This window comes from Rosa rugosa, chromosome 5 (genome assembly GCF_958449725.1).
Source record: "Rosa rugosa chromosome 5, drRosRugo1.1, whole genome shotgun sequence".
Classification (NCBI taxonomy): domain Eukaryota; kingdom Viridiplantae; phylum Streptophyta; class Magnoliopsida; order Rosales; family Rosaceae; genus Rosa; species Rosa rugosa.
The window spans coordinates 51,939,628-52,000,278 of NC_084824.1; the positions used below are offsets into that span (position 1 = coordinate 51,939,628).

The 60,651-nt window shown below is 39.4% G+C and overlaps 3 protein-coding genes across 10 annotated transcripts; 2 read left to right on the plus strand and 1 right to left on the minus strand.

Moving 5' to 3' along the window:
- The first annotated feature begins 11,073 nt into the window (after positions 1-11,073).
- Positions 11,074-50,361, plus strand: LOC133712756 (ASI1-immunoprecipitated protein 1-like). Of its 7 annotated transcripts, none has more exons than XM_062138867.1 (3): positions 11,074-11,082; positions 49,405-50,018; positions 50,123-50,361. In XM_062138867.1, the coding sequence occupies exons 2-3, from the start codon at positions 49,426-49,428 to the stop codon at positions 50,127-50,129; spliced, it is 600 nt and encodes a 199-aa protein (XP_061994851.1). In that variant the 5' UTR covers positions 11,074-11,082; positions 49,405-49,425; the 3' UTR covers positions 50,130-50,361. The 7 variants fall into 7 exon arrangements, with proteins under 7 accessions (XP_061994851.1, XP_061994847.1, XP_061994849.1 ...); XM_062138863.1 differs by having other exon boundaries at positions 11,074-11,120; positions 50,123-50,355; XM_062138865.1 differs by lacking the exon at positions 11,074-11,082 and adding an exon at positions 47,337-47,425 and having other exon boundaries at positions 50,123-50,360.
- LOC133711865 (UPF0481 protein At3g47200-like) lies at positions 14,603-15,907 on the minus strand. The gene has a single exon (XM_062137947.1). It carries the CDS (start codon positions 15,905-15,907, stop codon positions 14,603-14,605), a length of 1,305 nt encoding a protein of 434 aa, XP_061993931.1.
- Positions 29,136-31,479, plus strand: LOC133707914 (uncharacterized). 2 transcript variants are annotated; one of them, XR_009845413.1, is made up of 6 exons: positions 29,136-29,233; positions 29,315-29,436; positions 30,029-30,193; positions 30,721-30,999; positions 31,164-31,321; positions 31,397-31,479. XR_009845413.1 is itself a non-coding variant. In XM_062133369.1 (3 exons), the coding sequence occupies exons 1-3, from the start codon at positions 29,197-29,199 to the stop codon at positions 30,242-30,244; spliced, it is 378 nt and encodes a 125-aa protein (XP_061989353.1). In that variant the 5' UTR covers positions 29,136-29,196; the 3' UTR covers positions 30,245-30,674. The 2 variants fall into 2 exon arrangements, 1 of the variants encoding a protein (XP_061989353.1); XM_062133369.1 differs by lacking the exons at positions 30,721-30,999; positions 31,164-31,321; positions 31,397-31,479 and having other exon boundaries at positions 30,026-30,674.
- Positions 50,362-60,651: the final 10,290 nt, after the last annotated feature.

Consider the following 60,651-nt stretch of genomic DNA (forward strand, 5'->3'; position numbering starts at 1 on the left):
AAAGAAATGTTCATGTCAGAGATGTAATCGATCATACATGTGACTCGCCAATCCGTCACCATAATACCATCACGGAGAGAGGAACGCAGTGCATCAATTGAGTCTGACAAGCTCTCCAGGGTGGCCACAGGCCGAGGAGCACGAGCAGCTAGGGAAGAAGAGGACTCGCTGGGATGCAGTCTGGGAGAACGACGAGGCAGAGGAGGGGGACTGCGGCTACGCTCACGTATAGGACGATGGTCCCCAGGACGAGTGATGCCAGCGCGAGTGGCCGCTTGTCGACCTTCTTCTTCCAGAGAGAGAATGTGGCGTTGATTGACGCCCATGCGAGTGGTGACCTTGGTTCGAGCCATGAGGAAGGAGAAGGAATTTTAAACTGAACGCTTAGACAAACCCTAGTAAAATCTGGAGGAGACAAAAGGAGGTTTATATAGAGCACAAGATAGGGTTGAGAAAATGTGAGAACTGAAGTAGATGATGATGAGTGTTTGAGAGAGATGGTTGTTTGAAGGATTGAAGTTGATAAACTGGTGTTGGGGATTTGAGTTTATCAGATGGAAGAAGAGATTGAATCTACCAGATGGAAGAGAAGATCGGGAGGAGAAGGATTGAAATTGATGATGAAAGGATTTGATCGGTTTCGAAAGAAAGGCTGAAAGGTTGAGAGAGAAAGGGGTGGAACTCGAGAGAAATTTTCTTTTCCTTTGGAGTGAACAGTCGCTTCCTCAGAATGCACCTATTTATAGAACGAGGTGAGCAGATCTCCACCGTTGGATGGACGATCTCTGAGATTCAATCTACGCGTTGGATTAAAGTCACCCGAAAACACGGAAAAGTTGTTGGCGCGTGGAGAGCGCGTAAGGGGACTGAGCGAATCTCGAGGCGCTGTGGCAGACAGCTTTAGCCGAAAGCGATCTGATTTTCGTAAATCACGGAAGTGACGTGTCATGGCACGTGGAGTGTGCCGACAGTTTGTTTTTATTCTATCGCTTATGATAGAATAAATAAAAGAATTGTGAGGACAACAGCGAGAGCAGCTGGTGCTCTAGTGGTTAAGAGCAAAGCTCTTGTACATGAGGTCGGAGGTTCGAACCTTGCCTCTCATTTATTTTTATTATGTTCGCATATGACATAATAAATATAACATGTGTACATATATTAATGAAGGCAGCTCTTGCTTCAGTGGTTGGGAGCAAAACCTTCGTGTTCGAGGTCGGGAGTTCGAACCTTACCTCCTACAAATATTTTTGGATCTCGTATATGCTTGATATACGGACGTATATACGGTATGTACGGTATGCATACGTATATACAGTTGTACGGTATGCATACGTATATACGGTCTGTACGGTATGCATACGTATATACGGTATACCTACGGTATGTACAATTTCATACCGTAGCCGAGCTGGAAGTTGGTGGGCCGATTGGTAGGCCCAAATAGTAAGCCCAATTGTTCGGCCCGAATGGTAGGCCCAAATGTTAAGCCCAATTGTTCGGCCCGAATGGTAGGCCCAAATGTTAAACCCAAATTGGTTCGGGCCGGTTCGAAATGTGGATGGTTCGGTTTCTTCGGCCCAATTGGCCAGCCCTAATGCTTAGCCCAAGGAATGAGCAAGCCCAAGTCATCATCACTGGGTGACATATTTTATTGGCGTACTTTTGAGAATGATTTGTTTTGAGTGATGCATCTCTATTGTTGTGTAGAATAGTGCATGCTTAAGTTTTACTATAGAGATTTACCGTGATGCTAATTGAGTAGCGAAACACTTTGTGGGAGTGTTTACTGTGCTTGTATGCCAGTACAGAGTGATGATCTATGTGAAGATCTATGTGATGATCTATGTGAAGATCTATGTGAGGATCTATGAGATGATCCATGTGACGATTTTGTGTATTTGATGTGGAGTGTTGTTGAACAGTTGTTGTGTGAGTTTACGTTTGTGATGAAAGGATTTAGTGGCCATAGAAATGTATTTTTATACAAAGGGCTGAGGCCTTGTAGATTACTACAGATTTGGAAAAGATGGAGATTCTATAGTTAGGTCAACCTTAATCGAGAGGAATTGACTTACGCACAAATTTCGGGACGAAATTTCTTTAAGGAGGGTAGATTGTAATACCCCGAAAAATCCAAATTAATTTCGGTGGATTTTTAGAAATGATTTCACGATAGTGGGAGCGAGTACGAGACTCGGAGAAGTTGTGGAATTAGTTCGAACGATTAATTTTCGAAAACGAACGTTATTTAGGGGGTCTCAAAAAGTGACTTTTATACATTGGGAATTTGGGAAAAACTTCCTTCATGAAAGTTGTAGTGCTCGTCGATACGAGTTCGTGCATATATGGAACGCAATATTCGGAGTTCGTATGAATAAGTTATGAATATTTTAAAGTTGGAATTTTTCTATAAATAGGTGAAAAATCCGAATTATTTCATTAAGGACGAAATTTTCTTATTTTTGCGTTTTGGTCCCCCGGAATTCTCCGTTCTCTCTCTTCAGAATCGCCGGAACCCGACCGACCCGACCCGGGCTTTTAGCCCTCCTCCGACGTCCTCCGGCCCCGGACCCGGCCCTCCCTACACTCGGATCGAGCCGCTCAGCCGCCCGGTGCCCTCCGCTTGCACCGCCGTCCCCCCCAGACGTGGATCGAAGCCACTCCCCGAAGCAAAAACCCGACCCGGCCGGATTTCTTCTTTTCCGGCATCACCTCGACCGATCGTTGGCATTTTTGGGATCGCCTCTTCCTCCTGATCACCCCCATGTATGCCTTGCATCACGATTTTACCTGTGGAGCGAAAGATCAAGGATTGAAATTCGGACGGCTGTGGTTCAATCTGGAAATCTGATCAGACGGCCGAGATTAATCCAACTTCCAAGCTTGATCTAGGACGATCTAGACCGAATCTCGCTTAGCTCCAGGTATGAAAGTTGATCTACTCTTCATTTTGAACAAGTTTGTAGTTGACGACTTTTTCATCGGAGGTGGTTGACCCGGAGTTGACTGCCGCCGTTGACCACCGTTTGACCCGCCGCTTGTGGTGGCGCGTCCGGCCATATTTTTGTGTTCTGTTTTCAGTTTACTCATCTACGCATCGATACGGTCGTCTGGATATATTATAATGTCATTTTGGAGAAAGTTGATGCATGCTAGGGTTTCGGTTTTTAAGCATTACTTTCGGTTTACGATCTGCGAAGATCTGACCGTCGGTTTTACTTCAAATTTAGATATGTTGATCGTATGACTGTCCCGATGACTTTGTGTGGTCACGGGCGAAGATCCGACCGTTGGATCTTCGTATAATTGAGAAATGGTGATTCGGAAGGCGATTCGTGAGAATCCGACCGTCAGATTTTCGTATAATTTTATGGAGATATTTGTTAGAGTGATTCAAGAAGATCTGACCGTTGGATCTTTGTGATAATTTTGGAGGATGATCCTAAGGGCGATCCGTGAGGATCCGACCGTTGGATCATCGTATAATTTCGATCCGACCGTTGGATCATCGTATAATTAGAGTCCGACCGTTGGATTTCCGTATATGTGTGGTTTATGATTGATTTGCTAAGTTAAGATCGTATCTGATTAGGTGATCGACAGATTGATTTGGTGGATATTTTGGTGGATAATTTGTGAGAGTGATTGTTTAAGCTGTTAAGAAGACGCAGCTGGATTAGAGGTGAGTAAAATCGCACATGGTTCATTTACGAACCGAAATTCAGTGATTGAATTCTATAGTGATATGGTGGAAATTGTTTTAAGAAAATAACTATTTGTTTTGAATTATATGGGCTCGATCGACTACGGTCCATAGGTAAGTAAAATGTATTTAAAATATAAAATGAATTTCTCGATTTTAAAGGCATGTGAACTATAGTTGGTATTAGTGGTCATTCCTGTGAGGGTGACTACGTATATATATATTTACGTGAAATATATATGGGATGTGGGGTATTTGGTGAAGTGTGGAATTGATGTGATTGATTTACAATTCCAAGCATTACTCTTTCAATAATATAAATCATTGTATATTGTTGAGTTGATTTTGATGAAGAGTAATTGAGTAAAGTGGGGATGATTGAGTCGTGTGGACTAATTGCTTTTTTAAAAAGTTGAGTAAAATCATCACATTGATGATTGAGGCAAGGTCTTCGTAAGCGTGAACCTTGGCCAAGGTGACACATTACGACGATTCAGTTAGAGCTCTAGTCTGTCTGCCATAGTATGACATGAAAGCAGCGAGTAGTAGAATTACTCGTGATCATGAATACACTTTTGAAAATTGAAGTATGACATGAATATAGCGAGTTGAATTACTCGTGATCATGAATACAGTATGACATGAAAGCAGCGAGTAGGTGGAATTACTCGTGATCATGAATACACTTTTGAAAATTGAAGTATGACATGAATATAACGAGTTGAATTACTCGTGATCATGAATACAGTATGACATGAAAGCAGCGAGTAGGTGGAATTACTCGTGATCATGAATACACTTTTGAAAATTGAAGTATGACATGAATATAGCGAGTTGAATTACTCGTGATCATGAATACATAATTATTTTATAAAATGGGTTGGGTGAAGAGGATGAGTGATGCTTGATTTTGGTTAAGAAATTGAGGTTGAATGTAAGATTGTGCTAAGGATGTTGAGTTGTGATGCATAACTTAAACTGTGCAATTTCTTTGTTTACTCATACGAGCTTTCAGAAAGCTTACCGGGTTTGTATTGTTGCAATCCCGGTACACTATTCAAATGGTGTAGCGGATAATCCTGCAGGTTAGGATAATCAGGATGGAGATCGAGCTGGTTAAGAGTTGCAGCAATTACTTTCCTTTCCTTCTATTGTGAGTTATGTCATGCTCATTTTGAGCTTTACAATTTTACTTTGTAAGAGTGAGTTGTAATAAATAACTCGAGGTTCGAGATTTGGAATTTGAATGCTGTGAGGTATGGTTGTTTCTGAGAAAAAATTTCAGAACGTTATTTGTAATTGTTATTATTCATGTTTCGGATTTGAATTTATTATTCAAAATTCGGGGTGTGACAGGGTGTCCCCCGGATTAGGTTTCAAATCCTATTCTTTCCTTGCTTCATAATCTATTGTACGATGCCGGTCCTATTTCCCCATAGTTTAGTTTTGTTCGGGGGTGGACTCTCGTATAGGCCTGTGCCTTTGTTTCAAAAAATCTTAGGTGCCTTATTAAAAAAACCACGCTCGCTTATGAATCCAGACATAAACCCATTAATCTAAATCATGAGTGACCAGGAATCCTTATGGAACGATGGGTTTTCTCTCATTATAGTGGCCGCCGCTTCCTCTCCATTACTGCTCGATCACTAGCTCTGGCCATTATCGTTTTTCTATGGTTGAGTCTGACTGTGAACTCTTTGGTGCATTAACAAGATGAACCCAAAAGCACATTGCTAAAAATAATTGATTAACCTGATAAGAGGTAGATGACAAGCTAGGAGCAAATGCCAAATGCTGTGTTTTTAAGGGGATAAGGTTTTTAGCATTTAGATCTCTTTGCGACCGGCAGTTTGACATGATTAGATTATACGTTTTGGTAAGAGATGAGTGGAGACAAATATGCTAAGCATTTTTTTAATACGAAAAGACTATAAATTAGATTTGGAAGTCTCTTGGGTAACCACAGTTTACAACGTCAATAGTAAGGCTCTTGAGGCCTCGCTACGTACGGACCCTATTGGTCCAAGTTGAACCATTTACAAGGTTATGTCCTAAATTGGCAACGCCTTCTGCTACAAAGTTGCTTCTCTAAAAATATGTTTAAAAGTAATGGAATCAAAAGAGGTGGCACTGTAAGAACCCAATTGGACATATCATCTAATAATAAAGTTTACACAATAATTATATGTGATGTCTTTCAAATAAATCAAAGGACCATATATGCAGTAAATCAGTGGCTATAATGTTGTGATTAACGTTATAGATTATGAGCCTAATAAAAGATATTATATATGTCTTAAAGGATATGAAATCAAGTGACTTAACCACTAAGGAGGTGTATATGGTAAGTGATAAATTCTCTTTGATGGGTGGGTTCTATCACACGGAACCTATATAAGTCAAGGTCCCTGTTCTCCAAATTCCACCTAGTTCACAAGTAATCTCGCCCCATTGAGAGATAGAACAAATCACTGTTGGAGAGAGCAGAAGACTTTGTCTTACCGAATCCTTGCTTGAAGACGATGGACTCTATAGGTATTCATTCTATCTACGAATATTTATAGTCATCCAAATGTTTTGTGCATGCTTGTATCTCTATCTCTATGCAGATTATGACATGTTCATATTTATTTTTATGATCTTACAGGCACTGACTTAAATTCTTCTGTAGCCTTGTTCCCGGCACATATAAGTCCATCCCTTAAGGCCAAAGCTTCTGATAGAGCAACTGTGGTAATTCCAGCATTTTTGGTGGCTGCTACGAGAGATTTGCCATGAAAATCTCGAATAACAAAACCACCTGCAGCAGAACATCTATTTACAGAACCATCAAAATTCATTTTAACAGAGCAAGCATGAGGAGAATTCCACTTTATAGTGGAAGACTGGTTTTGAAGAGCATCTCTTCTTCCTACTTGTTCACTTGAAGAGTCGACAAATATGCTAAGCTAGCTAGCTTGATCATTCTGAAGTTGTTGGAGACTTGCTTAATTTATTGTTCTTGTGTGAAGGAACAAGATAGAGAACCCAACAAAATAACAAAACTATGCAACGATCGATTTCAGAACTTGCACACTAATTTCAATCATTGCAGTTGATTTCTTGTAAATCATAAAGATAACGTATACAATGGTTTTATTACACAAAAAAGAGAATAAAAACTCCTTATTTTAACATGAAAATAAAAATATAATATATTGAATTTTCTTTTCTGAAAGAAAAAGATATGAAAAGAACTAAACAAGGAACAATTAATGATAATAACAATAGTGGTTATGACCAATAGTGCATGGAAATGCTTGCCCTTAACAAGCATATCAGTTAACCGATAATCGGAGTTTTTACGACAGTTCCATCGTCTTTGTCAACCCAAACCCAAACCCTAAAGCAATCGTAGTCGGTAATGACGTACATTTCTCCGTCAACTACAATCCTAGCAGTCACATTAGGGTTTTCTCTCTCAATTTTCCCTTTGGCAACCTCCCCATGCTCTCCAACAAGCTCCGGCCATGAACCTTTACCTGAAAAAAAAAAGAAAAATCATATTAAGTGCTTGAATTGTGTAGGATCTAAGAGAATAAAAGAAAAACATTATATATATATATATATATATATATATATATATATATATATATATATATATATATATATCTGTACGTATGATATAATACTTTACCTTCACATTCTGAACCCATGCTTGCTTGTTATATCCTTCTCTTGCTTTCTTCCTCTAGATTCTATATATGTGTGTTTATAGTTTTCCGATACATATGTGTTTATAGGGGTATTTATAGAGTAGCATTTTGTTCGGGTATAGTTGGCCATGAATGACTTGAAGCTGTTACGTCTAAAGACTGAAGACACTCGAGTCTTTGTGCTTAGATAACACGTTATATGATAAGGCTTCTCTTTAGAAATTTAAGCTATATATATCTAATTAATTGAGTCATGAGGCTTGACCTCCCAAGTAACACGTTCCTACTACAATAAATTTCTAGGAAAATATTTTCATGATCGAATTAATAGATGGATGGTGTTGAATCGTTATAGGACTAAATTCATGAAATATATTGATTATACCATATATATCTCAAGTTACACAAATTTTGACCAGATCGACCAAGCTGCTACCATTCTTTTGTTGACAATACTTACTACGCCATTGCGCGCATATTATTCTTGCCGCCAAAGATTACCATTTGAACAAGAAAGCTATAAGTATCTTCCTTCTGTTTTCTTATGCCCCGACATGGGGACTAAGTACAAATATATGGAACGGAATATCTTAATGGAAGAGGGTTTACTTATGCTTTCAAATTCAAGATATTTTAAAAAGAATCAATTTGTCGGGTTCACATTTGTTCTAATGGGAAATTCGAGTGATCACTGGGCGATATTTCTTTGTCGATAGACTTTTCGCTCTTGGGTTAAGTTGGCATTTGTACCCGCTGGGTAATACCCACCCAATAATAGTTCGCGGGTAATACCCATCAAATAATTCGCGGGTATGAGTATTTACCCAATCCATTTCTAAACGAGCAAACCCATACCCACCCATTTACCCATTTTTCAATATGGGCAGCAGTTTTTTATTTTGGGAAATTTTTAAGAACAGTACATGAACTTAAGGCCACTCCGAATTAAGGTGGCCAACATTTCTAAAACCCAACATAAGTACATGGACTCTTAAACCCGACCCAGTTTTCATACATGCCGTCACTAACACCGTTAACACCTATGCCATTGTTTATTTTATAAGGGGTAATTTAGTATTTTCTCCTCTATCTATCTATCTATCTCTCTCTCTCTCTCTCTCTCTCTCTCTCTCTCTCTCTCTCTCTCTCTCTCTCTCTCTCTCTCTCTCTCTCTCTCCTCTGTATCCCTATATTCCTCAGCAACCTCCAAATTCAAATCGAAATCGCAACCCCTCCTCTCCGACTCAAATTAAATTCTCTGAAAAAATCTCTAAACTTCGTTACTCTGTGACTCACCGACAACCTTCTAGAAGGCTCTGTTCCGGAGGTCATAGCCAACAGTCCTCATCTGGTTCAGTTGCATCTCCTCAATAACAGCTTTCCCGGTTCACTCTCGGAAAAGATCGGCCGAAATTTAGCTCTGCAAGATTTAGATGTCTAAATCAACCAACAAATTCACTTGTGAACTGTATCGGCATCTCTGCTACGGTAAAAATCTCAGCAGTCTGGTTATATTTGGGAACCAATTATCTGGAAATTTACCAGATACATTGAGCCAGAGTCAATCTCTTGATTACGTACGAATCGAGTACAATCAACTCTCCGGTGAAGTACCAGATAAGTTTTGGGGTCTGCCTCGGCTCACTGGTCTTCTTTTGCTAATGGTCTCGAAGCCCTTACAATCTCTGGCAACGTCTTCTCCGGCAAGCTTCCACCGTAGATTTGCAAGTTGTTCAAGTTGGACGTGAGCGACAATCAGTTTTCCGGTGAAGTTCCATCTTGTATAACAAAGCTGAAGAATCTTCAGAAGCTTAGGATGCAGCAGAATTTGTTCCGATTGGGATTAGCCCCAATTCTTGATTTTGCCCGAAGCCACCACCACCACCAAACCCAAAGTCACCCTAATTCTTGATTTTCGTGGTGTGATGTACTTAAAGAAGATGGTGAGGAGAGAGAGAATTGGGTGTGGAGAGAGAACCCTTGGGTGTCCATAGCAATGTCTGGTGTTAGATACTAGTTTTTTTTTTTTTTTTTTTTATCAAACTTGAAGAGACATATTTGCCCTTATTAATATGCCACGTGGCATACTCCGTAACGGAGGAGTTGACGGTATGTATGAAAACTGGGTCGGGTTTAAGAGTCCATGTACTTATGTTAGGTTTTAGAAACGTTGGCCACCTTAATTCGGAGTGGCCTTAAGTTCATGTACTGTTCTTAAAAATTTCCCTTTTATTTTAATATGGGCAGCAGTTTTTTATTTTATTTTATGAAATACCCGCACCCATCCAAACTTCATAAATGGGTACCCATACCCATAAAAAAATACCCGAAAGGAACAAATACCTACGGGTACCCATACCCATGGGTTAAAATGTCATCCCTACTCTTGGGTTTTAAACATATAAAGGATGGCATATTAGGGTTTTCAACATTAATAAACAAGTTTCGTTCGTGGTATGGTTTGTCTCATTGTGATGGAAGGTGGTGTGATGGGTATTATTAATGTTGAAGATTGAAAAACTCTGTATAAAAAAAAAAAAAAAATACAACATATAAGTGATTGTGGCCTATGATTAATTATAGTGAGATCTTTGTCCTTGGATTGGGTTGCTCAAGTTTTTGGCAGGTGCAGTTTGGTTTTTGTGTTTCCGGCAGGTAATCTCTGGGAGGCGGCAGATCTTGTGTTGGTAGAGGCTTGGATCGACGGCGCGATTCGAATTCGGTGGTGGCGTTGATCGGGGACGGTGAAATCGAGACTGGTTCGTGGGGATGCAGCTTGTGGCAGCCTGGTCTCATCTGGTTTTCGTGTTGCGGCGGGGTACGTCGGGTTTTGGTCGTGGCAGACTGTGGCGGACTCAGGGCGGCGAGGACATGATGGAGCAGGCACCGGGGAGGAGCTGCGTTGGAAGTTTGGTGGTCTGGAGGTGATGGTCGGAGCCGCGCCAAGCCAAGCCTGTTTGGGGCTTGGGTGGGCCTTCTTCTTGGGCTACTTGGACTGCAGTATTTTGGGCTAGGGTTTTTTGCTCTAGGCCCATCTTTATGTTTTTAGTTAGTCTAATTACAATAATTCCTTGTTTAGGAAGCTAAGTGTTTTGTGCGCACTCTATGTTTCTCTAACGCCTCTGGAGTAGTACCAAATGAGGATATCCGCTATATCTACGTTCATGAATGTCTAATGGGTAGGTCTATTTCTATGTACCACTGTGGGTACTACCACTACCTTCTTGTCTGTCTGTAGATGGCAGCGGAAGGGTATGTAACGGCCTATTCTGGCTTTAGATGAATATATTGCTACCCGCCCTTTGGGTTTGGGTTTGATTCAAAAAAAAAAAAAAAATTATAGTGAGATCTTTTAGTAAAATCTTTCGGCTAATAATTGATTAAGTTAAAGACAGTATCAGTGTTGCCCGATTAATAGTGGATTACGTGACCACGCTCGCAACCGTCTAACAATTCTTGTCTCGGTTTGATCGACACCATTGATGGTGAGTCCACGGAGAAGCAGAAGGAGGTTGACTCTGATCTCACATTGCTTTCAATTTCAATCAAAATCTATATAATACCTTCGCTTCTAAAAAGTTTGTGGATTGAGGAAATTCGGGTTGGGCCGGGTTAGAGTATCCAAAGGGGTATCGAAAACCCTCGGTTTTAAATGAAAAGCTTAGAATTAGACACGCCGACTCGGTGAGTCAACTTTCACTTCTCTTCTGGGTTCCTCAGAGGTATGTTCAAAAGTAAAATGAGGGTTTTCTTCGTTTTCTCATATTGCATCTGGGTTTTGGTCTCTGTAGAGTTCCCTTGGTTAAATTTGGTGAAAGTTGAGTACTTTTTTGAGGGGTTTGAAGAAATTGAGCTCCCAATAATCTTGGGTTTTCTTTTCTCTTAGCCCATAAAGCTTCCCCATTTCATAGATGACTTTATAAATACTAAGAATTTGTGATTCTTAGCTCATTTCTGAAGGTTGCATAAGAATAAAGGTTGTGACTTGTAAGGCTAAAGCCTATCATATAGTATCCTGGTTAGTTATTTTTACATGTGGGGGGATTAGGCTACATTGTCTCTGTTTTGGTGATTGTCTCCTCGGATTTACCTGTGGGCTGTTTGAGTTGAATACATCTTTTGTTATATCTCACTATATCTAATGATTTGCTCTAACAAGACTTTATTTGATGAACATTCTGGAGTTAAGTAGAGTAGTAAAGCCATTATGTGCTGCATGTGATGTGTTTTTTGCATCAAAATTTAGGCCAGAAACACGTCTTCGTCTTGAGTGGTGGCCCTGCTTCATTTGTAGCTCGGCTAGGTTTCTTTGTGCGTTTTTTTTTTTCCACAATCGTGAGCCTTCTATTACAATTTTCGAATGAACTCGAGGTTTCTCTTAATTAGAACTAGGGGATAATAGTCCATGACTATCATAGTTCTGGTTAAGATGCCCCTTTGTCTTGTCTTTGACAATTCATTCTGAGCCGTGAAAAAAGGGAGGATGAGGTTTGTGAGAGGATGATGGCCATTTGCACTTCATTAACACAAACGATGCTGGCAGAACATGGTTCTCTTGGACGGGAATAAATAGTCATGTCTTAGTTGTAGGACTGGAAGTTTAATAGATTCAGAGACTAAATAAGGATAATTAGATGGTTTTTCTTGTCCAAGCATGGTCTTTTTGACTAAATGGAAATTAGGGAGGTAAATCTTGTGCTTCTGGGTCTTAGAAATTAATATCTTTGATAATACACTGCTGTGAAACATGTCTACTGTTGCATAAGATAATAAGATATGATACGTTTCTCTTGGATGGTCTTAGGTGGATTTTTTAGGTAAGCTGGTAAGCTAACTTATCGCTTATCCAATATACTTGTAAGAAAGAGAAACAATAAGGCCTGCTTTAATCATTAAAAAGACACCAGTTAGAAGTTTTAACCTGTAAATTGAACCCCATCAAATCAATTAAGGGAAGTTTGCAATTTGAATGCATAGCTTTGAAACTAGTCAATTAATGGCTTGGTGCTCACGACGACATTGGATTGTAAAAAGTCCCTCCAATTTATTAGATATCAATTCTGTTTTCGTCATTCAAATTGATAGACACAAGACTTCTTTCTTGCTTTCTTGAATCACTAGTTGATGACATTCTTGTAGGTGTTAGTTGATGACATTCTTGTAGGTGTTGTGTATTAGTTTTACTTTTGTCATCGACATTGACGTGCCATATGGTTATTATTTTCCCCGGTCCCATTCAAAATGCGAGTCTTTGCATTTAGCATGTACCTACTTTATCTGCTTTATCTGATGAGTTGATATTTACTACTGCTATTGGAACACTTGTTGATATTATTGGCATGCAATCTGAGATGGGGCACATTCTAAAAATTGATATTTTAGCTTTAAAATTTTTGTCAATCCAGATCTGGTCTGGTCTGAACTAAAACCACTGGGGATTTGTGTGATACAGGTCGATAAGCAATAACTTCATCTAAATAAGGTTGTAAAAAATAACAGTAACATCTAGAATGAGGACTATTAGGTTTTGGTTAATGCTATGTCACTGCTGCATTAAGTTTCGGAGCTTGATAATGGTAAAGAAAATATGTTAAGCTTTGTAGATTACTTATTTCTTCAAAGATTTAAGTGTTCTATGATGAATCTGCACTTTTTGGGGTTTTGTTATAATTCATATTATCTTTAATTCTCTTCTTGAATAGGATTATACTGGAATTTGTAATGTTTTGGCTAACTGTTGAAATGTGTTTCATGTTAGATTTTCACTTGCTGTTGGAATATGGCTTCAGAAGCAGAGTACTCTGCATTTGGCCATTTAAGGAAAGGGTCAGACGAACTGTTTACCTTGATAACCTCTCTCCACAGGTTACTGAATCGGTTGTCAGAAAAGCTATCTCCCAGTTAAAAATGTTCAAATCATTCCAAATTACTTGGAATAAAAGAACACCCTGTTTCTGCATTGGTGGAGATGGAGAACCCGAGGCAGGTGAATGCCATTGTCTCAGAAATATCTCATAAGCCTTTTTATGGTTGGTGGGATGCCAAGGCCTGTGAGGGCGTGTGAAGCGAAACCGGAGATGTTTGAGGATGACCCTGCAAAGCCTGGTAGAAAGATAGAGTTCTGTTGAGTGGAGACGAAGGATCCTGACTTTGAAGTGCCAAATAAATTGAAGCAGCTTGATAAGGATAATGCTCTTGAAGTTGATATTCTGCTCAATCAACAGTTGGGAGTATGAAGAGAAGCTTGCAGAGGGGCAGCAAGGAGCCGTCAAGGCGAATCATGAAAAGTATGAAATGATAAATGGCGTGATGGCAGATGGAACTGCTAAGCGATTGGCCCATCATTATCACATTCGAGTTGCAGATGAATGGTAGACTTTTTCTTTAGGTTCTTCCTCCTGTCTGGTCAAACTGACCTTATATAGGTGTATGAAGTTGATAGAAATTCCCACTTCCTTTGATCCTATATTGCAGTTTCTGAATCTTGATGTCATGACTTCTTGAGTATAGACAACCACCAAGATGAAGCAGCATATCTTATTTAGCTTCATATAGAGTACATTTTAAAAAAAAATCCTGAAGGATTGCACGGTCTGCAATGTAAATATAGTAAATATAATTCGACATTTTCACCTAATATTGGCATCAGTGGTGGTTTGTTTTTAGCTCTCAGCTTGAATATCTTGCATTTCTCTTCCTAGTTTTGCTTGCTGTCTTTAGGCCTCAACAAGAGTTCTAAAGAAGTAGAACGGGTTAAAATAATTCCTTCTGGTGCTCAGCCAATTCAACCAACACCCCTTGGCTAATCTCTTGGGTATGGCGCACGCTCTTGTTCAAAACCGATAAACAAGGACAGTAGCAAGCTAGTAAACAGACTGATCAAGTGAGAATTTGGTTTTCTCAATTGAACAACAAATTCGATCTAAGCTGAGATCAGGTCAGAATTAAGAACATCAGACTTGATTTTGTCACAAGTGCTGAAAGTATTAAACTTCAGAAACTCATCATATTAAATTACATCGTTCGGTCGTTCCACACATGAATATTGAATTACATTATGACAAAAAATTACACAAGGGAAGAAATAACAGTACGTGGTTCAGCTTCATATCTGCCTAATAAGAGCTGAGCTGGGAACTAAACAAACCAAAAGCAGAAACCATTTTAGGAAGAACCAAACTCAATTTTCGTACTTGAGTGTGTATCACTCTATTTTTAGCTGTTTCTTCATGTACTCGCATACAGCATCACAGGCAGTGAACGGAGGAGCAAGAGGACTGATTGTGTACCAAGTCTGGATGCCGGTTAACCCCAGACCTGCTAGAACACCAAGCGTAGCCAGGATAGTCCAGGGGCTATTGAGATAAACGAGACCGAATTGAACCAGCCAGGTTGATAACGTGGGTTTCCAGATGGTCCTGTAGTGCTCTTCTATTTTGGCTCTGACATTGCTGTATGCGTCACTGTTAGGCATCAAGTCAGTACCTATCTGATTGAAATATTGAGCCACCGCTTCATCACTCCCAAGTCTGTTGTATAGTACGCCTGCCGACCTTAGCTGTTTAACATCATCTGCATCATTAATCAGTGAATGCATGAAGCATATGTAAGAGGTGACCCCAGACTCATTTTGGAAATGAGGACACATTTCAAAGGCTTTCAAATTCAAGAGTATACGCTCCATGGAGTCGTCTAATACTATTGGTGGAAGATTTAGGAATGCTACAGGGCCTCGAGTAAAAGATATGTCCCTCAAGGTGCTTGTCTTACTAGGCTTTAACTGGATCCCTCCTGCTTTGAGCTCCCCTATGTTGCGGAACAATGGTCGGCGATATCTAGGTAGTTTCTTTCTGGCGTCAAATTTTGGGGGACCTAGCATTTCTGTCCGGAGAAGCTCCAGAAGATGAGTGGGCTCTTCCATGTTTATGACTAGGTATTCTAGTTGACGTCTTCTTTTGCGTTTGCCACCGGCTACCATGACGTTGACCCAAACAAAATCATCGACTGCGGTCTTCAACTGGTACTCTTCGACACTTTGGCACATCAACAGCCTGAGGACCATGTAAGGGAGTTGGTTTTCTACCAAGAAAAGATCCTGTTCTGCTGAAGCCACCTGTTCCCTCGGGATCCGGAAACTTGCTAACTCATTATTAATAAACGAGTATATGAACTGTAAGGTTGCACACCCATCTAAGAATAACAAGTCTGCGAGGGCCTTGTCAGTGTACGACTCTGTTGCTGCCCAATCATAGTAGTCCCTTAGTTCGTTGATGTTGTCCTCAATGATCTTGTGCATTAATTCACCTTGACAGCCACTGTCTCCGATAAATTTTTCTGTCAGTTCAGACTTGAACTTCTCTCCTGCCTCATACCTTGCTTCACCATGATGGAGAGGACCAATTGCTATTACCCTTGGCTCATACTTTTCCTCAAAATTTACATGATCTCGGAGCATGTGGGGAACCCTTTGGATCTTTGGTTTCGAGATTTCAAACGACTGAGCTAGCATCTCTTCTGCTTCTGCTATGTTTCTGGACAACTCGTCCTTAGGTAAGTCCTCAATGATCTGGCTTTTTCAGTTTACTGGCTCTATTATGTTGACAAGCCTCCGAAACTTGTGGATTAAAAAAAGCATATATATAGGGTTGGAATATGTACATTGCTTAGGATCTGCATATGAAGCTTGGTATCATATGTAGATAGTTTTATGAAGAAACTGATCTGTTCGACGTGTTAAGTGCATCTCAAGTCAGTGATTATGATGAAAGAGCTAAAGACTGATCTCCTTTAACTTTATTCCCCCTATCCGGCAGCCAGCATCTTTGGTACGAACTCTATCTGCATGCACTCTACCTCATGATTCGATTCACAGCCCCAGAAATCAACTTACTAACAATAATTGGGGTCGTTTATCAAACTTTTTTTTTTATCAAATAAGAACTTCATTAATAAAGAACTGCTTACAACGAGTTTTTGGCGACATCTCTGACTCAGAAATGGCCACTAGACTTCCCACTGGAACCTATATACTGACTCTAAACTTGCACTACAACTGTATGACAAAGACAACAAGCGCAGGAGCAGTAAATCCTTGACATCTCACCTCTCGTCCAGCCAGTAAGAACTCTAAAACTAGACCACTCACTTGTGTCGACACTAACTCACCAACCAGAGTCCTCCTGACCAGCTTTTGATCGACCAAGCCAACACTCGTTGTGACCTAAACTCGACCAAAAGGATTGCCAGACATTCAAACCTGGGACTAAAACACCAACACCATCACCTCCCTATTGTCAACACCATCCATCCACCACTGCTCCAAAACGCCAACTCCTCCGACCCAATCCCAGACAGGAAGGACCCACTAGAAGGCCAAGGATGATTGTCTATGCCAGACTTTTCGCCACCGCTGCTGACCCAACTCCAGAACAAGAACGACCCCCAAGACTGCGAAAAGAAGATTGTATCTGCCACACCTTTAGTAGCGACATATTACCAACAATAAAAAACCAAACCCTAAACTAACAAACAAACCAAAAAACAAACCCTAAATTAAAACTGGAACAAAAAACTAGAGAACCCAGTCCTGGCCCAAAAAGATGGACCAAACCCGAGCTTTGACCCAGGAAAGAGGACGGCCCCAAGAAGCCTGCCATGCCTCGCATCCCCGCCCCAGCCTCCGTCGCCGGACCACCGCACCACACCGCATTCGCAGGACCGCTGACTTGAACCCACTGCCTTTCCCGACGAACCATGAATAATCACCGCCCCAAGCAGACGAACCCAATCCCAGGCCGGATCCAAGGGTTCCAACCCAGAACGGATTCATCCGATTGGCAGAAAGCTGTGCCTCCAAGCCATGCCACCACCGACCAACCTCCGAACGGTACGACAACACGCCACCACAAGCATGTCACCGTCAGACCTCTGATCCCCCAACACCGAACTAGTCCGCCGCTGAAACCATCGAATGGTGAAACCAAGCCTGAGAACTACTGTGATCTCCTCCGTCCCCATTGCAGCAACTGCTACCTCGACCCACACTCAGTCAACTAAAGCCCGTCCGACGACGGCGCCAGGGCTCGCCGCCGGACAGGGATGGAACACGAGAGAAAGAGAGAGTTTTTAGGGTTAGGTCTGGGGTTCGCTAGTTGTGCCTGAAACTTTGTCGTTTATCAAACTTAAAAGAATGAAATAGGACTAAATATATTCATGCGATTAATTATACCATATTTCAAGTTGTAGAAAATTTTGACCAGATCAACCAAGCTGCTGCCATTCTTTTGTTGACAATTATTACTATGCCATTGCATATAAATGCCCCGACTTGGGAACCAAGTACATATGCAACGGAATCATAAATAGTCACGGACCCTCACATGCAAGTCAAAGGTAAAAAAAGGCCGATGAAATAGGAGAGCGCTCTCTCTCTCAAAACCCTAGCGCTGTCTCCTTTGGGCGGCTTTCAGGGAGGTTCCCGTCACCTCCACCATTCTCATCTCGACAATTGTGACAACCGGCTAATCGTTTCATTCCTCGCTTCGATGGATCGCGGTCTTTGATTGGCTCAATTTCGGAATAAGACCACGGCAGGGATGCTTCCGCGGTCAGGGGAGGAGAACCGGGTTTGGGCTAGGGCAGCGACTTCCTTCCTACAGGGACTGGCGGATTTTCGATGGCGGAACTGGACTGTTGGTTGCGCTGGTGCAGAGCGGCGGCTGGGTCGTGATCTATTTGGGATTGATGCGGGCGGCGTCGTCAATGAAGTGGCCAGGGATGGTGGCCAACGATGGTGGTCCGGAGTCAATAACTGCAGAATCATTGCAGAATAGATCCTTGCTTTGGTGGAAAGTCATGATTCTGTGGCTGTTGTGGGTGCAGATCGACGGCGGCGACGGGATGGGTCAAGCACTGAGTCTGGGTGCCTTGTTCTTGGGTGTCCAGATCAGTATGATGGGGTACCCACGAGATTTATGGAAGATCTGGGTGTGGGACCCAAGAATTAATGGTCTACCCTTTTGTCTTGCCGGATTTTGGTGGTGTTTCACCTCCGGAAGAGTAATCTCCGATCGTATTCAAGGGCGAGGAGGAGAGGATCGTTCGATGCCAGAGATTGAGGGTAACAAATTAATCACATAAAATAAAAACAAACTAATTTAAACTAACTAAAGCACAAAACAAATAACAAAACTAAGAAAAAGAAAAACGTCAAAGAGGGAAAAAGATGGTAGGACAAGACGGGGATAGAAAGGTGTGTTGCAATCCTAAGTTGAAACAGATTTGGGGTTTTAAGTTTCTACGAAAATAAAAGGAAAAATAACAAAGCAAAATCAATTTTAGAGTTGAAAGATAATATGGAGAAGATGTTAGAGACTCGGGAATCCACCACCAATTACTTCCGAACAATGTTAAGTTAACTTAGTTTTTGAATTACCAAGGTGTGAACAGAAACCAATCAAGAAACAAGTCTGAGCAGGTAATGTCCCTTATTATTGTTTCCCTAATTACTTAGTTTACGTGAACGCACAATAGCTAAGCCTATCAAACATGCAATCAAGGTATAGAACGCTATCCTATCAACAACACATATAGTGTCAACATATTTTGAAGCATTAAGATCTCATGGAAACGATTGGTTATAGAGTTGTAGTCTAGTGTGGAACGCCTACCTGGGCATGCTCTTCTAGTTGTTTAAAACATCAGCTTTTGTCCAAAGCCTTGCATACTTGTGGATTAGAATACAAGACAATTAGGTGAATTATTTTCTATACCTAGCTCCAATTACATGCATAAATCCTATGTTGGCCACCATAAAACAAACACATGCAAAAGTTTTCAATCAATCAGAATTAAACAACCAATTCACACCCAAGATTGAGAAACTAGATTTACACAAACATATGTTCTACATAACTGGGGCTTCAAACCTTGCCCCTAACAAAAATAACTAGCCACACATCCTCTTAAATTCAACAAATAAAAACATGAGTATTAGGCTACAAAAGAATACAAACCGTAAAAGGGAGAATATGAGAGCCACAAATTCACTTTTAGGCAGCCTTGGATGCAAGCACTCCTTCAAGATGGCACGGCTAAGCTTGATGGAAGATGGATGATGGTGTGCACGGTTTTGGCTCTTGGAGAACTTGGGAATTTCAAGACTTTGTGTACTAAGGTTTGGGAGCAGAAGATGGCGCTGTAGGGTGGTGGTTTGCAACATGTTCAGAGCCTCTATATATATGATGAGCACAGCCCAAGTTTCCATTTCCAATTTTGCTTTAAAGACCTTCCCTAGTTGCTTGAGGATTCCATTAATTAGTGCACAATTAAATGATTTTCAAGCCTTATTAATCTTCCCAAAATCTTGAGGAATCATTCTAGTACTCTCCTTGTAATTTGCAGCATCAACAACCTTCCAAAAATGCACCCAAAATCCGTCCATAGGAGATTTCAGCCAAACTGTCATGTTTTGACTGGGACTCAATTTCTGTCTCTGAAGCTTATTTCTTGGACAAGGAACTACTTCCTCTTGCTATGTTTCTGATGGTTCTTGACTCCTACGTGTTCTATGACATCATATCTTCTAGAATAATCAATAACCTTCTGGAAAAACTCCAAGAAACTTGCCGGAAAAGATCTCCCAAAAAGCTTCGTGAAAAGCTGACAGTTTCTGCCTTATTGGGAAGCCTACTTTGAATTTGATTTCCTGCTGCGTCGTTGACGCTTTTTACCAGTTCTTTGGCTCTTGTTAAAGTATAATATCATCTTCTTCAAGGATTTCTAGCCCTTTCTGCAAAGGTGCAGCTGGAAGAGTGCAAGAATTTCTCCTCAATACCGTTCCTAGAAAGCTGATTTTGAAACTGCAGTTTTCTACTTTGCAACAACTGTTTTGCACAATGATTTCTGTGGACTTCCCTTGAAATTTCCGGCTAAAAGTTGATCAGTCTTGGTCCTTTGCATCAGTACTTCATTGCTCCCCTTAAGCTCTTATTTCTCTTGAACTACTTCACAAACTACCTAAAAAGAAAACAAAGTTAAAACTGACTTTTCAAATGAACTAACTAAGAAAAGTGTAAAGGATTGCACGCTTTATTTGTCGCATTTTATGCTCCTATTAAATTCCCCCACACTTAGCTCTTGCTAGTCCCTTAGCAAAATCAAAACAAAGAAAATAACAAAGACTTAAAAACAAACTATGCCTTCAACATTGTTGTCTCATAAATCTCTTACTTTCATAGCATCAAGATTAACACGCAATCAAGAATCAATCATGAGTAATTCAAGAGTTAATATACATTCCACATATTAACATGTAAGACAAGGGGGTGACAATGGTGATGGGTGGATCAAGAATCAATCATGAGTAATTCAAGAGTTAATATACATTCCACATATTAACATGTAAGACAAGGGGGTGACAATGGTGATGGGTGGAGCTCAGCATGTATCCAACAAGTATGATTCAAACCTCACAAGATTGACCACTCTTTCTTATCTCAGATCAAGGCTAATTCTTAAAAGCTTTTTCACTCAAATATATGTGAGAGATGATAATATTTTCGACAAACAAAAAGCTCACATATATAAAGAAAGAGATGTTGAAGTAAATTGACAATTGTAATTGGTCTACTCATTTCATTTCATAGCCCCTTTATATAGGGAGAGAATTACAACGAAAATATCAATTACAATGATGACATTAAATGATGATTGATCCGTAATCGTGTTGATTGATGGTAATCCCTGATTCCCTGATTCCCTCTCCGTCAGTCGCTTTGACGAAGGCACATAATATGTTTTTCCTTTAACACTCCCCCTTATGCCAAGTCAAAGACGAAATGGTGCATGAGTTGTTGCCTCACTAAAAACCTTGCCAGGTAACAAAAACCCTGTGGGACAAAAATAACCTTGGTCGAAGGACAAAAAGAGCACAACACGTCATTCACTCTTCAAAATCGAACATGTAGACATCATACCTCCCCCTGATGTCAATATCTCCCCCTGATTGCTACAATCATGGGAGTTTGGATAACTTTCTTAATCCGATGCTTTTCAGTTTGGATAACTTTCTTAATCCGATGCTTTTCACATGTTTCTCGAAGGTGGATTTAGGTAACGACTTAGTAAATAAGTCCGCTATATTATCCTCAGATCGGATTTGATTCACTTCAATATTTAGAAGTGCTTGTTGTTGCTGATTGTAAAAGAACTTAGGCGATATATGCTTGGTGTTGTCGCCCTTGATGAAACCTAATTTCATTTGCTCAATACAAGCTGGATTATCTTCATAAATGCATGTAGGTTCATCTGTGGTAGACTTCAAACCACAAGTTCCTCGAATGTGTCTAACTACAGACATTAGCCATATGCATTCTCGCACGGCTTCATGTAGAGCATTAATCTCTACATGATTTGAGGAAGTAGCAACAATGGTCTGCTTTGTAGACCTCCAAGATATCGCAGTGTTTCCCATGGTAAAGACATAACCCATTTGGGAGCGACCTTTGTGAGGGTCAGAGAGATACCCTACATCAGCAAATCCCATCAAAACATCACCATTGTTTTGATGTAAGGGAGGAGATGACGCCAGCCACCCTTGGCGGTGGCAGCTTTGCCAGTCATGGCGTCTTGGACGGCGCCTCTTGGGCTAATGATATTCGTTCTCATTCTTCCGTCATTATTTTCTCTCTGCAGGGATAGAACAAACCCATATCTATCGTAAATTTTAAGTAACGAAAGATTGTTTTTGGGCTAAATACAGGTTACTACCCTGTACTTTGGGCCCGAAATCAATTCAGTCCTTGTTGTTTCAATTTCATCAAAAACACCCCTACGGTATCAAATTTTTTCTAATCGATCATTCCATTAGCCATCTGTCAATTGGCGTCGTTAATCAGCCTATGAGGCGTGCCACGTCAGCTCATGTGGGACCCACCAATCAAGTAAATTTCCAAAACTGCCCTTGACTCTTATCTGACCCAGAAACCCTATTACAGCCCCCCAAACCCAATTACGCATCTTGTTTCGCGACTGACCTCCTAAACTGTCCCAAATCCAGAAATCCTCACTGTCGTGCTTTCAAACTGAAAAAATCGAGATGGCTGATTGAAGGCTGAAAGAAACAAATGCGTCTGCCTTGATTAGAAGAAGATTCGACATGGCCGGCAATGAGATCGACGTTTGGATACCCAGAAAAACGGAGGGTGGAGATGATATTTCTCATTACGGTGAGTTTGGTGTTTGGGGTTTTGGATTACGATTTTGGATTACTGTTTGAAATCTGCTAAATCGGGGTTGGGGTTTTGAAATTTTGAAATTGGGGAAAAAGGGTTTTGATGTGTTGGGTTTGAAATCTTCGATATTGGGATTAAAAGGTTTTGGGTGTAGAGTTTGTTTGAGGTACAGGGTTTGAAATTTAGGATTCGAAATTTTAATCTGGGGTTAGGAAGGGAGGGGGTTTACATTTTCTGGACCTGGGTTTGGTTTTAGGGTTTGATATCTTCTTCGGTTTAGGACCTGGTTTTAGGGATTTAGGTAGAATAGAAGTCGGGCACACTTGAAGAAGTAGGTCCTTATGTAGTGGAAAAATGGTTCAATGACAAACCTGTGTGGAATAGAAAACAATAGTTTCACCATTTCTAGAAAAAATGCTTGCTTTTTTCATTCCATTTGTCTCATTTGATAGACTTACTGCTTATTCCGATTTTCAGCAACCTTATTATCAATATTGTGTAGAATATATTATCAATATGGTGTAGAATATATTATCAATTTTGTTTGTTTGTGTTGGTTGATGGCTAGGAGATTAAATTATGTTGGTGCATGTGAAAGTTGTTAATGAATGTGAAAGTTGTCTGTTTCTTATCTTTTGGTTGTGGTCCTAGTACTATTGGTTATAGTAATTTTTAATGGCCTTATGGTGATGGATGTTTTGCTGGATATTGCCCTTTATTATTTGGTAGTATCCACTGAGCTCTTTTATAAGTGGTCCAATTTTGAAGGTTGATTGACAACATTTGTTTTTCCTTTTTTGTGGTTTCATGCAGAACACCGTGATTACTTTACCATGAAGATTTATCATGGAGGGAACATATTCGGGAACAAGTATGTAGGCGGGAAGATCTCATATTATGATTACGTGGACAAGGATAAGATGTCTTTGACCGAGGTAGATAACATGGTAAAGGGGCTGAACCCAGATTATGGTGAGAGTAGGATTGATTATTGGTTTAGAATAGGTTCAGAAGATGATGCTTTGACCAAGTTAAATTCATATTTGGATGTGATGACCATGGTGTGTTGTGTACCAGATGAGAGGTTAGTGATTCTATACCTAGATCACATATATGAAGGTGATGAAGAGGATAATGAGGAGGATGAAGTGTACATGTATCCAGCTGACTTTGACTTTATGTTTAGTCAGTCTGGATCTACTGGTGTGGTGATTGAAGAGCTCCCTGATGAGCCTAGACAGAAGCTGACCTGTGTGATTGAGGAGATATTTGAGAAACCCAAGAAGCCTACTAACGAGACTAGGAAGCCAAAGAGAAGTACTGGTATAGTTATAAAAGAGGTTGATGATTGCACTCTTATGCAAGGCAGCAAGGTTTCTTATGCAAATCCGAAAGAGAAGGGGAAAGGAAAAATGTTTCCTGAGGCTAGGGCAGATGAGGTTAGTGGTTTAGATGAAGAGGGTTTACATGACATAGACATTCTTGACTACATGCAGTCTTTTGGTTGCATGCGTAGTCAAGAAAAGAGAGTTGAAGATGAGTTTGAGGAGGATGATAGTGAAAAGGATGAAGACTACATACCTGCTTTTGAGGATGAGGATTATGATTATGGGATTGTTGATGATGAAGATGAAGTGTTAGATGAACATAATATAGGGTTGGATGTTAATGCAATTGGTGAGTGGTTGGGACCAAGCATACATGGAAGTGAAACACATAATGTGGAGTTCGATAGTGGGGCGGAATTTCAAGATAACGAAGAGATGTTTGGAGTTGCAGATTCTGATGAAGAAAGACCTGGGCCAGCTTTGAATTCTGATGGTGAAGAGGATGTCATTTTTCCTGAGTTTAATCCCAAGACAGATATGCAAAATCCAATTTTCTGTAAAGGGATGATATTTGGCACATCTGCAATTTTGAGAGAGGCTATAAGGGAGAGAGCTATTAGAGATGGCTGGGAGGTCTACTTCATTAAAAATGACAAGACAAGAGTGAGGGCTATATGTAGGGCAGAAGATTGTCCATTTGAGCTCTATGCATCTAGAATGCAGCATGAAAGCTCTCTACAGATCAAAACATATGAGCCTGAACACAAGTGTTCTAGAAAGTTTGAGTCATGCATGTTGAGCGCTAAGTACTTGACCAAGCGCTTCATGGAAAGAATCAAGCTAAACACTGGATGGAAGACAGGTACACTTGATGCTCCATTTATATTTTTCAAATTTTCTTCTTATTTTGTAGCAAGGATTGTGTTTTCCATTTGATGATGCTCCGATTATATATTCAATTTTTTTTTTCTTATTTTGGTGTACTGTTTTCCATTTAAGGATGCTCCTTTTGGTCGGCTTCTTTTTTTTTTGCTTCTTATTTTGTAGCAAGGTTTCTGATTTCTTTTTCATGATGTTGGATTTGGATTTCAGCTTTTTTCTTCTTCTTTTGGTTTACTATTTAATTTTCCATTTCATGATGCTACTTTTTTTTGTTTAATTTGCTTCTTATTTGGCAGCAAGGTTTCTGCTTTCCCTTTTCATGATGCTCAGACTATATTTATATATTTTTTCATATGTTGGTTTACTATTTATGTTTTCCATTTCATGATGAGTTAATGCATTGGTTTCTGATTTGCTTTCGTAGAGTCTTTGGCTCAGACCATGTCTTCGGAAGTTAAAGTGAAGGTCTCCAAGCAGATGGCATATAGAGTGAAGAAGGCAGCCATTTTGGTGTTGGAGGGAACAATTAAGGAGCAGTGTGCAAGACTTAGAGATTATGGGAATGAGCTGCAAAGGGTGGACCCCTCAACAACCATTGATATTAAGTGTGACTTCAACAAATCTAACAAGGATCCGGTGTTCAAGAGGATGTATATTTGTCTTGGAGCTATGAAAAAAGGATTCAAAGCTGGTTGCAGATCTGTGATTGGCTTGGATGGTTGCCATTTGAGGTCTGCTTTTGGTGGCCAACTATTGACAGCTGTGGGAATAGATGCCAACAACACCACTTGGGTAATTGCCTATGCCATGGTCGAAATGGAGAGCAAAGACAGTTGGATTTGGTTTTTAGAGCTTCTACGCAAGGACCTCAGTATAAGGGAGGATGGAGCAGGTTGGACTTTCATCAGTGATAAGCAAAAAGGGCTTCTCCCTGCTTTTGAAGAGGTTGTTAGGCATATGTGGACTAATTTTACCAAGTTATTTCCTGGGAAGGTGTTGAGGGATCAGATGTGGGCTTGTGCAAAGTCAACTACAATTCCTTTCTTTACAAAGGAATTGGATGAGATGAAGCTGCTCGATAATGAAGCATACAAATGGATGATGCGTGAGTTTCTGTTTTAATTTCATTCATGATGCTTCATTTATATTTTCTGTTTTGGTGAGCCATTTTGTTGTTTTTTGTTAACATTTTTGTTAACATTGAGATAATGGTAGCCTACTTTTGTTGTTTTGCAGATGAGGACAGGCCGATAAAGCATTGGTGTCGAGCACACTTCAACACATGTTCGAAGTGTGACATTATGATCAACAATTTATTTGAGAGCTTCAACAGTTACATATTTGAAGCTAGAGGAAAGCCACCTGTTATTATGTTTGAGGAAATTAGGGGGAAACTTATGAAGAGGATACAATTGAGAAGGGAAAAGATGCAATCAATGGTGGGAAATATATGCCCCAAGCCGAGAGATATACTAGAAAAAAACAAGGTGAAGGCTGCCACTGATTGTATTCCAAATCTGAATGGTGGTGACATTTGTGAGGTGGAGAATATTGAAGGCTCAAAGAATGTGGTTGACCTCAATGCAAGAACCTGCGCATGCAGAAGGTGGAAATTAAGTGGTGTTCCTTGCAATCATGCAGTCTCGGCTATATACCACAAGAGGCATAATCCAGAAGACTATGTTGCTGATTGTTACTTGATCAAGACTTACATGTCTATCTATGACAATCTAATCCAACCTATTAATGGAATGGAGATGTGGAGTAGAAGTGAAGAGGCCTGCATAATTCCTCCATAGTATTCAAGACAGCCCGGAAGGCCAAAAACAGTACGGAGAAGGGATGCATCAGAGAAGTTGGCTGGAAATGGAACAAAGCTTGGAAGAATCCAAAAATCACTTAAGTGTGGGAACTGTGGAAGAGTTGGCCACAACGTGAAAACATGTCACAGGCATCTTCCTCCAAAGGATAAGAATGTTGCAAATAAGAAGAGGAAGATGAACAGTGGAGATGCTTCTTCATCTCAGGTCTTGGTTTACTGTCTATTTCACAGCTTCCTATTTCTGTTTCTATTTCAAAAGTTTTAGTTTCTGTTTTCAATTTTTGGGAAAGTTGATACCTACTTTTTGGAAATTTTGCAACCTAAACCTGGAAAAAGGCCACCATTGACTAAAAATGAATTGAGGAAAAAGCATTTACAAGTGGCAGAATATCAAAGGGTATGGAATTTCAATTTTAGCTGGTTAACTTTGTATGTTTTGGTTGCTGAAAAAGCTGTATTGGTATGGATGAGTTGATGAAAAGGTTGTTTGCAAGTTTGGATTAAGGTATTGATGTGTTCATGAAAAAGTATGTTGCAGATTTGGATTTTGGTTCATGTATTGTCTTTTAATAGTTTGAAAGTTTGGATTATGGTATTGATTTGTTCATGAAAAAGTAGGTTGTAGATTTCGATTTGGGTGCATATGTGTTATCAATTAATATATAGTTTGAAAGTTTGGACTATGGTATTGATGTGTTGTTGAACAAGTAGGTTGAAGATTTGGATTTTGGTGCATATGTGTTGTCATTTAATAGTTTGAAAGGTGGAACATTTTGTTACTGAACTATTCATGTAAAACTAGGTTGAAGGTTTCGATTTGGGTGCATATATGTTGATTTATAAGTAGTTTGATGCATATATGTTTGGTCATTGTTTATGTGAGTGTAGAAGAAGATGGCTGAATTGAAGGCATCAAGTAAACAAGGAGCCAAAGCTACTGCTGCCACAACTGCCAAAGCTGCTGCCACATCTACCTCAACAAGCACAAGGCCTCCAACTTCAACCAAAGCATCAAATTGTTTTTATACCAGTCCAATGACGTTGCGTTGGCGCGGGGCTATATCTAGCCAACAAGTTCGTAACAATTGAGGTGTCCGGTCTTGTATTGTGATAAGTACAATAATGCGCCTATTGTACTCAGGTAAGCACTTTTGCTATTAACACGTTTTTGTCATCATCCCTGGGACGAAACGGATCCCACTTAGGGCCAAGACTACGGACGACCATGGGAGTGTATCTTTGACTTTGTCAAAATGCAAAGCATTTATTGACACTGTTACAAGTTCTAAATCTAGACAAAACTGTGTTCTCCCAAGGTCCTTCATCTCAAACTTGGATTTCAGGTGTTCAGTGGTTTCCCTTAACTCTCAAGAGTTCCAATTATGTTCATCAACATAAACCGTGACAATTGCAAATCCAAAACTTGTCATGAAAACGCAGGGGCATAGTTCATCATATCCCTTCCCAATCAAGTAGTCACTTTAGTGAGCGTTTCATCCTTATTGCAAACGCGCTCCGTGGTCAAGAGCCACTTGATTTGGGTAAATGAAGTCTACAAGAACCTTCATTATATTCCGTATCTAGATCCCCATAGAGATACGTAGTGACCAGATTCGTAAGCTACATGTTCAGTTATTTGGAAACTACCAAACTGACAAGGTAGTGGAAATGACATCCATCACGAGAGAATATGTCTTCTCGACGTTCTCGTAGTCGATTCCAGGGCGTTTTTGTGAGAAGCCTTGCGCCATAAGGCGAGATTATCATCTCTTTTTCTCATCACGCTATCTAACGAAGACCTATTAATGTCAACAGGTTTTATGTTAGGAAGTGTTGGCATCTCAGCCCGAAATCCTTCCTCTTCCTTAATGAATCCAATTCAACCTGCACTATGCCAATAATGCCTTCAGACGACACATTTCAGACGACAAAATCTTTTAAACTTATTTAGACGACATATAAATTAATTCTGTAGTCTGAATAGCATGAGAATCCATACTATTTCAGTTTTTTCATCTTTTTAGTAAGTTAGAAAATTGAGACGACAGATATCTGTCGTCTGAAAATTAAGACAACATTCATATGTCGTCTGAGTAAATGGGAAACAAACCCTAATTAATCTATAGTATTCCCTCCCTTATTTGAAGACCCCGCTATTGTTTTTGGCTCAAATTCTAATTTCCCTCTTTTTAAAGTTTGCTATGAAAACCCACGAGATTGAGCTGAAAAAAGAAATGAAAAAAACTCTCCCAAAGCCTGTCTCTCTCATCCTCCCTCTCTATCCATCATAGCAAACACCCAAATTCACCTACCCATGTAATCCTCGGACCTTCCACCTTCGAATTTCCGATGGCGTTTCCCTACACAAACCTCATGCTCTCTCTCTCTCTCTCTCTCTCTCTCTCTCTCTCTCTCTCTCTCTCTCTCTCTCTCTCTCTCTCTCTCTCTCTCTCTCTCTCTCTCTCTCTCTCTCTCTCGCTCTCTCTCGCTCTCTCTACCTCTCCCTCGCCCTCTCCGCCTTCATCCTCGCTGAATGCCGTCCCATTGGTGTAAAGGAATCTGGTCATCAGGTGAGTGAGTACTTCTCTCTCATCTCCCCCAAAACTTAATTGGAGCTTGTTTCTGATTTTTTTTTTTTCAAATTCCTTCAGATCTGAGGAAGAATGTGCATCTGGTGTTGAAGAAGTGTGAGAGCCCATCACCACGGTCACCTCCTCGGACTCGACCTTGGTCGCAATGGTCGTCGCCCATTTCCTCATCTCCGCCTGTGCAGGTAACTATTTGATTCTTATTCTGATACTTTCAGCGTATCTCTCTGTTGCGGCCACCAAGATGAAGGCTTTTCTCTGTTCGATTTCTCCTCTCTCTCTCTCTCTCTCTTCTCTTCCTGGGTATCAGATTCTTCTTAGTGGGTTCTGAATGGGAAAACTTAAGACCACAAATTAAGCATCTTGTTTGAGCCGAGCAGGTTTAGGTGTGTGTGTGTATATTACAGAAATTAAGATGCTTGTAACATATATAAATGTATATAGAAGTATTGGCTGTATTGGCTGTGTGCTTGCCTTGGATGAAATTTGAATGATTAGCTTTTTCCTTGTGCTGTATGGAGTTCTTGTGTTATGTTCAGTCATAGCTTTCTACATTTTCTGCCTGCTTTTCTTCTTGTGATGCAACTCAGTTAGCAAGAACTAAATTAATGCAATTCTGATTCACAAAAAGCATTAGACTTTGTGAGTTTCCAAGGATTAGTCTCTGACTTTTCTATTTCACATCTCTGATTGCATATTTCTTTGGTCATGATCATTATTTCTTTGGTCTTTTAATCGTCTTAGACATTGATTTTCTGTGCCATGATTTGCAAGAAGGAAGATATCTTGCCGAACTATGATTTCCAGCCCATCCGTCCCATCACTGGAGCCTCTTCGCAATCCCCAAGTTTTGATGCTACACCTAATCTCGGAGGTGGAGGAGGATCCACTAGGGCTTGGAACTCCCAAGAGTTCAAGTCCAACACCAATACTCCCATCAGAGTAATTAACCCCTCTCTCAGAATCTCATTCTTCATGGTGCTAGTTTCTTAGTTCTATATGCAGTGAGATTTTGCATAATCCATTTTGCTATTAACTTAATCGAAAATTTGTATGTTATGCTTCTGGAAGTTGCAATTAAATGTTTAGAACTAGAGAACTGTACTGAATTTCCCTGAGGGCAGTGTGTGAACGAGCATGATAATGTTTTTTAGAGTATTAATATTTACCATGGTGGATTTTTACACATGTTATTGTTTGAGAGTAGGCTGACTGAAGATTATGCTTTTGAGAGTATTAATATTTACCATGGTGGATTTTTACACATGTTTGTAAAAATTTGAAAAGGTACAGACCAAAAATCATAGGGCCTTATGGTGATTGTTCTACCCTCTTTATATTCCTTTTTCAAATATGGCTATGCGTGCTAGACTTTAAGTAGACGTCGTTGATACTTAACCCTATGAGGTTGGCATTTGCCTCACTTCCACTAGATGGTGATAGTGTTTCCATTTTTTTGTTTTATACAGAATTATGGTTCTGTGGATTCCTTCGAACGTTCAAAAGATGTTGTGGAGAAGGACTGAAATGTTCCTAATGCTACAATTATATCAGAGATTGACCACACCATGAAGAAGTATGCTGATAATTTACTTCAAGTTATGGAAGGTATTAGTGCACGACTAACACAACTTGAGAGCAGAACCCGCCACCTTGAGAATTATGTTGATGATTTGAAGGTATCTGTGGGAAACAATCATGGAAATGCTGATGGAAAGATGAGACAAATGGAGAATATTCTTAGAGATGTATGTTGCCACTTTACCTTCTTATTCCTGTGGATTTGTTTTGGCTGCCTTTGGCATTTTAGTAAAAGAAATGACTATGAACTTTTTTATTTTTTTAATTACTGTGTTAATGCTGCCTTTTCATTTTCTCTGATTTATTTGGTTTTTGTTAACATCATGCACAGGTGCAAACAGGTGTTCAAGATTTGAAGGATAAGCAATCAATAGTAGAGGCTCAGAAACCAATCTAGCTGATGTCTTTAAGATTATGGAATGCTTTCTTTCAGGCTGGTAAATATGCAAAGGAGATGACACAACAGAAACCAATCTAGCTAAAAGAGAGGTAACAATTCTGAAGCTTAAAACTTTTGTCTAGATGCATGGTTTTAGGGATTGATTTCTATGACTCTCCCAACAGGTTTCTGTTCTTGAAAATGTGTATTGGAAGAAACTTGGAATTATTGCTACTGAGTGGCTCATAATACTTGGATTGCAGATTGCATGCCAAGGGATCTCTTCTTTCCTTCTTTCCCTTTTTTTTTTCTTTTGGAATCTCCTCTTAACGTTTATGCATTAAGAAATCATAATATTTGGATTGCAGATTACGGCTTGTTTTTTTGGCTGATCCCCAAAAAAACTGCTCTTATAGAAATTGATTTAATTTATGTAGAAGTAAAAGTATTGCTGCCTGATTTTGGAGGTTGTGCATATTGAACAGGGAGAGGTATGAAGTGGTTTCAAAGATCTGGCATACACAGAGGTAAAGAAGATGAATTTTGTCTTCTGAATTATTGAGATAGAATGATATTGTTCATGTTGTTGAGATGGTTAAGTGGTATATGTGAAATTTACCTGGTCTAGAAGCACAACAATACTTTAAGTTTTAATTTGCAGATATATACTGTAATGGTTCCTATATTCACCTGATGCATAATTACATATTCGTTATAGACTCAAAAGGAGTGTCCATCCTTGACTTTGTCCTATGAAAAGTTCTATCATATATATATTGTTTCTGTTAGTTGAAGCTCTCTTTGTTCTAGGCATTTAGGCTTGGTATAATCAGTAGTTGAGTAGATAAAAGGTACTTAGATAAGAAATTTCTGTGAATGATATAGTGCATGCTCTGTGCATATAACTTTCATATTTAATTTGCTGCATTTCCTTATTGCAGTGGGGAACGAGGTCAAATTTGGTTTACACAGACAAGGATATTGATGAGATCCGAGCGGAATGGGCTAAGCATGTTTGGAAGTTCCCAGAAAATTAAGTATCAGCCTATATAAATGCTTTTGTTTCTGGTAGGTTATGAGCAGTAGTAGTGTCTAGGAACTGCTTTTGTGCATTTTGACAGAACTGATGGGAAGTGTTGAACAAATGCATGCAGTTGATGGAAAGTGTTGAACAAATGCATGCAGTTGCTGTAACTACTCTATGGATGCTACTAGGTTTTTGTCTTAGTTAGATTAGGATCCGTGCAACAATGGCAGTAATTAAAATCAGTTAATGTAAAGGCTAGCATGCTAGCTAGTTTAGTATTATGCTACTGATGGAAATGTATTTTGGTGGGTTAATTTATGCAATGAGGAATTTGCTGATTTCAGATCTTATAATTAATCTGCCTTTTTGATGACTACTGTACAGAATGAAGTTCAATTCACTATCAAACAACATAAATACTTCTAACAGACAACATAAAACTGAAGTTCAATTGATTATCAAACAACAGAAACGCGAAGTTTTATTTTCTATCAGACAACATAAAAACTTAAAACTGTGGTTGGAATATAAGACAGACGACATAAAAATAAAGTCTTACAACTATTTAGACGACAGATGAGCATAATTTACCCAAGTATAAGTGATTTACAAACAACAATTAAATGTCGTTAAAAATGCATTCAAACAATAGATTGTCAAACAAGTCTTTATTTTGGTAACTTCAGACAACATATATATGTGTTCTTATTTGTTTTCAGACGACAGAGGTTTTATTAAAACTGTAGTTTGTACCTCATTTCAACAACATTAATATGTCGTTGTATGTGATTAATAACTACAGAAAGTTCCAAATCCTTCAAAGTTGGGTTGTTCAGACGACAGAGCCTTACGAAACTTATGTTGTCTGAGTGAGAACAGACGACAGAGGATATCTGTCGTCTGATGCCATAAGAGATGACAGCTGGATAGACTACAGATAATTTGCATATCAGACGACAAATATCATCTGTCGTCTGAAGCTATTATTGGCATAGTGTTGGATCGCATCTTTCCTTTTAGGCCAATTTTCTCTACGTTGGCATTCTTGAACGGAGTAAGGTTTGATGTCATTGGTCTCAATAATTCCACGTCTCCATGTACACTAGTGTAATTCGTAGAGATCTCTATATTCTCAGGAATTTGTTCTAACATTGAGGCGTCCCCCAACGATGCCTCTTATACATAACGACAATCCAGAATATTCTCATGAGACGGATTTTGAGTATCAATGATCAATGGGTCAAGTTGTTCCAAACTCGCTCTCTTCTTAGGGCGAGAATCCATCAAACCTATGGGTCTCCTACGCTCTCTAGCGGAACCCATGGCCTATGATGCCATTATGCCACCTTATGGCGTCACCATACCACCATCCATGGTGGTGGTGCCGTACCCATCTTCTCTGGGTGGCACCATGTCCTCTTGTGGGGACATCAATCCTTGCAGGCATGTTTGCAGCAGGTATATGTGATCTCGTCACTTTTAGGGGATCAAGATGAGACATAGTGGGGACAGACCACGACAATTCTTGTCGTTCCTGTTGAACATTGACGTTCTAATCTCCCCCTAACGACGGGAAGACTGTCTCATTAAAGTGATAATTCGCAAATCTAGTGAAAAAGAGATCGCCTGTCGAGGGTTTTACATAGCGGACTTATAGTTGGAGACTTATGTCCAACACAAATATATATATATATATATATATATATATGTGTGTGTGTGTGTGTGTGTGTGTGTGTGTGTGTGTGTGTGTGTGTGTGTGTGTGCATTCGTTGCAATGACTCATGTTGATGCGTTGTGGCGGCGCAATTGGCTCATAAACCACACACTCAGTTATGCATAAGTACGAGATATTAGACTCGAACCCAGTCACTAGCTGTAACGCAAATAAAAGTTGAGTGGCTGCTATGAGTCGTAGACGAATTACCATAGCTGCATGCGATATTGCATAACCCAAGCGGAAATATTGGTGCGCATTACCAATGTCCAGGCTACCATCGTAGTCATTTAACGATGGCTTTTCCGCGAGACCAATTGGGTGTGTACATGGGAATATGATACTTGATATCAATACCCAATGATATGCAATAGTTATCGAAAAATTTCGATGTAAACTCTCTAGCATTGTCAAGTCGAATTGACTGAACGGGATGAACCCGGTAGTGAGCCCGTAGCCATATGATTTTGGCTAAGAGTTCATCGTAAGCAGCATTACGAGTGGACGATAGTGCGACACGTGACCAGCGTGTCCACATAGCAACCAACAGCATAAAACATCTAAGCAGTCTGTAAGTTGATTGAGTCGATCCACAGAATCCCTTTGGATTCTCTGAGAACACATATGTCCTTTGCATAGTATGCTCTCGATCCTTAAAGAGCAGGCTTTGGGAAACGAGTGATGGGCCTTAGAAGCAACCAATGAGGATTTTGGTTGAGCCACGAAATCACAATTGACTTGAGAAGTGGAGAGAGGTGGTACATTGCCACTCTTGGCGTCAATGCCAAGCTCTTGCCGTAGGGGGTGACGGCATGACCCTTCTCCTTGAATCAACTTTTGATTCATACTTCTTTTCACTCGAAAGAATGGATGTCCGTGTGAAGTCTTTAATAAATGGATCATCATATCATGACCTGGATGTCCCAATTTGTCATGCCAAAGCCTATATGTGTCAATGTCCCAAAAATCATCTCTTATGACGTTATTGGACTCAATTACTCGAATAGTGGTTACATATAACTCACTAGAGCGACACATGAGCTTCTCTAATACTCGTAGACATTAGAGATAATGCAAAGGAACTTATGTCCATTCTCGCTATGTGTTTCCACATGAAAACCGTTGGCTCTAATATCTTGAAAGCTCAAAAGGGGGACCTCCGGCCCTAGGAGTGTAGAGAGCTTTAGTGACATAAATCAATGTGCCATTTGGCAATGAGTTGGTCCTTGACCATGAATCAATTGTGATGGCCCTACCATCATAGTCACAGAAGATTGAGTAGGCATCATCCCAAGGAATAATTGCCTATGTCAAGGTATGATGTGCATAGCAGCACTATCCGTGAGGCATTCTAACTCTCTGGGAAACATACCTAAGTGAATAAAGCTCGAAATTAAAAGAATCGACACTTTATTAATAATAGCAACGATTATATCAAAGTTTCTTGATCAAATCTAATCCAAATAAAATGAAATGTAGACAAATTGTAGTCACTCAATCCTTTTGGTAATTCCAATTAAATATGACCAGGAAAGTAAGAGGAGAGGTCGGTGGAGTGAGGCTCGCTTAAGTACCACTAATCTCAACTTAGTTTCCTAGACATCATATTTAATTGAGTACGCCTAGTGAGAAAGAGTTAAAACCAAATGTCATTTATTCATTAAGGCACAATTGCCATTACATAATTCTTGGAAAATGAAAGACTATTTAATCAAAATCTACGGCATCAACATTGTTGTTTTCCTCGCCAGATTTGAAGTCCGTAATGATGAGATTGACGTTATTGTCATCTCCATCATCTCCTTTAGCTGCGAGATGAGCCTCATGCTCTCTCATATCTTTATACACTTGTATTGTGCAACTTTGTTTTTCCACTCGCATTCTAGTGCTTAAACCAATGCTTTAAAGATCCCCATCTATAGCATTACCTCACCCATTAATTGAGATGTACCTTGTGCATTTGGACATCCTCCATGGATTCCACGTTGGCCAATGTTGCCACGTATCTCGCGGTTTTCCTTCCTTTGTAGGGTGGTTGTATGGACCCACACGCCCATTTTGTTGTCCCCTAACTTTTAGGGTTCCGCTCCTTGCGCCTTCCTTTAAATGCGCTATTATAATTCGCCTCGTGAATGCTTTTAGTTTCAACGGGCCTTTGAATTATAGTTTCCCACGAGCATGTTGTCATCTTATTCAGCAACTACCATAGTAGTGACAAGCTAATGAAATCTTGTGATCCGTCTAGATTACACACAAGCCTATATTGCTTTGCAACCAATAGTGCTGAGACGGGGAAGGTTGAGAGGATTTCTTAATTAATTCATATTTTGTGAGCTCTACTCCAGAGAATCTCATTAGTAGTGAGGTGATTCTTGACGTTAATCACCTATCGGTGATAACCAATGTCATTCGAATCTAGTTTAGTGAAGTCGAGTTTTTGCAAGTTTGCATTCGACATTCAAAAATGAAGGAGAATAGATTAGTTTCGATGTAAAAACTTCCATGACAACTAATATAAGATTTCTGAGCCTTAATGCTACCAAGAAATCGATTTCCAAGAAATTTGGATTAGACCGAAACAATGATGTTTCAATATGGTCACAATTGAATGCTTATGGACGCTCTTAGTCCGAGCATTATGAACACTCTTAGTTCATACGAACGCTCTTAGTTCGTTTATTATGAACACTCTTAGTTCATTGATTACGAACGCTCTTAGTTCGTTTAGCGTGAATCCCCACAATTCCGCTTATCAATTAATCGAACCTATGTTCGTACATTTCAAAACCTGCAGCAAATAAAGAAATTTAAAGGACAAGAAAGCAGGAACTTTAATCACAAAAACTTACTTGTTGAAATTCGGAGCAGATTTGCTTCTGAACAGCTTCTACTTCGAATGGTGTACAGGTCTCACAACGACTCCAATAGGGCTGAAATTTGGAGGTCAGATAGAAGAGACAGAGACGAACAACTTTGATCAAGGAAGGATTTTGATCTGAGGTCCTGATCAAGATGTTTCGGGGCGTGCAAATAGGCTGATCTGCACAGGTTCGAGCGTGCTGCTGTGCTGTAGGGGCAGCAGGCGTGCGACGATGCTGTAGGGGCAGTAGGCGGCACACGGGTGCTCAAGGGCTGCAGGAGAAGCATACGGTATGGCTAGCAAGGGCTAGGAGCTTGCGGCAGTTTTTGGTGAAAGAAATTTCGGGTGTTAGGGTTTTTTCTTTTTTTCTTTTAGGCTTGGGTTAGGGCTCGTGCTGATAACGTGTTGAAGTAAATTGACGATTGGAATTGGTCTACTCATTTCATTTCATAGCCCCTTTATATAGGGAGAGAATTACAATGGAAATATCAATTACGTACAATGATGACATTAAATGATGATTGATCCGTAATCGTGTTGATTGATGGTAATCACTGATTCCCTGATTCCCTCTCCGTCAGTCGCTTTGACGAAGGCATATAATATGTTTTTCCTTTAACAAGAGAGGCTATGTCGAAATATATTTATTTTTTTTCTTTTACGATCTCATGAAGGATACCAACTACTTGCCAAACGGACTGAACCATATGCTCAACTCTTGTAACCAATCTCCATAGATCAAAGGCTGCCTATCTTAAGGATCAAAGAGGTCTTAATTCAAGGTTGTAATGGGGCCAAGGTTTAGGGGTTTAAAGAAACGAAAGGGTAAGGGAAAATCACAGTGTTCTAAAAAACCTAGTGGAGCCTTGATTGAAGCATTGAGACGTCTTCTTTTGGTCAATAAGGCAACATTGAACTTCTTGTGTGTCTTTATTGAGGGCCAGATGTCATTGTGTTGGACCCTTACTTCATTCTAACCTTCCTTTGAACACTTGTGAAATATGACAAAAACCAAATTCATCGTACTTAGACCTTCAATTCAAAACAAACTCCTTATCCACAATGGGGGGACTAAAATCCATAAATACTTACATTTTTTTTTCTTCATTGCCGTACATATTTTTTTCTTTTTTTTTTCGGCATACATATTTTTTCATGAACAAGTCTTATCCCCCACACTTTTTCTTTCTCCTCATCTTCATCATCCTTGACGCTACCTTGATCTTGCATGTCTCAAAGTTAAAACTCTACTAAATCTTAGAACAAGGGTAGGGATATAACTATACTTAAGGTTCAAGGGTTAGGAATATTGAAGGTGATGAAAGAAAAGGTTCAAATATAGGCTCAAAGGGGTTGAACTAAGGGGGTACATCTTTGATACGCCCAAAATAGGCGCTCAACTTAACCCTGCAAGAATATAGTCGTCAGTAGTAAAGGATAAGCAAGGATCGTTCGATGCCAGAGATTGAGAGTAACTATATTAATCACACAAAAGAAAACAAACAAAACAAAACTAATACTAAAGAAATCGTCACACAACAAAAAAAAAAGAGGAAGAAAAATGGAGGGACAGAAAGGGGATAGAAGAGGGCACTGCAATCCTAAAAACGAAACTGATTTTGGGGTTTTTGGTTTTTAACGAAAAATAAACAGAAAACAAAGAAAGCAATTCGAGATTTTTGGGTTTTGAAAATATATGGATGAAGCTGTTAGGAACTCGGAAATCCACCACCAAAACATGCTTGAGACAAATTTATCATCCTAGTTTCAATTACTATGTCGTGAAAAAGGTTTCAATCAAGAACAAACTATGAACGCATGCATAAGTTCTTATTACTTCCCTAGATTACTTAAGCAAGATGAACGCACCATTACTAAGCCTTTCGAATAAACAATCAAGGTATAGAACGCTATCCTTTCAACAATTTATTCTAAGCATTAATCACATGTGGAAGTTTGATCGAAACAAGTATGCAAAACTAGTGTGGAACGCCTACCTAGCATGCAATCCTTTTTATTTGGGTTCACCTATTGTCCTATAGGTTTTACTACCATTGAAACAAGCATTATTAACCGTTTAGGAGATTAAAATACTTATTTCTAGCCCCACTCACATGATCATAATATTTTATGTGCGCATTCATAAAACATAAACATGCAAGAGTTATCCGTAAACTAAAACCAAATAAACAATTTCACAACAAAGCAATCACAAAACTGGGAATCAAAATATTGTCAAAAACATATCTTAGGGGCTTTAAACCTTGCCCCTAACAAAAGTGAATTAGCCACACATTGTCTTAAAATTCACAACTAAAAACATATGATTTTGATTTACAAGAAAGTAAAAGCCCTAAAGGGAAGAAGATGAGAGCCACAAATACACTTTTAGGTAGCCTTGGATGCAAGAGCTCCTTCAAGATGGTACACGGCAAGGCTTGGTGATGATGGATGATGGTGTGCACGGCTTTTTCTTCTTGAAGTTGAGGAATTCAAGACTTTGTGAACTAGGGTTTTTTAGGGCAGAAGATGGCGCAGTAGATGGGGGTTTTTTTTCACGTTTGCAGAAGCCCTATGTGTATGAGGAGCGCAGCCCAAGTTTCCTTTTCTAATTCTGTTTTGAAAGCCTCCCCTAGTTGCTTGAGGATTTATTTGATTGGTGCACAATTAAATGATTTTCAAGCCTTAATAATCTTCCCAAAATCTTGAGGAATCATTCTAGGGCTCTCCTTGATATTTGCAGCATCAATAACCTTCCAAAAATGCCCAACAAATCCGTCCAAAGAAGAGTCTAGGCCAAAATGCCCTGTTTTGACTATGATTCAATTTCTGTCTCTGAAGCTTCCTTCTTGGACAAGGAATGACTTTGTTTTGCCAAGTTTCTGGATGGTTCTCGACTCCTACGTGTTCTATGACATCACATCTTCTAGAATGATCAATGACCTTCTGGAAAAAATCCAAGAAAGTCGTCCGTGTTGTAGTAAAAATGATTTGCAGAGAGATTGATGAGAGAATTGTGTGTTCTATTATTGATAATAGGAGGCCTTTATATAGGGATTTACAAAGTACATAATCTTGTCATAGAAGGAAATAGAATCCGAATATAACTAGGAAATCTAGAACCTTCTTCTATTACAACTCTAGAACTAAACCCTAGTTTGAAGAGGCACACTAGAATACAACATCCTTCAACACTCCCCCTTGTGCAGCTCAAACTTGGTGATGACGCTTTGATCGTTGCCTCACTAAAAACCTTGTCAGGTAATAAAATCCCAGTGGGACAAAAATAACCTTGGTCGAAAGACAAAAAGAGCACAACACGTCCTTCACTCTTCGAGATCGAACATGTAGACATCATACCTCCCCCTGATGTCGACATCTCCCCCTGATTGCTACAATCATGGGAGTTCGGATAACTTTCTCAATCCGATACTTTTCACATGTTTCTCGAAGGTGGATTTTGGTAACGACTTAGTAAATAAGTTCGCTACATTATCCTCTGATCGGATTTGATTCACTTCAATCTTTAGAAGTGATTAATGTTGTTGCTGATTGTAAAAGAACTTAGGCGATATATGCTTGGTGTTGTCGCCCTTGATGAAACCTAATTTCATTTGCTCAATACAAGCTGCATTATCTTCATAAATGCATGTAGGTTCATCTGTGGTAGACTTCAAACCACAAGTTCCTCGAATGTGTCTAACTACACACTTTAGCCATATGCATTCATGCACGGCTTCATGTACAGCAATAATCTCCGCATGATTTGAGGAAGTAGCAACAAGGGTCTGCTTTGTAGACCTCCAAGATATCGCAGTGCTTCCCATGGTAAAGACATAACCCGTTTGGGAGCGATCTTTGTGAGGGTCAAAGAGATACCCTACATCAGCAAAATCCATCAAAACATTACCATCATTTTGATTAAGGGAGGAGGATGACGCGGGCCAGCGATGGTGGCGACGGCTTTGCCGGTCAAGGCGCTACTTGGGCTAATGAGATCCGTTCTCATTCTTCCATTGTTCTTTTCTCTCTACAGGGATAGAACAAGCCCATATCTATCGTACATTTTAAGTAACGAAAGATTGTCTTTATACCAGTCCAATGGCATTGCGTTGGCGCAGAGCTACATCTAGCCAACTACATCTAGCCAACAAGTTCATAACAAATGAGATGTCCGGTCTTGCATTATGTTAAGTACAATAATGCGCCTATTGCACTTACGTAAAACACTTCTGCCTGGGACGAAACGTATCCATCTTAGGGTCAAGGCTACGGACGACCATGGGAGTGCATTTTTGACTTTATCAAAATGCAAAGCATTTATTGACACGGTATACAAGTTCTAAATCTAGACAAAACTGTGTTCTCCCAAGGTCCTTTATCTCAAACTCGGATTTCAGGTGTTCAGCGGTTTCCCTTAACTCTCAAGGGTTCCAATTATGTTTATCAACATAAACCGTGACAATTGCAAATCTAGAACTTGTCATGAAAACGCAGGGGCATAATTCATTATATCCCTTCCCAATCAAGTAGTCACTTTAGTGAGCGTTTCACCTTCATTGCAAACGCGCTCCGTGGTCAAGAGTCACTTGATTTGGGTAAATGAAGTACACAAGACCCTTCATTATATTCCGTATCTAGATCCCCATAAAGATACGTAGTGACCACATTCGTAAGTTGCATGTTCAGTTATTCGGAACTATCAAACTGACAAGGTAGTGAAGTGTAATGACATCCATTACGAGAGAATATGTCTTCTCGTAGTCGATTCCAGGGCATTTTGTGAGAAGCCTTGAGCCATAAGGCGAGATTATCATATCTTTTTCTCATCACGCTATCTAACGAAGACCTATTAATGTCAACAGGTTTTATGTTATGAGGTGTTGACATCTCAGGCCTGAAATCCTTCCTCTTCGTTAGTGAATCCAATTCAACCTGGATCGCATCTTTCCATTTAGGCCAATTTTTTCTACGTTGGCATTCTTCAACAGAGTAAGGTTCGATGTCATTGGTCTCAATAATTCCATGTCCTCATGTACACTAGTGTAGTTGGTAAAGATCTCTATATTCTCAGGAATTGGTTCTAACATTGAGGCGTCCCCCAACGATGCCTCTTGGACATAACTACAATTCAGAATATTCTCATGATACGGATTTTGAGTATCAATGATCAATGGATCAAGTTGTGCCAAACTCGCTCTCTTCCTAGGGCGAGAATCCATCGAACCTATGGGTCTCCTACGCTCTCTAGCGGAACCCATGGCCTATGACGCCATTATACCACCATCCATGGTAGTGGTGCCGTACTCATCTCCTCTGGGTGGCACCATGTCCTCTTGTGGGGATATCAATCCTTGCAGACATGTTTGCAGCAGGTATATGTGATCTCATCACTTTTAGGAGGTCAAGATTAGACATAGTGGGGACAGACCACGACAATTCATGTCATTCCTGTTGAACGTTGACGTTCTAATCTCCCCCTAACGACTGGAAGACTGTCTCATCAAAGTGACAATCCGCAAATCCAGTGAAAAAGAGATCGCATGTCAAGGATTTTACATAGCGGACTTATAGTTTGAGACTTATGTCCAACACAAATATATATATGCATTCGTTGCAATGACTCATGCTGATGCGCTGTGGCGGAGCATTTGGCACATAAACCGCACACTCAAATATGCATAAGTACGGATATTAGACTCGAACCCAGTCACTAGTTGTAACGCAAATAAAAGTTGAGTGGATGCTATGAGTAGTAGACGAATTAGCATAACTGCATGTGATATTGCATAACCCAAGTGGAAATATTAGTGAGCATTACCAAGGTCTGAGCTACCATCGTAGTCGTTTAATGGTGGCTTTTCCGCTAGACCAATTGGGTGTGTACATGGGAATATGATACTTGATATCAATACCCAATGATATGCAATAGTCATCGAAAATTTTCGATGTAAACTCTCTAGCTAGCATTATCAAGTCAAATTGACTGAATGGGATGATCTGGGTAGTGAGCCCGTAGCCATATGTTCTAGACCAGGAGTTTATCATAAGCAGCATTACGAGTGGACGATAGTGCGACACGTGACCAGTGTGTTTGCATATCAACCAACAGCATAAAACATCTAAGCAGTCCGCAAGTTGGTTGAGTCGATCCACAGAATCCCCTTGGATTCTTTGTAAGAATGAAATTATTTCCTTAGTATCCTTTGCATAGGATGGTCTCGATCCTAATTTTGCTAAAGAGCAGGCTTTGCAAAACGAAAGATGGGCTTTAGAAGCAACCAAAGAAGAATTTGGTTGAGCCACAAAGTCACAATTGACTTTAGAAGTAGAAAAAGGAGTCAAAGAGGAGTCCATGGTGTCAAAACCATGTTGTTGCCATAGAGGGTAGACGACACCTGCCCTGAGTGGCCGGTCATGCACAGTCTTAGCGCCGTGAGGCGTATGTGCTTCTCCTTGAACTAATTTTTAGTTCTTATTTCTCTTTGTTTTGAAGAATGAATGTCCGTATGAATTCTTTAATATACAGATTACCATATCACGACTTGGGTGTCGGTCATGTCAAAGCCTATATGTGTTAGAATCCCATAAATCATCTCTCATGACATGGTTTGATTCAATGATTTGAATAGTGGTTGCATACAACCCAATAGAGTGACACATAAGTTTCTCTAATACTCGTTTATGTCCGTAGTCATTAGAGGTGATGCAAAGGAACTCTTGTCCATTCTCACAATGTGTTTTCACATAAAAACCATTGGCTCTTATATCTTTAAAATAATAAAGTTCGAATTAAGGTATGTCCAAGACATTAAAGAATCGACACTTTATTAATAGCCAATGATTACATCAAAGTCTCTTTAACCAAAGTCTAATCCAAAAAAAAAAAAAAATCAAATTTAGACAAATCGTAGTCACTCAATCCGTTTAGTAACTCCAATCAAATATGACCAGGGAAGTAGAGAGAGATGTCGGTGGAGCGAGGCTCTCTTAAGTACCACTAATCTCAATTACTTTCCTAGACATCATACTTCATTGGATGCGCAACTTGAGAAAGAGTTAATACAAAATTGTCATTTATTGATTAAGGCATAATTGCCTTTACATAATTCTTGGAAAAATAAAAGACTATTCGAAATAAAAATCTACGGCATTTTGTCTTCATCGCCAGATTTAAAGTCTTTTTGAACTCGATGTCTTGATCACCATGATGTGGCTACCTTCTTAGGTACATTGCAAACTCGGGTCCATTGATCAGACATTCCATATCAGAAATAGACACCATAAAGAGGATTCTCCCTTGATTGAGGTGCATTGGGGCAATTTACATGGTCCCTAGGACCGGTAGCGTTGGAAAGTGATGACCATGGCCAACATTGGCTCCATGGTTTCCAACCCTTCTTCCCTCAAAACTACGACTCCTACGGTCGCGTGATTGTCGCCTTGGGCGATGACCTTCTCGAGCATTTTGATCGTATGGATCATGACGTCGATGGCGACTTTCTCTAGCCATGGGACGATGCTCTTGATGGCCGTCTTGAGGCCTATCAATTTCTCTGTTCATAGCTTCAATAAACTGTTGAAAACTTGTGATCCGTCTTGCATTTACATGAGTCCAGAATAATTCTGAGGACCTCATAGCATAGATAGGGAAGGTATTGAGGGTTTTCTCAATCAATTGGTGTTCTGTGATTGTCTTTCCACAGAGACGTATCATTGATCTGATGCAAAGAGCTTCCGAATAAAATTGCATGACCGTGTCAAATTCAGAGAAGCGAAAATCATTCCATTCTGCTTCTATATTCGGAAGGATGGAGTCCCAAACATTGCCATAACATTCATGAAGCGCTTGCCAAAGCTTTATGGCGCTATTCTTATTTATGAACTCAAACTGGAGGTCACTATCCATGTGACGTTTCATGAAGGCAAGTGCCCTGGAATTATCTTTCTCAGTTTGAGGATCTGGAGCTGTTTCTATAGGACAAAGCTCTTGGATTGTATGCAATAAATCTCGGGCAGTAAGATGGATCTCAATGTCAATGGCCCAGTCTAAATACCCTTTGCCTGCATAATCCAATGGAGCAAAATCGAATTTGTTTGTGTTTGACATCCTGAAAGATGAAACAAGAACAAGTTAGTTTCGGAGTCAATGCTTCCTCGAAAACTAATACAAATAAGATTTCCAAGCTATGCTACCAAGAAATCAATTTCCAAGAATATTTGGATTAGACCGAAACAATGATGTTTAATATGGTTAAAAATTGATGCTTGCGGACGCTTTTAGTCCGAAGATTATGAACACTCTTAGTTCGTTGATTACGAACGCTCTTAGTCCGTTTAGCGTGAATCCCCACAATTTCGCTTATTGAATAATCAAACCCACGTTATAGAAAGGTGGGATGGAGGAGAAGGGAGGGTTTCAAATCTCCTAATAAAATAAAGAAATTAAAAAGACAAGAAAGCTACGTACTTGTTGAAATTCAGAGCAGATTCGCTTCTGAACAGCTCTCACTTCGATTGGTGTACAGGTCTCAAAAAGACTCCAATAGGGCTGAAATTTGGAGGTCAGATATAAGAGACAGAGACAAACAACTTTGATACAGGAAGGATTTTGATCTGAGGTCTCTATCAAGATGTTTCAGGGCGTGCAAACAGACTAATCTGCACAGGAACGAGCGTGCTGCTGTGCTGCAGGGGCAGCGGGCGTGCGACAATGCTGCAGGGGCATACGGGTGCTCAAGGGCTGCAGGGGCAGTGAACGGTATGGCTAGCTAGGGCTAGGAGCTTGCGGCAGTTGGTATTGGCCAAAACAGAAAAAATTGGGCAAAAAGTCGTTTCTGCCGGTTTTTCTGTAAATAGACCAGTTGGTTTGACGGCCGGTTCATGGGCTTCTGGACCGGTTCTTGGTGTTCCACTTCTGGTTCCTGAATCCTAGGACAGAGACGGTGCTGCTGACAAAATTTCGTGGCAATTGGGTGTCCGGAAGGTGGTGAACCGGTGGAGAGATCGCAGCGGATGGTTTGTGGCTTCCGGCGGCCGGTTCGGTAAGTTTCCGGCCGGTTTTGGTTGTGTTGCCGCCGGTTCCGGACTCCTTGGGTCGGGGACTACTAGTTGGGAGGCAGAGTCAACTAGGGTTTGAGGGTTTCGACTTGTTTTAGGGTTTTGGTTATTTGTTACAGGGTTAGGGCTCGTGCTGATAACGTGTTGTAGTAAATATGATTTGCAGAGAGAATGATGAGAGAATTGTGTGTTCTATTATTGATAATAGGAGCCCTTTATATAGAGATTTACAAAGTGCATAATCTTGTCATACAAGGAAATATAATCCGAATATAACTAGGAAATCTAGAACCTTCTCCTATTACAACTCTAGATCTAAAACCTAGTTTGAAGAGGCACACTAGAATACAACATCCTTCAACAGCCCGAAAAGACCTCTCAAAAAGCTTCGTGAAAAGCTGACAGTTTCTGCCTTATCGGGAAGCCTGCTTTGACTTTGATTTCCTACTACCTCGTCGACGATTTTTGCCATCTATGTGGCTCTTGTCAAAGTATAACATCATGTCTTCAAGGATCGATGGTTCTTTTTGCAAAGGTACAGCTGGAAGAATGCGAAAATTGCTCCTCAAAACCGTTCCCAGAAAGCTGATTCTGAAACTGCAGTTCTCTGCTTTGCAGCAACTGTTTTGTACAACTTTTTCTGTGGATTTCCCTTGGAATTTCTGGCCAAAAGGTTGATCAAACTTAGTCCTTTCATCAGTACTTCATGATCCATGGCTCCATTGCTCCTTTTCAACTCCTATTTCTCTTGAATCACTCCACGAGCTACCTAAAAAGAAAACAAAGTTAAAACTGACTTTTTAAAAGAAATAACTAAGAAAAGTGTAACGGATTGCACATTATATTTGTCGCATTTATGCTCCTATCAATCTTGTGTACACAAATATGGACACAAGCTATTTTGGCTAAGCTGGAAGTTCCTAAGTACATTTATCCTTTCTGAAATCAGGGACATGTATTGATAAAAGTTTTGATCAGTACAAGAGCAAAATCTAGTAATCTCTAGAGTCCGTTAAACTAAATCTGTGACAAGCAGTCAATTAAAAAGAAAGATAATGAGAACACTAAATATCGCCAAGAAAATAAGAGTATAATTTTCAATAAACGCTCATAAAGAATGACAAATAGGCTCAAATTCTCACAAATGTTATTATGAATCAAAACTCATCATCAACATGCTCAATATTCTGTACCAAAGTCAACGAAAAGCCACATCTACTACACAATCATATATTTTATACATATCATAATTCATATCTCGGTTTGATCGACACCATTGATGATGAGTCCACGGAGAAGCAGAAGGAGGTTGACTCTGATCTCACACTGCTTTGAATGTGATTGAAATTGTTCCATCAAAATCTATGATACATTTGCTTCTAAAAAGTTTGGGGATTGAGGAAATTCGGGTTGGGCCGGGTTAGAGTATCCAAAGGGTATCGAAAACCCGCGGTTTTAAAAAGCTTAGAATTAGACCCGGTTCAGTTTCAGTCTTCTTCCTCAGACACCGACTCGGTGAGTCAACTTTCACTTCTGTTCTGGGTTCCTCAGAGGTATGTTCAAAAGTAAAACCCAAATCCTCATTTCTTCGTTTTCTCATATTGCATCTGGGTTTTGGTCTCTGTAGAGTTCCCTTGGTTAAATTTGGTGAAAGTTGAGTACTTTTTTGAGGGGTTTAAAGAAATTGAGCTGCCAATAATCTTGGGTTTTCTTTTCTCTTAGCCCATAAAGCTTCCCCATTTCATAGATGACTTTATAATACTAAGAATTTCTGATTCTTAGCTCATTTCTGAGGGTTGCATAAGAATAAAGTTTGCGACTTGTAAGGCTAAAGCCTATCATATAGTATCCTGGTTAGTTATTTTTACATGTGGGGGGATTAGGCTACATTTTTCTGTTTTGGTGATTGTCTCCTCGGATTTACCTGTGGGCTGTTTGAGTTGAACACATCTTTTGTTCTATCTCACTATATCTAATGATTTGCTCTAACAAGATTTTATTTGATGAACATTCTGGAGTTAAGTAGAGTAGTAAAGCCATTATGTGCTGCATGTGATGTGGTTTTTGCATCAAAATTTAGGCCAGAATCACGTCTATCGTCTTGAGTGGTGACCCTGCTTCATTTGTAGATCGGCTAGGTTTCTTTGTGCGTTTTTTTTTCCACAATCGTGAGCCTTCTATTACAATTCTCGAATGTACTCGAGGTTTCTCTTAATTAGAACTGGAGAGGATAATAGTCCATGACTATCATAGTTTTGGTTAAGATGCCTCTGTCTTGTCTTTGACAATTCGTTCTGCGCCCTGACAAAAGGGAGGAGGAGGTTTGTGAGAGGATGATGGCCATTTGCACTTAGTTAACACAAACGATGCTGGCAGAACGTGGTTCTCTCGGAGGGGAATAAATAGTAATGTCTTATTTGTAGGACTGGAAGTTTAATTGATTCAATAAGGATAATTACATGGTTTTTCTTGTCCAAGCATTGTCTTTTTGATTGAATGGAATTTGGGAGGTAAATCTTATGCTTTTGGGTCTTAGAAATTAATATCTTTGATAATACACTGATGTGAAACATGTCTACTATTGCATAAGATATGAAAGGTTTCTCTTGGATGGTCTGAGGTGGATCTTAAGCTGGTAAGATAACTTATGGCTTGTCCAATATACTTGTAAGATAGAGAAACAATATGGCCTTCTTTATTCATTAAAAACACATCAGTTAGAAGTTTTAAACTGTACAGTGAACCCCATTCAACAATTAAGGAAGTTTGCAATTGGAATGCACAGCTCTGAATGTACTCAATTAATGGATTAATTATCGCGGTGACATTTGATTGTTAAAATTTCCTTCAACTTGTTGGATATCAAGTCTGTTTTCGTATTCACATTGATAGACGCTAGACTTCTTAATTCGTGTTTTCTTGAAACACTTGTTGATGATATTCTTGTAGGTGTTGTGTGTTAGTTTTCCTTTTGTCATCGACATTGACGTTCCATGTGATTATTATTATTTTCCCCCATCCCATTCAAAATGTGAGTCTTTGCATTTAGCATGTATCTACTGTATCTGCTTGAACTGTTGAGTTGATATTTACTATTGCTATCAGATCACTTGTTGATATTATTGCCATGCAATCTGAGATGGGGCACATTCTAAAAGTTGATATCTTAGCTTTGAAATTTTTTTCAATCCAGATCTGGTCTGGTCTGAACTGAAACCAGTGGGGATTTGTGTGATGCAGGTCAATAAACAATAACTTCATCTAAATGAGGTTGTAAAAAATAACAGTAACGTCTAGAATGAGGACTACAATCTTTTGGCTAATGCTATGTTAATGCTGCATTAGGGTTGGGAGCTTAATATGTTAAGCTTTGTGGATTACTTATTTCATTCAAAGATTAGGTGTTCTATGATGAATCTGCACTTTCTGGGGTTTTGTTATGATTCCTATTTTCTTTAATTCTTTGCTTGAATAGGAATTATACCAGAATTTGAAATGTTTTGGCTAACTGTTGAACTCTGTTTCATGTTAGATTTTTACTTGCTGTTGGAATATGGCTTCAGAAGCAGAGTACTCTGCATTTGAGGAAAAGGTCAGACGAACTGTTTACCTTGATAACCTCTCTCCACAGGTTACTGAACCGGTTGTCAGAAAAGCTATCTCTCAGTTCGGGACAGTTAAAAATGTTCAATTCATTCCAAATTACTTGGAAACAAAGAACATCCCCGTTTCTGCATTGGTGGAGATGGAGAACCCGAGGCAGGCTAATGCCATTGTCTCAGAAATATCTCACAGGCCTTTTATGGTTGGTGGAATTCCAAGGCCTGTGAGGGCACGTGAAGCGAAACCGGAGATGTTTGAGGATCGTCCTGCAAAGCCTGGTAGAAAGATAGAGTTCCGTTGGGTGGAGACAAAGGATCCTGACTTTGAAGTGGCAAATAAATTGAAGCAGCTTGCTAAGGATCATGCTCTTGAAGTTGACATTGCGCTCAATCAACAGTTGGAGGATGAAGAGAAGCTTGCAGAGAGGCAGCAAGGAGCCCTCAAGGCGAATCATGAGAAGTATGAAATGATAAATGGTGTGATAACGGATGGAACTGCTAAGCGTTTGGCACAGCATTATCACATTCCAGTTGCAGATGAATGGTAGACTCTTTATTTAGGTTCTTCCTCCTGTCTAGTCAAAACTGACCTTATATAGGTGTATGAAGTTGATAGTAATTCCCACGTCTTTTGATCCAATATTGCAGTTTCTGAAATTTGATGTCAAGAGTCGAGACTTCTTGAGTAGAAACAACAACCAAGATGAAGAAGCATATTAACTGTTTTAGTTAGCTTCATATAGAGTATATTGTAAGAAATCCTGAAGGATTTCACGGTCTGCAATGTATTTCGACACTTTTACCTAATATTAGCATCAGCGTTGGCTTGCCTCTAGCTCTCAGCTTGAAAATCTTTCATTTCTCTTCCTAGTTGTGCTTACTGTCTTTAGGCCTAAACAAGAGTTCTACGTAAGTAGAAGTATTTTATTAGTGGTCTTCTGAACCCTTTAATTTGCAATTAAAACCTCTCATAGCATTTCTTAATGGTCTGCGCACCCTCTAATCAGCAATTACACCATAAAAGGTACGGAAATTTCTCTACATCAAATAAAACATGAACAAAGGGCAAAAGAAACCAGTCAACTGGAGCAAATGAGAGTTGGAGATGACGAACAACAGAATAATTTTGCTGCTTAACATTTCCATGTAAGGACAACTCATGAAACAAACTAGAATCAGTTAGCGAGTCTAAAATGAACAGCAAAAGGTGGATGGCTGCACAAGGAGAAGCTACCAGTATCCATTGAACTACGGTGGCACAATTGATCCAAAGCGCCTGTTTGGATATTCCTTTGTCAAGGAATCGTAGAGTAATGTTGTGTAATCAAAGACACAACTTTGTTTATCGGTTTCTTGCTTGTGCAAACGAACTATTTCTTGGGTCTTTTGTATACGGAATTGATTGACACCAAGCGAAGTCTAAACCCTAAACAGAAAAGAACCGATGGTGATCACCTCTACCAATAGTTCTTTTCAAACTTCAAAGTAAGAAGTTTCTTCTGTGGTTGCTGTATTTCAAGATGTAGTTTGTTAAACAACGTAAAATTTGGTAAGCTGTGATCGTTTTAGTTTTGTACTCCAGATTATCTTTATCTGTTTGGTCATTTTACTCGTTAAAAATTGACTAATCTTTATCTGTTTAATAACATTCATTGAAAGCCTAGGTTCGTATGTACGGTGTACTGAAAGAAAACTCTAACCACATTTGTAATTATCTTTATCTGTTTGGTCATTTCACTCGTTAAAAATTGATTAATCTTTATCTGTTTGATAATAGTCGTTGAAAGAGTAGATTCCTATGTATGGTGTATTGAAAGAAAAACCCTAACCACATTTGTAGTTGATCAGGGGAACCCGATTGTGATTCCATCTGAAGTCACCTGTTCTTGATCTCTTTATAGTTCTTCAGGCTCTCTCTCAAGATGCATCCTTTGCGATGCTTAAGCCTCCTTATTTCAATTCTGCATTTAGCTTGTTATGGGTTATTAATTCTGACTCTGTTTTGCAGGATCTCTTTCATTTTGCTTTGTGTTTTAATTGTCTTCATTTATATAACTGTTGTGGGTTTCAATTTGATGATTGCAGGAGCATTCAAATCTTTGCAAGCAATAAGATACAGAATTTTGACAGACTTCAACTCTATTGTGGAGATGATTTCGATCAGATCAAGAGGAAGGAATTATGGTACCATCAATGAATTCAGTCAATTTGGATATGCAGATCTTCTTGACTTCTTCGTCTGCCGGAAACCAGATGGTTAAGGCTCCTCAACCCCAGATGCCGACGTTGGAGGCGGTGCATGGCTCTCAAGCGGTTACTTTGGCATCAACCGCTGATGCGAAAATGTCGTATCTGGTTAAAGACAGTTGTGGGAGCCCATTTTTTTCTGAAACATAGTTCGGGCCCAAGCCCAATCACAGCTTATCTGCTTTTTGATAGGCCCATAACCCTTCTTCAACAGTTGACTGCGGTTAATTCCCCTTATTCTCTCGCAAGGAGAGACGGTTGCTGACCCTAAAATTCCTCTTTCTCCGCAAGAGGTTACACATGGAGTTAATCAATCTCCTTCACTCTACCACCCTTTGGATGATGTGCTCACTGATCTGGCAATTTGGATGAGGTTTCAGAGGTCTCTAAGGAGGTTATTCCCAAGTCCAAGCGTCGTAAAGGAGCTTTCAAACAATCAAACATGCAAGAGCAGTAACGGGTGTCCTTTGGACACAACCAACTTGTTTTCCCCCTCCCCCGTTCTCTCCCATTTTGGGTGACAGGTCTAGGTCTTCCCAGACAGTGCAGTTTTTTGTGGTGTGTTTTGTTTTGTATGGGTGGTACTCTTTCCTCGGTTTGGAGTTTTTCCCACTGGGTTTTATCTAAACAAGGTTTTAACGAGGCCACCACTGTTTCTGTTCTTCAACCAAAGAAGTTCTAGATTAGGTTGAAGAGAAGAAGTGAAGACATTTTTCTACTTCTTCCTTTTTATGGTTACAAGTATTTTCTTGTGAAAGTTACAGGCAGCGCAGCTAGTTAGTAGCGATGACGCTTTTGTTTCCTGACTTTCATATTAGGTTGTGGATTGTCATTTTGACTTTCCGGTACTTATACTTGTACTTGTATCTCAATTGCGTTTAGCAGTTTAATGCAATGCATTTCCTTCTCTCAAAAAAAAAAAAAAAAAAGTAGGTGATCAGAAATTAAGAATATTTAGAGGAGGAGCAGGAAAGAAGAAAAGGCAATGATTCAGCAGTTTAATGCAATGCATTTCCTTCTCTCAAAAAAAAAAAAAAAAAAGTAGTTGATCAGAAATTAAGAATATTTAGAGGAGGAGCAGGAAAGAAGAAAAGGCAATGATTCTTTATTTAAATAGATTCATTAAGAATACACTGAAAGGAAAACAAACTACGTACTGTTTAATACAATGAATATTGCATGGAAATACAACTCATTATTTCAGTATTATTTTATATGAATTTCTTCACAAGTAAGTAAGTAACCCTTATTATCAACGACCGATCAATTACCCAATGACAGGGACCCTGGTAACAATGCCATCTGTATCGACCCAAACACGAACCCTATCACACCGGAAATCTGTAGTGACAGGTGTTCCTTCTAGCACGATCACTGCCTCGACTAAAGAGTTTTCGCTCTCAATTGTTGCCTTTGCAACTGTTCCCTCAGCTCCCAACAGTTCAGGCCATGAATCCTTACCTGCACATATATATATTTTATATATGGACTAAAAAAAAATTAGTACTCGCATCAATTACTTTATAATTGCCGAAACCAAGGAACTAGATCATGCATCAACATTACCTTCGCATTGATCAGACATCTTTGCTTTCTTTCAATCTAGGCTTTTACTCTCTGATGATGAATATCTCTCTTGGAATATGTTTGTGGTGTATTGGAGGGAAGGAGAGATTCATATATATAGTGGATCATTGAACAAGTTGTGGGTGGTGATTATTGACTATTTGGGTCTTATGATAAATGCATATATGAAAATGCGGAGAGGCTGTTTACTTTTAGACGTTGGTAATCCTTGCACGCATGCAGAAGCAAAATGGAGAATAGTAGTTTCGTGATATAGAAATGAAGAAAAATATACCTGGTCAATTAGGAATACAGAGAAGTCTATCAGTTTTATGTAAGCTTATCAACAAATCTGATTGTACGACAGGCGTACTTTGATGATAGGAATTGTTCAAAAGAAATTGATAGTTTGCTACTGTAATCTTCCACTTAGGTAACACCCCTAGACATATAATTAGACAACTCTAGAGTAGATTTCTCATTCATTAGTTGATTTGATTTGTTTAATTAAGACTTATTATTTTGGTTAGAAGAAGTCCACTTGATCGATCAGATCAAGGAGTGCGCGATAGTCGGAGCACCGTACCCTCATCAAAACCTTCTCCATACGAAACCCATCGGAACAAAACTCTGGGTGAAAGGAAAAAAGTACCACTTGCGCGCCCTCGATGGCATTTATGTCTGATTGTACAGTGGAAATGTCCAACTAGGGAGATGTGCCCCAGGTAATATACTCCTCGCTTTGTCTTGCAGCAAATGAAGCAGTTAAAGGAAGATGTGTCATCCATGTTTAATTAAAGTTTGAGACTTCTATATGGTACGAATTTCGTGTCCAAGATTCTAACTATAGGAGCTACCTTTCTTCCATAATTAACTTGATCAAAGTGATATCGAACAATTGGAGCTGGTCTGACTTACCAGTTAAAATGAGAAACAAATGAAAGCTGTGTGCATCCATTTTAATCAGTACTAAAGACAGGTTGAAGGCTTGATTCTCTACAATTAACAAGCTAGAAAATGAAGGCTTACTTATCTTTGAAGAAACAATAACATAGGTATCTTTCATGATAGAATGGAAGTTAAAACTAAATTTAAACACTGTGAACTTTACCAAACGATTCTTCTTCAATCAGTACAATGCATTGAGATCATACAACTACTCCTAATTTAATTGAAGTAACCTTGAAAGTCCTACACAGAAATTCAACCAACGGTACGTAGGGACCTGGTTGAAGTGGCGAATAAATTGAAGCAGCTCGCCAAGGATAATGCACTTGAAGCTGACTACGCTCAATCAACAGTTGGAGGATGATAGAGAAGCTTGCAGAGAGGCAGCGAGGAGCCCTCAAGGAGAATCATGAGAAGTATGAAATGATAAATGCGTGATAACAGATGGAACTGTTAAGCGTTTGGCACACCGTTATCACATTCAAGTTGCAAATGAATGGAAGACTCTTACTTTAGGTTCTTCCTCCTGTCTAGTCAAACTGACCTCATATAGGTGTAGGAAGTTGATAGCTATTCCCACGTCTTCTGATCCCATATTGCAGTTTATGAAAATTGATGTCAAAACTCTTGAGTAGAAACAAGAACCAAGATGAAGAAGAAATTAACGGTTTTATTTAGCTTCATATAGAGTACATTGTAAGAAATATTGAAGGATTGCATGTTCTGCAATGTATTTTGAAAATACTTGGATGAAACGTTTTCTGGAAAATGGGGATTGATAGGCATGTTTCAATCCTTACTGGGCAGAAATCAAAAAATTTCACACAGAACACCAGATTTTTTGTTACGCAGTGAAAACCTCAAATATGAGATAAAAAATACTGCGGGGCTCTTACTCTTGAGAACCCAAAAATAACAATTAACTTATAACGAAGGATATGTTCTTTACAAAACTCAAGTAGCACTCAATTAGCTACACTCGATAGACAAAACTAACAAGAAGTTTGTCTTCAATCTTGAACTCCTTCTTCACTTGAACTATCACCAATTATCGCTCTTCTTTCTTTACAACTTCTCTACTAATCTCAAGAGAATTTATGCATATGAACAAATGACCAAGAACACTTAAACATGGACCAAGTGTTTTGACTCTTATGATAACTCAATCTTAAGCAAACAAGCAAGACTACTCAAATAATTCTTGCGTCAATGGTTCACACATATGGACGTCTCTTTTTTTCAATATATTCATAACCAACGTGTGTTTCAATCAACCAAGATTCTACCCTAATTATAATCCTATTAGGAAACAAAATCTTTTTGATTAAGGATAACTAATTAAAAACACCAAATCCTAAAATACGTAGGATTTCAATAATCTGATTTGATCAACAGAAGAATATCTTTATATAAATAAAACATATATATTAAACCCAAAAGATACTTTCCCAGATCAAATCCTCTTCGACACATGGGACCGACTCAAACCGACTCAAACTGACTCGGCATGTTGCAATCCCATGCTTATGCATGAGATGCATTTGCCTGAATTTCTCTGAGATCAGTAAATGGGCTTTGTCACAGCTTTGTATGGGAATGCCAACATGACATGTACAAGTATTGTACCTACAATCTCCCCATTTGGCATTCCTATACAAAACTACTCTATCTTATGTAAACTCCCCCTCAACAAGTACTTGAGGGATTTCACTTGTGAAGAAGCCTTCAAATCCTGAAACACTTATCACACACACATTGTGAAAAATACATGATAGTAACAGACATAAAATTGCAATTCAAGTGAGCCATCTTAACTTGCCCACATCAGAGAGAGAGCACATCAATGTGACGAAGAACTGGAACTCCCCCTTAATTTAACATTTATAATGAATGCAAGAATGAAATGCAATCACACAATGATTTGGTTTGTATCCAAATGATAAGAGGAGATTGAATTTGCATAGTTTTTCCAACAAGAGCAATACCACACATCCAGAAACAAGAGTGCAACAAAATAAGTTCACACAAGTGAATTGATTCCGACAACCACAAGGTAAGATAGAGGACGATCGAGTATTCTATACCTCTTGTTGTGAGGAGTGAACATATCTCAAGATGGGGTGTGTAATATTTGTAGAAACCTGAAACGCAGAACTCAAATACGAAAGAATTTGACACACATAATCTTTATTCCCCTTATAACACCATGTGGGCATGATTTTGAATTTGTCTTTTGCCTTTCACACAAAATAATTTTTGCTCAAGAAGACTATGACTCATGTAACGAGTATTATGCTAGCAGCTCTCAAGTCAGATGACTTTAGGGTACTAGTTGTAACAAGGACATCCCAAATAGCACATCTACTCGAGTCAATAGTTTCACAATCCACCGGGGTGACCAATATTAGCATGTTAACTGTAAGAATGGTCTGCAATGTATTTCGACACTTTTACCTAATATTAGCATCAGTGTTGGCTTGCCTCTAGCTCTCAGCTTGAAAATCTTGCATTTCTCTTCCTAGTTGTGCTTACTGTCTTTATGCCTGAACAAGAGTTCTATGTGTTGAGAGTATATACATCCCACATGGGAAAAATGGGACCTTGCTAGTGGGTTTATAAGGGTTTCAGCCACTCCATCCATTGCCAATTGGTTTTGGATGTGAACCCCAGATTACTTTATCATGGTATCAGAGCGGGTTATCCCACGTGTGCATGCCTCACGGCCACACGGGCTCCACGTCACCCAAAGTTGTCCACGTGTATGGCTTGAAAATTCCCCACACGTGCGGGGGCGTGTTGAGAGTATATACATCCCACATGGGAAAAATGGGACCTTGCTAGTGGGTTTATAAGGGTTTGGGCCACTCCATCCATTGCCAATTGGTTTTGGATGTGAACCCCAGATTACTTTATCATGTTAGCTTTAGCATAAGAAATAGAGAAGCAGAGAGAATTGAAGAAACAACGAACTGGTATCAAGTATTTTTGTAACTTGTTACAGAAATAGGAGTACAGTTGCATCTATTTATACCTGTAGCTAGAGATGTAGTACAGCTGTAAAAAAGTCTCCTAACTAACAAATAAAACTATACTAAATTTTTACTATTTTACTAACAATTATCCTTAACACCCTCCCTCAAGCTGATGGGAGAGAAGGTACCATCAGATTGCATCAACAAAGAGCCAAAGACTTCAGCAATACAGTAACCCATGATATTGGTTTCAACCAGGATTAATGAGTGGCAGTGATTGGCATAGCTTCATAGGATAAGTTGCTTGCCTACAATGTAGTGTAGTTTGATCCAAAGGAGTAGATAACAGCCGCCAAGTGCCTTGCATCGGAAAAGCTTCAATTTCCTTGAGCAGTTTTTGTTGCCATTTGGAGAGGTCAGAGGGAGCTGGAGTTGCATTGTTAATATGCAAGGGAAGACTTTGACTAGCATCTGAGACATAATTTGGTGGCTGAAAAGTATAGTTATGCCTGTACAAGCATTCAGCTGCACTGTGACCTGACTTCATGCAAATCTGACACTGCATATAAGATCCAGAGGCAATAATTTGCCGAGGAGCAGATCTTTGAGGACAAGTTCCAGCAATGTGTCCAAATCGTTTACATATTTGACAAATTTTGCCAGAACACACACTTTGAGAGTCACTAGATCTTGCTTGAGAAACTTTATTATTGTGCACAAATGGATCAATCCTCCCACCATCAGAACGGGACTTATTTCTCTGTCCATAGACACCATTATTCTTATGATCTGGACCACAAGAATCATTGCTTTTCTGAGAATTATCAGGAGCTTGCTGCATAAGGCCATCATTGGTCTGAAAGTCACCATTTTGACATGAAAAAGTACCATGTGGTTCAATAAATCCTCCATTATGTTGAATTCTACCATTGGGTTGAATGAATTCTGTGTTGACTTGTGACAGAACCAAACCATTATTATAAGGAGAATAACCAACATCTTGAGGTTGGACATTGAACATGTATGGTGAAGGAGAAGGATAAATGATGCAGCCATTTAATGCAGCAAGAGTAGCACTCATCATAAACTCAGAATTAGGCATGTATTGCATAGTGCATCCAGTAGGAGAAGCAACACTACTCGTAAGCATCATAGTATTAGAGGCATGTACAGTACTAGTAGCATGAGTTGATGCAGAAACATACCCAGGTGTGGTAGATATAACAATCGGTTGAGGCACACAACCAAATTGAGTAACAGGTTTTGAAGAATTGCTTGTAAGAGTAGCAGCAGGTGTAGTAGATGAGCTAACCATTTCGGAATTAGGTAAAGTATTATTCAAAGAATGAGAAGGTAAAGTACCTCTGGAATTATCATCAAATGCAGCCATAGCAGCCTCCAAAGACAAAGAAATGGACTTCACAGATTGATTAATCTCATCTTCCGCAATTAACAAGAGAGATCTTAATTCTTCCATTGAAACAGGGGATTTTTGTGTTTTGATCCTTATTATAGTTTTCATGGTAGCAAACTCAGAAGGCAATCCATTCAAAATCAAAATAACTATATCTTCATCAGGAATAGAAACTCCAGCTACTGAAAGTTGATCCCTCACAGTTTTAAAACGTTGCATATACTTGTCAATACTATCATTACCTTTTTGAATTTTCTACATCGAGGTCTTGAGCTCAAAAGCTTTATATTTTGAAAGTTTACCATATCTCTGCTCGAGTGAAAACCACACTTCTTTAGATGTTTTACTCCCAACAATGAATGAAAGTGCATCAGATGACAAAGTAGCAGCTAGTAAAGTGATCAAAGCAGAGTCATTCTTCCTCCAATCCTTAAAGTCTTGTGTAAGCTCTGAGCTAATACAACCCTCTTTTGTTGTTTTGTATTGTGGGGGACACGGAATAGACCCATCAATGTATCCCATTAGAGCACACCCTACCAACATTGACTCGAGCATAAATCTCCAAGTTACGTAATTAGTGTCATCCAAGCGAACTGTGATTACATTGCTGAAGTTGGAGAGTAAAGAAAGTTGTAGCTCACTGTTCTGATGCATGATTCAAGGTGGCAAAGTCTGACAATATGATTCCTTTAATGTAGAAAAGCAGAGAAAACAGGAATTCCTATCTTGAATAACCAGCAGACAACCTACTCCAAAACCTGGAGTAACAATAATATGAATGCTACTGAAATTTTCTTCACAAAACTGATAACCAAGACCAATTGTTAACAAGTAGTACTGAAGCCCTTCTTATCTTTGTATGAAATCATTGAATGCAAAACCCAACTTATCTCAAATGGTTCATATCTTGATTTGAAGTCAAAAGAACCCGGAGCTATACCAGAACCCAATCTTATCAAGACACCAATACAGCCACGAATTGAGGGCAGAGAGAACACCTCAACAAACTTCAATAATTGGCAGAAAACTTGTAATAACTGAGTAGCATTCTTCAATAGGAGCCCAAAATGAGCATATACTCTTCTCATACAAAAATACCCATATGCAGAACCAAAGAAAATTATCCCAAAAATTCAAGGAACTTCTGGTCTTCAATCAAAGTTCCTTAAATATAATCGATTCTAGCAATAAACTTGTAAGGAATTCAGGCAGTGAGCACGAACTAGTATCAGATTGTTCAACAAGTAGTAGAATCAAAGTATGCGTTTCTTCAAATGATCTAGGGTTTTCAATTTTCTTCAATCTTTTAACAAATCTCCAGGAATAACCTTTTTCAATCAGTAATAGAGTGCATAGAACACAATTTCAAGGCTCCGATGTAAGAAATCAACAGCAAATGTCAACAATCTTGATGAAATTTTATAACTCGATCTACGAAAATGAACGATGAACTTATCTGAATAGCTTGAATGCTTGAATCATAAGCAGACAGAAATAGAGAGGATGAATTTCTTGAAGGAAATCTAGGTCGCCGGCGAAAAATTTCGATCCCGATCAAACCTGGCTCTGATACCATGTTAGCTTTAGCATAAGAAATAGAGAAGCAGAGAGAATTGAAGAAGCAACGAACTGGTATCAAGTATTTTTGTAACTTGTTACAGAAATAGGAGTACAGTTGCATCTATTTATACCTGTAGCTAGAGATGTAGTACAGCTGTAAAAAAGTCTCCTAACTAACAAATAAAACTATACTAAATTTTTACTATTTTACTAACAATTATCCTTAACACTATGTAAGTAGAAGTAATTTATTAGTGGTCTTCTGAACCCTTTAATTTGCAATTAAAACCTGATCATAGTATTTTTTTTTTTTTTTTTAATGGTCTGCGCACCCTCTAATCAGCAATTACACCATAAAAGGTACGGAAATTTCTCTACATCAAGTAAAACATGAACAAAGGGCAAAAGAAACCAGTCAACTGGAGCAAATGAGAGTTGGAGATGACGAATAACAGAATAATTTTACTGCT

Coding starts and splice junctions, on each gene's coding strand:
- LOC133711865 (XM_062137947.1), bottom strand. CDS start 15,907: ATGCTAGCTCAGTCGTTTGAAATCTCGAAACCAAAGATCCAAAGGGTT.
- LOC133707914 (XM_062133369.1), top strand. CDS start 29,197: ATGCCGTCCCATTGGTGTAAAGGAATCTGGTCATCAG. Junction 29,234..29,314: donor TAAAGGAATCTGGTCATCAG/GTGAGTGAGTAC, acceptor AAATTCCTTCAG/ATCTGAGGAAGAATGTGCAT. Junction 29,437..30,025: donor CCTCATCTCCGCCTGTGCAG/GTAACTATTTGA, acceptor ATGATTTGCAAG/AAGGAAGATATCTTGCCGAA.